Source organism: Budorcas taxicolor, chromosome 11, assembly GCF_023091745.1.
Source record: "Budorcas taxicolor isolate Tak-1 chromosome 11, Takin1.1, whole genome shotgun sequence".
NCBI classification, from domain to species: Eukaryota; Metazoa; Chordata; class Mammalia; order Artiodactyla; family Bovidae; genus Budorcas; species Budorcas taxicolor.
The window spans coordinates 128,124,519-128,179,479 of NC_068920.1; the positions used below are offsets into that span (position 1 = coordinate 128,124,519).

The 54,961-nt window shown below is 47.7% G+C and overlaps 1 protein-coding gene across 1 annotated transcript; it reads right to left on the bottom strand.

The window, feature by feature from the left end:
* Nucleotides 1-3,738: 3,738 nt before the first annotated feature.
* Nucleotides 3,739-33,879, bottom strand: EHD3 (EH domain containing 3). The gene is made up of 6 exons (XM_052648889.1): nt 33,653-33,879; nt 20,891-21,067; nt 16,960-17,057; nt 8,727-9,139; nt 7,863-8,027; nt 3,739-4,656 (listed from the first exon to the last, which is right to left on the bottom strand). The coding sequence occupies exons 1-6, from the start codon at nt 33,877-33,879 to the stop codon at nt 4,129-4,131; spliced, it is 1,608 nt and encodes a 535-aa protein (XP_052504849.1). The 3' UTR covers nt 3,739-4,128.
* Nucleotides 33,880-54,961: the final 21,082 nt, after the last annotated feature.

Below are 54,961 nucleotides of genomic sequence, written 5' to 3' on the forward strand. Positions count from 1 at the left end.
AGAAGGAAGACAGGTACTATGAGTATTTGCCTCCATTAGTGCAAAGTTCTTCAGCCTAAAAAGTGACATTGAAGGACTGGGGCTGGAACATTACAGCAAATGCCTCAGACACTAAAGGACTTGGTGCCAATCACCTATGCCATCAGCTTCAGGTGACCTTGGTTCTTGAGAAAGCAGAATCTCAATCTCCTAGAAGACTTGCCTTTACACTTACTCAGTGGACTGAACTGTGGAAAGAACTTAGCAGGTATTTTGGCTGTGATAGTTTAGGTAATGCTGGATGAGAAATAGTCCATGACTGTCAGTGGTTTAAAATTAAAATGACTAGAGTTTGTATCTTGCTCATGCCACCTGTCCAGTGCAGACTGGTAAGGGATTCTAGACAGACCCAGGGAGCTGGGCTCACCAAGGCTCCCACATGCATTCCTGGCCAGGCAAGAGAAGCAGAATGTGGCAAATGACATGCTTGTTTCTGCCCAGAAGGGTCATGTTGCTAACCACCATAAGCTGGCAGCCAAAGCCTGACTTTAAAGGGGTAGAAAGTTTGGTCCTTCCTGTGCCTAGAGGACCCAAGAACCACAGTGTGGGGAGCACTAATTACCTCCACAGGGAGATGGGGAGAGCTGTGTCCTTATTTCCTCCCGTTTCCCTCATGGTCCAACTAGGATTACTGACGTTCCCTATTACCGTTTTGTTTGTCCCTCCAAGCACTGAAAATTTCAACTTTAAAGATACTGATAAAATTTTTACTTGAAATGGCCTGTGGAAAACCAGCACAGTCCCCAGGGGCAAAATTCTCATCATACTTTTCCTCAAATACATCAATTTTTCTGAGTCTGTCATGATTTTGTGGGCTAGGAATGCTATGTGTTTATTTTTGTAGAAAAACCCTGTCTTCCTTGGATTAGAGAAGGGAGACAATGGGCCTGAGAGGCAGACCCCAGGAGGTTTGGGGTTCAGCTCAAGAGCCCCACGCACACCCTCAGCTTTCTCTGACCGCCTTCCACCCTCCCCCACTATTGGAAGCCATTTTTGACTCTCATTAGCCCCTACTTTGACGGCCCACCCTCATCCCAGCACCTGTCATAGTCCCTCATTGTATTATCGATATTTGTATAACTGTCTCACTTCCCCATTTAGGCTGTGAGCTCTCTGAGAGCTGGAACTTGATTTGATTTGATTCACCTAGAACTGTCCCCCCCTGCACAGATGGCATGTATTCAGTATTTTTGAACGGCTCAATGATGTCTGAATCTCATCTTGGGGTCTTTTCTGCAGGAAATTCTCAGTGTCTTCTGAACAGAAAAAGGGATGGATAAAGGCATGGATGGATGGACAAATTAGAGAGTAAGACTGAATCTGTACAGAGGCTAGTTAGCATCTCACAGGGAAAATAAGTCTGCTCCCCCAACATGGCTCTGCTAATCAGCTAACACGTAAACAAATGTCTGCTCCTGGAACAGAAGAGACCGATGGAAATGGGGTGATGCAGGGCAACCTCTCACCACTCTGCAAACTGAGGCCAGGCCCTGCTATGGCAGTAGTGTTCCCCGTATAAGACTGAGCGCTCAGGTGCCAGGACAGGCTTTCTGGGGATGGGACATAGGGTGTGGATCTTCCCATCTGAGCATTTCTGTGGTCCAGACTGAGTGTGGGGAATGGCAGGCCAGTCCGGTTGGGCCTCTAGGGCTTCCTGCCGGTGAGACTGCCATGACAAGTCTCTGCCCTCCACTTTAACTGTTCTCCAGGCTGAGGCAGGAGAGTTCCCCAAGCCCCCAGAGACTGCAAGAGGTCAATAGGTCCAGGCAGCAGGGGCAGAGGGACAGCCCCAGAGAAGGTGTTCCCCATCTGTCCCCTCATCTCTGGGGGGAAGGCTCAAACACCATTTCCTCTTTCTCAGGAGATGGGAGAAATGTCAACATGGAATTCCCATGCCTGCCAGATCTCTCTGGGGTGGAGCCCTGAAGAAGGGAGGGGAGAGACTCAGGGAAAGGAAGGGCAGGAAAGTGGCACATGCGTGTGTCCAAAGGTGGGGTGAGGGGACCGACAGACACCCCTCTCCACCTCAAATAAAGACAGAAACCTCCCCTCACTCTGCTGTCCTTCCCATTCCTCTTCAGTTGAAATAAAGGCATAGAGCTGAGAAATGGTCCTCTGCTGGGCTTGGCACCTGAATTAGAGGAGGCTGGACCTCTGTACCTTGGTTTTCCTTTGGTCTTCATTTCATGAGAAAGAGAAATGTGTGGATGCATAAGGAAGCCCAGGAGTTGGGGACCATCTTCCCTCCAGAGTGGCAGGGTCGTTCCACTGGGGCAGCCTGGGTAGTCAGTGGGCCTGGAGAAGCACCAGGCCAATGGGACGCTACCTGCGGATGCTGGCTATGGGTGGCCCCAATCCTCTGCCAGAGATGCCCGAGTTAAGAACCCAACTCCTCTCCGTCAGCCTCCCACGGAATCATGCTCTATGGCCAAGCAGATACCAAAGGATAAATGTGCTATATTAACATGAATACTAATGACAAGTGCACTGCAGTAGTAAGCACATAGTAGATACAGAGAATATTCTCTATATAGTCTGAACATAGATACAAAATAACTTATACTTGTTTTTGTTTTCCATCACAGTAGGAGTATAGCGTACAAAGGGACTGGTTCAGTGGCCACAAAGCAAGCCGAGGGAGAGACTGTAAGGGCGGCTGTAGGGCATCAGGAATGGTGGGGATTTGCCAGACACTGCAGAGTCGTGGGTCCTGCAGAGAACACGGCCTCAGACCTCTCGAACTGGCCTTCTCGACAGTTAGCAGGAGGTCCCACTTGAGAAGAGTTGGAGGCTGCATTTGAGCTGGGATGATTCAGGCTGCGGGGTGGGAGGCGGAGCAGAGTCAGAGGCAAACAGCACCCAACACGCCAGCTTACATTCCTGCTGCTGCTGCTGGGCTTCTGTGAGGTTGGGAACATGGGGCGCATCGCCAGAAGGCACGGTTTGCTTCTGTGCTGTGACAGATGGTCAGACTGACGGCCCACCAAATGCTGGCGGGCCCTTCTCCCTTGCCAGCCTTCTCTGGGAGCCCGTGAGGGGCCTGCGTGCTCAGCTAACTCTTCACAGTTTGTCATTAGCCAGAAACACAGGGATCCTGTATATTATCACAGCAGAGGGCAGAGTCTGTGGCCCTAGCTCCATCACATGTGAGCTGTGTGACCTGGGAGGGTCACCTGAACTCTACTGAGTCTCAGGCTCAAATGGGAGGGGCTAACACAGACTTCCTTGGAGAGTGGTTAAGGACAACTTGGAATAAGATATATGAAGCGCTGGATGCAGCTCCTGGCACTCAGAAGGGATGGATAAATGTGTCAAGTACAAGCATCCACACAGAGGCCAGGTGGGAAAAACAGGAATCTCACAAAATCTGTGGGATAAAACTGCCATTGACTGGCTACGAGAGCAACGGATGACAGGACAATTTCTTCGCTTTCTTTCCTGCCAAGTTTTTCCCTTCTCCCTCTGGTTCCTGGATTCTTTGAGAGGAAGTGCAAGCAAGTTTAAAGCCAGGTCTGCCGAGGCAGTCAGAGCCTCAGCATGGGAAAGAGGGCTCATGGCTGTGGCTACATCTCTTCAAGTCTGGGGCCTGGTTCCCTGAGGACGCTTCCCCCTTCACTCCCCTCCCTACAGAAGCCCCCTCCCCTCCCATCTCCTGGCCCCAGAGCAGATTTCATGTTAGCAAGTCAAAGAGGTGGGGATAAAGCATAGAAAAAAGTGGATTGTCTATTAAGTGAAAAACCTTTTCCATCTGCTCTGGGTCCGGGGAATCTGGAGGTGGGTGGGCCATCTGTGGCCAAGTGAATGGCCTCCACAGGAGAAGGTGGGTCTCCGGGCAGTGGGACCAGGGAGGGAAAGAGGGATGGAGACTGAGGCGTGACTCCTGGGACTTTGGGTGCTTCTGTGCTTCAGCCAATTCTGAGCACTTGGAGATGTATCCTGGAGACCTGGGGATCCTTGTTCCCTCCTATCTGCAGTGCCGGTCTCAACATCTGTGTGTGTGTGTGTGTGTGTGTGTGTGTGTGAGAGAGAGAGAGATCGCCTCTCCCATCTCCTCTAACACCTGCCTGCTCTGGACCTCCTCGCCTCCCATCACTCAGTGGCCTTCCTTTTGGAGGGGGGTACAAGGTGGGCAGGCAGCTCGTTGGGCAGCTCATGCCCCTCCAGCTTGACCTTGATGAGGTGGTTGGCCAGTGCAAACTCCTCATCATCCAGCATGCCATCCTTGTCGATGTCGGCCAGCTTCCAGATCTTGCCCAGCACGCTATTGGGCAGCTTGGAGCGCACCATCTCCTTCTTGGCATTGGCACCTGTGATCTTGCCATCCACTGGTGACAGGGTGTAGAAGATCTCATCGTACATCGGCTTGTCCCTGGCCACCACCCACTCGGCATCATCGATGCCCTCCCCGGCCCCCTCCCCGTAGCCGTGCCCAAAGGGGCCGTGGAGGGTGCCCTCGAATGCTCCGCCCTTCACTATCTGGGCGGGCCGCTGGGTCTCCTCCTGGCGCACCAGCACCATGAGCTGGGCAATGTCATGAGCCAGCATGTCATCCACCACCTCCAGCAGCTTGCTTTTCAGGGGCTGGAATTTGCTAAAGTCCTGGGCTTGTAGCTGGTCCTGGGAAGAGAGAGAGAAAAAAGGTGAGGACAGAAGACAGTGGGCCCAGAAAAGATATGAGAGAAAGAGACAAAAGATACATTGACTCTTGGTGGATTTTTCAGGAGAGAGGCTAATGGCAGGGGTTGGAGAAGAAAGAGATTTAACAACTGGTTTGATCTGTTTGGAGCTTTCCTGATAGCTCAGTCGGAAAAGAATCTGCCTGTAATGCAGGAGACCCCAGTTTGATTCCTGGGTTGGGAGGATCTGCTGGAGAAGGGATAGGCTACCCACTCCAGTATTCTTGGGCTTCCCTGGTGGCTCAGCTGGTAACAAATCTGCCTGCAATTGAAGACCTGGGTTTGATCCCTGGGTTGGGAAGATCCCCTGGAGAAGGGAAAGGCTACCAATTCCAGTATTCTGGCCTGGAGAATTCCATGGACTGTATAGTCCATGGGGTTGCAAACAGTCGGACATGACTGAGTGACTTTCACTTTCACTTCACTTTGATCTGTTTGGATTCCTTTAGTGCTCTAGGAAGCAAATACAGTCAGGCCTCCATATCTGAGGGCTCTGCTTTTGTGGATACTACATCATTTTATATTATAATGAACTTGAGCATCCATGGATTTTGGTATTTGTGGAGGTTCCTGGAACCAATGCCGTGTGCATACCAAGGGACAATAGTCATTAAATTTCTAAGTTCCTTTTGGCCACTGATTGAACAGTGAGTGGCTCTTGAATGCTCCATCCCTCTGAGACTGAGTCATGTGGGTCTCGACTTCAGTAAGGGTTACGCTTGAAAACACACTCCACTACATGAGCTCGTTCTCTTCCTCATGACCTTCTGAGAGTGGGAAGTCACATTTTATCACCATTCAGGAAGGAAAAAGGGAGGTACAGGCAATGGGAAATAAATCACAGTAGAAGCCAAAGGTCATTCCCAAGCCAGTGGTTCTTAATCAGGATGCCTGAGGGATTATCTGGAGAAATTTTTCAATGATCAGCTTTTCCCTGAGGGTTCTGACTCAGCAGGCAGGAGCAGGTAGGCAGGTTTTATCAAAGCTCCCTTCCTTGCCTGCCCATGACCACCACACTACGTGGTAAAAGAAATGTGTTCTGCTTTGCATGTCTTTGCCATTTTTAAAGGTCCCAGGTCTCAAATATCCCCAGATTCTCCTTGGCCGCTATAACAACAAGATGAGAGCTTCCAGCTCCCACCCTGGCTCTGGCCACAGCAATCTCGGGACACTGGGAGGAGGCCAGTTTACAGGGGACAGTCTCAGGACAAGCACACTACAGAAGAATTTAGAAAACACCCATGGCTATATTTTAAGACCAAGTGTGAGCCTGGGCATCCTCACCTCCATTCCAGGGTGGGGCTGGGAGGGATGTGGAGGGTGGAGCAGACAAGCCCTTTCTCCTGCCCTTGGGCACAACCTCTCTGGTTCCTGCCTCTCCCAGCCTGTCCATGTCGAAGTGTGTTTTGTGGGCTCCCAACTAGGGGTCCCAGTGTCTTCCAGGGGTCAAAATGAGTACTCCCATCAGCCAACATATATGTCCCCACAGTACAGTTATTTACATACTGAACCAGTATCCCTAACAGAACCTGACATCAGATGGGCAAACAAGCGAGAAGGTGAAACCATCTGTGTTGCAAAAGAATTCCTCACATTAAAAAGTCATCTGATCCCTTTCAAATGTCATCTTCCCCAAAATTTGCTTACAGATCATGAAATTCTTCAGAGAAGGCGATGGCACCCCACTCCAGTACTCTTGCCTGGAAAATCCCATGGACGGAGGAGCCTGGTAGGCTGCAGTCCATGGGGTTGCAAAGAATCGGATATGACTGAGCGACTTCCCTTTCACTTTTCACTTTCATGCATTGGAGAAGGAAATGGCAACCCACTCCAGTGTTCTTGTCTGGAGAATCCCAGGGACAGGGGAGCCTCGTGGACTGCCGTCTATGGGGTCACACAGAGTTGGACACGACTGAAGTGACTTAGCAACAGCAGCATGAAATTCTTAACAGAAAGAGAAACTGAAAGTTGAAGCCCAAATTATGTGAAAACAATTCTGAAACAAGTGACTGGCTCGATGTGGATAGTTATAGGAACGAATGGATACATGAACAAATGCACACTCTGGATGTCTCTGTTTTTCTTTTACTAGATAGGAAAGCAAAAATGCATACGTTTGGGACTACACTGATGTTCTAAAACGCTCTGAGCAACAAGAGCAAAAACAATATTACTACTACATCTGCTATTTTTCCTAATCCCCTAATTCTTGAAAACTTTTCCTTTTTAAATAATTATAGAATCATGGAAAGTTGCAAAAATCATGCAGAGGTAGGTTCCCTGTGGTCATCTCCCTGCCTCCTCTACTGGTGAAATCTCACCTAACTTGCTACTGCATTTAAACAGCACAGTCTGTACGAGGCCATGCTAACTGCCTTACAAACATTAATCTGATTTCTGCTCATAATATCCATATAAGGTGGTGCTTTTGTACCCTCAACATGTAGACAAGAGACAGAAGGTTAGAGACGATCCAGTTAGCAGGGTGTGGTAGGTTTTTGCTTAGACCTTGGACAGCTTCTGGGGTTTCTATTTGCAGCCTATGTAAACATTACTAAAACCACAGGCAGGTTAATTACATTTGTAAACCTCAGTTTGCTCACCTGTGAAAGGGGGATGAAATGCCTCCCCCAGAGGCTTGTTTTGGGGGACATAAGAAACTATGCATGGCTGACCCTGGCCCAAGAGAGGCGCCCATGGTGCAACCCAAAGATGACAAACTCCTGTGCAGACTTCTGCTTCTCGGTGGCGTATGTTCAAATCACTGCCAAGGCAGATCTCAGCAGTAAACTTAAGCAATGAAGGGCCAAGAGCATGTTTGTCAGGCGACTTGTCCTGTTTCACATGATGTGGTGGGGATTCCAAACCGGTGGTGACCAGGACAGGAGAAGGTCATAAGCTGGAGGTATCAGAGCCCCCTCTAAAACCACTGCCCACTGGGAGCACCAGGGCTCCATGTTTCTCCCAGGGCCCAGGCCTGGCACCTGTTGGGCCAGTGTCAGCCCAGCAGGAAGGGCATGCCCAGGGCTACCTGCCTGCCTGTTGATTCTGGGCTGAGTTTCCCCAGAACATCCTAGGGTGGTCTACTCCAAGTTTGAGATGCTCAGCCAGCTTGTCCCTTTCCTGGAGCCCCCAGACCCTGGTTACCTGCATCCTCTTCAGGTTGGGGAAGTCCCCAGGTGAGATCTGGTGCTCCCGCTCAATCTGGGCATAAATCTCAGCCAGATTGTTCACCAGCTCCTTCTTCTTGTTGTCCTTTCCGAACATGGAGGGCATCTCCTTCTTCAGAGAGCTGATGATATAGGCATGAACCTGAATGACAGGGGCAAGGAGAAGCCTTCAGATCAAGACCTCTAGTTCTTTCCTTTACCATCAAGATCAAGTTCTTTCCTTCCCTCCAGGGCACCTGTCACCCCATCTTTTCCTACAAACTCTTCCTCCTGCTCCTACTTCTGAAATAATTTGTCTCCATCCTCTTTCTCTTCCATTGCTTACAGCACTGAGCTGTTTCACTAGATCTTGGGGGAAGGGGAGTTTGTGAGGAGGTTAAGGTCAAGACTAATAGGGATGGTAATTCTGGTGATGATGTTGATGAGGAAGACAGTAACAACAGCTCACATGAACAAAGCACTTGTGAGGATGCCAGGCACTGTGATGAGGGCTTTTCCATCTTTATTCTATGTTATCTTCTAACCCTTTCATTGCACAGATGTGGGAGCAGGCACAGAGCAACTAAGGGCCTTGCTGAGGTTGGGATCACACAGTAAACTATGGAGTTGACTCCAATCTGGCCATCTGATGCCAGGGCATGTCATCGTAACCACCACACTACCCTGCCCTACCCCCTCCGAGTGGCATGGCTGATGCTCACAAGGCAGTGACTACCGGACATCCTCACATGGGCAGACAGTAGCTCAGGGCTGCAGGCAGTAGCCCTCTCCCCTTGCAGCTGACCTCATCCCCAAACCACCGGTCCCACCCATGCTGTCCCTCTCCTAGAGGCAGCCTCACCTTGGCCAGCCTGGCTCTCTTGATGAGGTCATTCAGCTTGCGCAGGGCAGCGTTTCGGGGCAGACTCTGGATGTCTCTGAACAGGTCCTGCTCCTCGGCCTCAAAGAGCTTCCGGTTGTCTGGGATGAGAAGCGGGTGGGACCAGAAGGAGCCGATGTAGACCCGGATCACCTCGGGCGTGTTGACGATCTTCCCCAGGGACCACATGAGGGCCCCGTACACCCGCATCAGCTGCTGTGTCTCGATCTGGTCGGCCTTGTTCAGCACCACTCGCATCTTGTCCTCGTGGTTCTTGAGGGCTTTGATGACTTCCGAGAACTCATCGGAGATGTCCAGCTTGTGGGCGTCAAAGAGCAGGATGATGCGGTCCACCCGCTCCGCGAACCACTCAAGGACGGCAGCGAAGTCGTACCCTGTGGCAGAGCAGAGTCAGGGGGTGGGGCCTTTGGGGTGAAGGGTAGGGATTTGGGGTGAGGCGGTGGTGCAGTGGAAATAACATGGTCTCGGGAGTCAGATCTGGGTTCAACTCTGGCTCCTCCATCATTTCACTATTTGGCCTTGAAACTTTGGCCCAGTTACTGACTGTCTCTGAGTCAGTTTCTCCATCTATAAATGGGCATACGAATAGTATCTAGTTAATAGATTTTTAAGGACCAGAGATGCTCAGCTCACCTAGCAGCTAGAGAGGAAGCAGCTTCACCTCTCAGTCTCCTCTTCCATACAAAGGGCAATAGCTGGGGATGTGAGGCTCAGAGAGGTAAAGAAGTGACTTGCTCGAGGGCACACAGCCCAGGAGCAGCAGCGCTGGGATAAAGGTGGAAGTGTTGGGCCTTCTGTCGCTTCCCACTGCAGGGCAGTAGGAGCCCTTCCTTAGGTTCTGGGTGGGCTCAAAGACCCTGGCTCCCAACACCACAGGGTTTTACATGCAGAGACCTTGGGGTCCCAGAGCTCTTTGCCACCATTGAGTGGGAGACTGAGCCAAAAGGAAAAAGCCAGCAGTTCCCGCCCTGCCTCACAGAGGAAGATTAGAGACCAGGGAGAGTCATTCGGCAACTGCCTTGCAACCGAGTGAGAGGCAAGCAGCTCTGCTCGCCTGTAACAAGGTCCTCAGCGTGAGTTCAGCAGAATCCCCTGGAGAGACTGTTAGAGTCTCAGACTTCGATTCAGTTCACATCACGGCCTCAATTCACCCCCACACCACCCTCTGAGGCAGGCACAGTCCCACTTTCCAGAGGAGAGACTCAGAGATGAGGGGAGAGTCAATTGCTGGTGTGTGTGTATGTGTGTGTGTGTTGGGGAGAGGGTGTTCAGGACTAGACCTGGCTACGGGGCCCTGGGCACCCTACACAGTCCTGCAGGCAGTGGTCCTGCACCTTTGAGCCCCCTGCCTCCCTCTCCCCTTCTTGTGCCCAGGCTGGACTCGCAGCTCCACTGAGCGCCAAGGTCCATACCCGCCTGCTCCAGGGGGCCCTGCAGCTTGCACTCACTCCCTCCCCCATCCCTTCCAAGGTCTGGCTCTGGCTATATTTAATCTTCTTCAGCACAGCCAGGTCGGGGGCGGCTCTCACCTCACCTCCAGAAGGCAGCCCCTCAGAGCCATAGACAGGAAGCGGGGCAGAGGTCTCAGAAAATCAAGGCAAACTGACTTCCGGGCCCCAGTGCCCCAAGAACCTGGAAAATAGGTCGCGACTTTGCTGCTGCAGTGCCTGGGAACCAGCAAGCTTGCCCTCCACCGTGGCTGGGGAGGGCAGTGGGGCTCAGCGGCCTCTGCCCTTCTGCTGAGGCTTGCTCCCAAATCTAGCCAGACAAGGTTTTGGCTGTGGTGGTGCCGGCTATGGGGAGGGCAGCTGTGAAGAGCAGGCTGCCTTTTCCCTATGTCCTTCCCTCCTGTGAGGCAGATTTCAGCCCTCATTGCTCAGCACACCTCATGTGGCCGCTGGTGGCAACTGCTCACCATCAGCTGGGCAGTCAGAGCAGCTAGTCCTGGACACTTGATGACATGGCTCAAAGCAAGCCGCTGAGCCTGCCCAGGGCTCAGGACCAGAACGCAGGTCTTCTGGCTCTAAGCTCAGCTCTCTAGCCACTCCTCCATGGGCTAGGGAGATCGAAGGGGCCAGAGAAGCTACAGGGAAGAGGCTTCTGGCCTCTGAGCCCTCGCCAGTCCACAATGACGGTAGCCTTGCACAAGGAGGCTCTGCTGCAAAGACCTGGAGGGAGTGGGGCAAATCTCAGAAGCCTGACCGGACCCCGCGTGGGGAGGGGCAAGAAAGGGACGACCCCAGTCAGTGCTGCCAGAACAGGGCTGTGCCTGTCGCTACAGCTGGGTCAGGTGCCCTTCAGGCAGGTGCCGGCCTCTTGGCTGACCCAGGGAACCATCAGGATGCATTGTCCCCCCGCTGCATTGGGAGCTGGCGGGGCAGGGCCTGCTCATCCTCCTCTGCTTCCCTGTGCTCAGCATGGTCCCCTGCACACAGTAGGTGCTCTATCAGCATGTGCTGCTCAGAACTGAAATGTGAGACCTGTTCTGCCTTTTACATCCCAGGGACAGTGAATAAGCCATCCCTGGGCGTCAGTTTCCTGGTCTCTGAATTGGAACCTGAAGGAAAGCTACATGGCTCAAAATAGCCTGGAGTTAAAACTCCCTCCAGATCCTCCCCACCATTCTATACAGAATAAAGAACTTTCTCCCCCAAAGAAAGGAATGGACATTAAGATTGATTATGTTCAGTTCCCAGCTAATCCCAGTCTCTGGCCGGTCTCAGGAATTCCTCGCGCCAGTTGCTGAAAGCTAACTAATCAAAAATAATCATGAGGAAAAACAGACCCCTCAAAACGATGTATCTCTGCATCTGTGTTTTCTTTATATACCTACTCTCTTCTTGACTTAGCGCAGGAGCTCACTAATCTGACTGCTGCTCCTGCTCGCCTCATTAAAGGTGGTCTGTTCCAATCAAGTGCTGGTCTCCTCCTTTTTCCGAACCTTGCCTTCTCTAGTTCCTTTACCTTACAGAACCCACCACACCCTGCCAGAGGCTGGCTGCGAGGATCCATTCAACAACGAGGACGCAGGTGAGACTGCCTGTGACCCTGGCTGCTCCTACGGCTCTGCCCCTCTATGCGGAGCTTCTTTCAAGCCTGAGTGCCCATGACTTGGGTGTGCTCTGAAGGGGTCATCTGAGGAGCACTGGTCTGGACACGCCCACCTCTAGTTTCTGCTCAGCTATCAACTTGCTGTGTGTCTTGGGGCAAGAAGCCTTCCTTCTCTGGTCCTTGGTCTCTTTGCTTGTTAATCCGGGGGAAGGAAGGCTGGGGGCTGCTGTCTTAGATGTCCTGGGTGCCCATATGAAGGCTGCTCCTGCCTGAGGGTAGGCAGATGGCTTCTGGGAACCCTTTCTAGGATTTCAGATGCACGGAGGCCTCCTCTTCATCCTTCCACTTTTGCAAATTCTGCTTGCTCTGGCAGGGCTGGCTATAAAATTACCAGCAGGGGGAATGCTGAGAAAGCTTCCTCCCCAGGTGTGGCTGTGAGGAAATGAGAGTCAAGCAATGACTCTGCGGGCTCTCTCTGAAGCTCAGCCTCCCTGATCCTGGCTATAGAGCCTCGCGGGCTCCAGGCTGGGTATCTAATTGGTTTTGTAGACTGAGATTATGCAGATCCAGGAATGGGAGCATCAGAAAAGCACGGGGTAGACCTATTCAGGAGAGGGGAATGGGCTGCTCTCCCATTTAGTTTCTGTGTGGATTTAGGCAAGTCTGAACCTCAGTTTTTCAGCTGTAAAATGGGGATAAAAATGACTGACTGGTGGGGGATTAATGGTAGAACCATGGTTACGAGAGAGCCATGGGGAGGGCCCAGACTCAGTCTGGAGGCTCTGCTGCGACATCTGGGGTGATGAGCCCCCTTTCCCTTGCTGGTTCTGGGAACGGCTCAGAGCCCCACAACAGAGCTCTCAAGTCCTTGCAGTAGCTAAGGGTTCATGAAATGTGGACTGGTGGGTGGTGGGAGATTCAAGCTCTGGAAGACTGATAGTGAAGCTGGCCGTCCTGGAATTACAGGTAGCAAGTCTGCCTCCTCTGGGAGAGTGGGTGAGCAGGCCCCTGGAGCAGAACGTGGGCAGCCTGCAGGCCCGCCCCCCACCCCAGTCTCCAGGGCACTGGAAGGAAAGCATTTCTAAGTAATTCCAGGCAGGAGGAAATCAATGAGACAAACAACAATAAGTGCAGCAACTCCTTAGTCATCAGCCAGCTTCCTTCACAGCCTGAGAGGCAGAGCAAGGGTGCTGACAAGGCAGCACATTTCTTGGTATTTTCAGCCACACAGTCTCATTTGACTCCCATAACTCTCCGTATGCCAGGAGGTAAACAGGCAGACACATCTAACAGGGAGGGGAGAGGGAACAGAGAGGCGAAGGGGCTCGCCCCAGCTCACACAGCCAGCTGGGGGTAAACTTGGGGCTAGGACCCAGATCCTTACTCCCCTCTGTGTTCCCTTCTCGGCTCAGAGCCCCGCAAGGCTGGAGCTCCGGGCGCTGAGCTTATTTGAGGTGGGTACATAAAAGGTCCTGTTCCAGAATCTGTCAAGATTTAAAGACATCTTAGAGAAAGAGAAATTAGAAGGTATCAGTTTGCAAAGTGTGGGACCAGTTAAGATGATAAAGGCCACACTACATGCCTCCCAGAAGTCATCTTGAAAAGCAGCCCAACAGCCTTGTCCCAGGCCTCCCAGGTGGCCACATGGTGTCTGTGCACCCTTTCGAAGGGACTCGGGACTCTGCTACTCCACCCTGGCATGTGACAACCCTACAGGTGTGTATGTACAGAATGTGGTCCGGGGGCCCGGAGGCCCCTAAGTGAGGGCGCCAGGAACAGGCCAGGGACGGGAGACTGTGAGGATTGGCCCTGACGCTCCGGGGTCCCCAGGGGAAAGTTGCAGAGGAGAGCGTGCTCCCTGGTCTCCAGGTGACAGCATGCCCCATTCCTCTTCTCTGAGCTCCTCATGGGCAGGCAGGCCATGCTAATGTGCTGAGAAGCTACTCGACAGGGAAGCAGGAGACCAGAGTTCCCATCCCAGCTGTGTGACCTGGGCAAGTGTTTTCCTGCTCCAGCCCTGCTGAGCTCACCTGCACAGGATGGGGTCCGCTGGAGTGATGTGTGCAGTGCACTGTGGGGTTGCTTTTCTAAGGTGGGGCCTGTGGGGGTTTCTAGCTGGGAGGTGGACAGGAAATGTGGTTCCCAAGTGTGAGGACACTCAGGCTTCTGGAGCCTTCCTCTTCCGCTGCATCCTCGCTTCTTCCCAGCAATGAGTCCCGGGCTGGACACATCCTGTCACTTCCAGCAACTGCCTCCCTGCCCCTCTCCCGCCCACCCCAAAGCATCTGCCTCCAGAGACAAGTGTGGGCCAGGACTTCCCGGGTTCAGGTTCCCGGACGTCCCTGCTTCCGGCTCTCCCACAAGGCACACAAGACACCCCCAGATCTGGGCAGAGGGGCCACACCCTGAACAAGGACCACACTTGGCCCAGCTCTGGCCTGGCGCCTGAGTGCTCCACCTGTGAAGTCTGAGGCCTGGGAGGGGCCTCTGGGGGAAGTAGGCCTCGGCCCAGAAGAGGCTCAGTGTAAATGTGATGACGATGCCCTGTTTCCCTGGTGAGACACAGCCTTGAACCTGGCATGAGGCTCAGTGAGCGGAATATGGCTGGATTTCAGGCTTGACTTACCACCTCAGTCTGGTGCGCACCTGCTGGGCTATCCATGGACTATCCTGGCCCTGGGCTGCAGGAAGGCAAGAAGCACCAAATCTGTACTGTGGCCAAACCCAGAGTTCTGAGAGCCCAGGCGAAAGGCCACAGAAGAGTGTTTGGTTCTGTGCACATACCTGTGTGTGTGCATGGCGGATGTGTGGAGGGAGGTGTGATGTATATAGATAGAGGGTTATATGTATACAGGTAAACATTGAACTACCTAATTCTATGGCTGATTGTGAAGGATGGGGGGGGGAGGTCTTCATACTAGAAACTTTCCTTATCTGGGGTGCCCCTGATATCTGAGGGTATCCAATACCCACCCTCTATTTTCCTGGTCTCTGTGGAGTGCTGAGGTCAGCCCTGCCCCAGGCTGATGATGCAGGACTGGCAGCTCAGCTCTCAGCTCTTGTTTTTATCCCAGGCTACTTTGCCAGCAGCTGCATTTATAATCTAGGCTCAGGAGGGCAGAGATCAAACAGGTCTGCAGAGACACACACTGGGCTATCACTTCTCCCAGAAGTGGGGCGAGACCTGGTGGCAGTTGGCATGGGGTGGGAAGGGGATAGGAAGGGCAAGCAGGAAAACTGAGCCCCCAGTTTACTGTAGAGAAGCCATTGAGGTCCAAAGATAAAGTCAGGAGAAAGAGGAATAGGAAAAGAACAGAATGTAACAGAAGCTGAGGAAGGCAGGCATCTCTAGAAGCAGGGCTGCCATGTACAGTTGCACAGGCAGTGCACTGCACAACTGCAAGAAAGGCCATTGTATTGCTAGATTGTCCTGGTGCTGCCCTATTGATAGGGAGGCCCTGGGTGTCAGATAAAGACGAAAGAAGGGAGCTCACTGTGAGCTCCAGTTCTGATGTTCCATTCCAGAGCTGATGTTCAAGTTTCCATTACTGTCTGTGGACATCATGAGGTCAAGTGATGGGTATCATTACCCTTTGCTACTCACAGGGACATTAAGACTCAGGGGAAAATGTGACCTACTAAGACCCACAGTTCAAAAACCCAATGCTCTAAACTCGCAGTCCAGTACCCTTGGAAACCCAAAGGCTAGAATCCTCTCTGGACCCCCGGTCAGGCTGTACTTGTAGGAACCCAATGCTTGGGGAGTTCAGGGGGAGAACTTTGTCTTCTCTCTTCTTCGAGGAGACACAGGCTATTTGTGTAAATCCCCTTTAGGCCTAAACTCAGGATGAGCCTAGAGGAAGACTTAAGGGGTGATGGTAGGGACTGGTCAGGAGGAAGGGAATAATTAGGGAAACAAATAGAAGCAAGACAGCTGTCCAAGCTGCTCCCTGCACCCCACTATGGGGCCCTGAACGGAGTGTTTCCAAAGGGCAGGTAGACCAGAGGGAGGGGGTGAGATGTCCCTCCCCGCCAGGCCATCAGTTCTATGTCCGCCTTTCCCCTGCACCACTATACATGCACCTCACCCCAGGCATGTGTTGGAGGAAGGTAGGTCGTCACCGAATGTCGCCCAGAGAACTCTTGCCTGTGCAAAGCCTTCCCTTCCCAGAAGCTGCCTTCAGAGTGCTGGTTTGGCTCCTGTCCAGCTCCCAGCTCCAGGACTGGGGTGGGCATGGCTTCATCAGCTTTTCTTACCAGAAATACAGCATCAGCACAGAAACAGTAGGGGGCTGTCTGGGGCACACAGTCTGGTATGGCTGGTGAGGCTGGGGGAGCATGGTCCTAAGCTGTAGCTTTAAGACTTTTGCAGTATCCATCTAGTATTTTAGAGCTAGGAAAAACCCGATGATGCTGGTGGTGGTGATGACTGGTAAGAACTCATTTTTACCGGGCACTTGCTATGAGCCAGACAGGAGGTTTTTCACTTGTGTTATTTCTTTTAATCCTCAAACAACCCTAGAAGGTAGATAGACTTATGTCCTCTACTCTACAGATGAGGCGGCTGAAGGAAAGAAACCCTCCAGGTCACGCTGCCAGGAAGTGCTAGAGGCAGGCTCAGAACGCCGGTGGTCTGGCTCTTGAGTTCAGGCTCCTGACGCCCCATGCCAGGGACCTCCCTCAATGAGCAGTCACCCACATCTGCTGGAATGAGCATTTTCAAGTACTCAGCTCCCTGCTCTCACACCCCAAAGCACACTGTCATCCTCACGCTGTTGGCTGAAGTCCTCTGCCCGCACTTGCCTCCCTGCAGAGCTGCCAGCTCCCGGGACAGGGACAGCAGGACCTTTAGAACAAGCCAGGGTTTGGCCCAGGAAGAAACCCAATGAGGTGAGTAAGGCAGACACTGATATGTCCATTTCACAGATGAGAAGCCTGAGGCCAGCTGCTCCTGAGTGACAATGGACCTGAGCTCTGGTACTAGCCCCGGCCTAGGACCACCCCACATAGCACACGAGGCAGCGCTGACTCATCAGGAGACAGCAAGGCCCCAGGAACCTCTATCCTGGTATAGAAGCCGGAGAACATTCTGGAAAGAACATAACACAGAGCCAGGGCCAAGCCTACCAGCTGCCTCGGTTACCTCTGCTGATCCTCTGCTTCTCTCCAGAGAGGATGCCTGGTGTGTCAATGACGCTGATGCTCTCCAGCACGGGGTTGGGCAGCTGGGCACACACAAACCTGCATAGGTGGGAAGAGACCCATGGTGAGCCGCCATTCTGCCCTTGCCTCTCAGGGACCCTCCTTTTGGCCCCATACCAACCTCTCCTGCCCTGGGCAGAGGTTCCAATGCAGACTCCCAGCCCAAGTTAGACCAACCCCCATAGTGGACCCAGGATCTGTACTTGGAGGAAGCTCTCGGGGGCATCCTAAGGCAGCTGTGAGACTATGTCTGTGAGCCCCTGCTGGCAGGGACACCAGGATGTCCAGCGCTCGAACCCTGCCCCACCAGGAGCACAGTCTGGTAGAATAGTGGAGGTGTGCAGAAGGACATAGGTACCATGGGACCAGCACCCCCAAGAGGTCAAATGAAGGACTCAGGAGATCCAAGGTGGAAGGAAGGCTTCCTGGAGGAGGAGACACTACAACTGGACTTGAAGAATGGGCCACACCACGCAGGAATGCTTATGTGGGCTTTTAAGAGACTGTCCAAATACCAAATATTGCTATTAGCATAGCGTGCATGCACGCTAAGTCGCTTCAGTCATGTCCGACTCTGTGTGGCCCTATGGACTGTAGTCCGCCAGGTTCCTCTCTCCATGGGATTTCCCAAGCAAGAATACTGGGGTAGGTTGCCATTTCCTTCTCAAGCCTTAAGCAAGGAAACATTTCCAGCGTTACATACCAAAGTCTCCAAATATAAACTGGTAAACCTAAGCTGGATCCTTCTTACTTCAAGCCTTCTCTCTTAAATGCCATTTTTGGTGGAAGCCAACAAGGTGTCTGACCATCACAGTTCCAGTTCACAGTCCCACTGTCTTGGGAACAGACAGGGAAGGGAGCCTCTGCTCTCCAGTGAGGTGGCTGCAGAAATGCAGGTCAGGTGAGGAGGCCAGGGATGCATGGGAAACAGTCCAGGAAGCCACACAGGGGAGACAGAACCTGATGTAAGACCTCAAAAGGTGACCAGCTTTGCTGGGAGGACAGGGGTACAGGCAGGAAGGCAGGGTGTGTGTGCGTGTGAGTGTATATGTGTGTGTATGTGTGTAGCTAGGTGAAGATACAGACACGCACAGGGAGATGGCCATGTAAAGATGGAGTCAGAGATTGGAATTATTCTGATACAAACAAAATGCCTGGAGTAACCAGAAGCTAGAAGAAGCAAGGAAAGATTCTCCCCTCTGGGCTTCAGACGGGGCATGACCCTGCCAACACCTTGATTTTGAACTTCTAGCCTCCAGAACTATGAGTCAATATTTATTTTAAAGCCACCTAGTTCATGGTAATTTGTTCTGGCAGTCCTAGGAAACTAACAGAAGCAGGTGGAGATGCCACATGGAAATGAGAGGGGGGAGGGGAGCGTGTGTGTGTGTGTGCACGAGCGTGTGTGTGTGTGTGTGTGCACGTACGTGTGTGTGTAGGCACCAGGCCAGGGGACACTATCACTGAGATAAGAACCAGATGGCTGGAGCAGCTAGAGACGTGGCCGGACAGGGAGGTAGGGGCCAGATTATGAGGGCCTTGCAAGCCATGTTAAGAAATGTGGATTTTATACTGAGGGTGGTAAAAATCCATTGGAACGTTCTAAGCAAAAGAGTGATACAATCTGATACGGTGGTTGTCAGCTTCTCCAGATCGTTTGGTAAATACTTACGAAGCACGTGCTGTGTTTCTGGCACTGTGCTAGACAGTCCATGGCGTGGCCCCTGTCCTGTTAAAGCCCATGGTTCCCTCTATGCCTTGGGCCCAGCCAGATTCTTGTCCATAGGTTCTAAGGCACACTCCAGCATTCCTCAATAAATTCCACATTTTGCTGAAAGCAGTTTGAGCAGGGTTGCTGTCACTTGGTGACCAGGAGGTCATGTAGATGGGGCTGGTGTTTGGGGCCAGGGCTCTGGGTGAGCATCACCCAGGCCAGGTGCATGGAGTGAGAAGGGCAGAAGCTGAGGGGGACACCAGGTCACAGGGGCCAGAGCAAAAGGGGGCTGGGGGAGACTGGAGAGGGTCTGCCCGGGAGACAGGAGGAGGCCAAGGAGCTGAGAGGGGATGGTGGTTGAGAGATGAGGTGGGGTGGGACCGAACGTGCTCACGGCTTATCACAGAGACGTCACGGACAATGTTCACATGGGCAGCTGTGACGAGGAAGCCGTGTTCCACAGGGTGGGGGGCAGGAAGGAGTGCGGAGGTGAAGCCCAGACGCTGTGGAAGGAAAGCGAGGGGGTAGTAGGGCCCGCTGCAGGGTTCTCAAGAAGATAGCTCCCTGTGGTAAAGGAGCCAAGGGAGGGCGGAGCTGTCAGGAAGAGGAGGAACTGACAGAGCCGTCCCTGGAAGATGACTGGGGGTGGGGGTTCTTGGTGGGGGTGGGGAAGCGGCAGACCTGAGGGTAAAAGAGGGTGCAGATCCCTGGGCTGCGCTGCGGGGGAGGACTGACGCTAACAGGCTCCACTTATGGACAGACTGGAACCAAACCAATGGCAGGGAACCCAGGGATACGGGATTCCATCTTCTCTAGAACGGGAAGCAAGGTCATCCACTGCAAGAGGAGGCTGAGGTGCCTGGAAAAGGCCTGGGACACCCCCCAGAGAAGGGGAAGGGAGATGTCGGGGGGAGAATAGGACCCCTGGGCAGTACAAGGACGGGAAGCAGGCACCCTGGGTATCGCCATCCTGTACGTGGCTGCAGTGAAGCTGGTGGTACACGGAAGGGCCTCCTCAACTCCCTGCCCTGCCCTGCCCTGCTCCTTGTTTTTCCTCCCAGGGGACGTGCCTGGCCGGTCCCCAGAGAACAGTTCATGTATACATCTGTCACTCAGCTGGGGAGGCTCCAGCAGAGAAGTTACAGTGTTCCTGCATTGAGCCACGTTCTTTGAATCCTCTCTGCCTATATACATACACACACACACACACATATATATATATACATATTTTTTTTCAGTTTTCTCTTCCTGAAATGTCCTTTTTTTAACCCTTTGCATGTGACTTCACTCATCATTGAATATCTGCGTCAAATGCCAACTTTCTCACAAAGTCCTCTTGCCTTGGAGGAGGACATTTACTCTCATCCTATTTTACAGATGGGAAAAGTCAGACACAGACCAGTTAGGTAATCTATCTAAGAGCATGGTGCTATTGGATGGGTTCTTAACCCAAAGCCCATAGTCTTTACCTTTACTCAAAATGCCTTCAATTATAGAAAGTAGCTTAAAAAATTTTTTTAATGCAATATGCACACAAAATTGTGGTGTGGACCTACATTTTAAGCCTGATCAGGGAATTAGCCTGCACTCTAGGTAAGCAGAGTAACAGAAAGGCCCGGGTCAGCTTGCGGAGCAGCCACTAGAGCTTCTTCCACTCAAACTGACCCAGTGACCCCGGTGTTTACAGGCTGACTTGTCTCAGGGGAGGGGACTTGTCCAAGGTCACATAGTGAGTTTAGTAGGAGGCACAGTGATCCAAGCCAGGGCTTCTACCTTAAGTCCAGGGTCCCTGCCATCAAGTAAAAACAATGTCCAACACAGGAGGAACCTTCCTCTGCCTCCTCCTAGCTGGCTGAAAAGCCCTTCCATAGGATAGGCAAAAGCTGGGAACTACAGAGGGCAGCCTCTCTGCTTTTCCTGTAGGGAGGTGTGGATTAGAGATGGGATTTAACTAGTTGGATCCCTCCCTCAACTTGATCAGGAGAAATCAGGCCAGTGTTAGCAGCTTCCATATCCCTAATCAATGGTGGTTTCATTCCCACTAAGAAAGGGACAATCAAGAGAGACTCCAGGTCTGGAAAAGATACAGGGTCTTGCCCTTTCATACTCCAAGGAGAAAAGAGAGCACCCAGGATGTGTGAGTTCCCTCTGTACCCACCTGTTCAAGAAGGCATTGCCAAAGGCGTTCAGTTTCCTGAAAGGTTTCTTAGGATCCACCACCAGGGCGTTCCCAGGGATGATGCCCTCCACATCGCCTTGCATCACCGAAATGAAGGAGTCAGTGGTCGGCTCAGGCCCAATCCTCATACCTGGGAAATCCTGTTCCAGGAGATACCTGGTGGAAGGGAGCACAGTCATTATGCAGGGATGCTGTGGGCAGATCAGCACCGCCTGCCCACAGCAAGGTAGATGCTGGGGTGAGTCACGGTGGAGGGGCAATCAAGGATATTTCACAGAAGGGAGAGATTTTCATGAATGCAGAATCCAAAGACCTTTGGGAGGAAGTGGGATTTCAGTTGAACTTAAAATATCAAATCTGTCCTTGGTCCTTTTCTTTTCACCTCCATGATGCGGAGGGGTGGGTGGGACAAGCAAGGTTGGCTCAGAAATAAAGCATGGCTTAAAACTGATTCCTACACAGAATATTGTGGACTTCACAGCTAATGGGAGTCTGCCAAAGTACCTGTATACAGATGTGGTTAGAATTAGACCACCCCGAGGCTCTGCTGGCTGGCCATAGGTGGTTATTGATCTGTTTAGGCAGTCATTTAATGTAAAGATAGCTCATACATGATAGAAAGCGTGTGAGGGGTACACTAGGAAGAGGATCCCCATCCCACCCTAGACTTTCAGTCCCACCCTCTGGCACAGCCACTAGGCTGTGGCCCCAAGGTATATGTGTTTTTCTTTGCTCTTTTTCAGGCCTGAGCATTTCTGTCCTTTATCAAGCCCATCTTTGCATGAAACGTTCCCTTGGTATCTCTAATTTTCTTGAAGAGATCTCTAGTCTTTCCATTCTGTTGTTTTCCTCTATTTCTTTGCATTGATCGCTGAAGAAGGTTTTCTTATCTCTTCTTGCTATTCTTTGGAACTCTGCATTCAGATGCTTATATCTTTCCTTTTCTCCTTTGCTTTTCACCTCTCTTTTTTTCACAGCTATTTGTAAGGCCTCCCCAGACAGCCATTTTGCTTTTTTGCATTTCTTTTCCATGGGGATGGTCTTGATCCCTGTCTCCTGTACAATGTCACGAACCTCATTCCATAGTTCATCAGGCACTCTATCTATCAGATCTAGGCCCTTAAATCTATTTCTCACTTCCACTGTATAATCATAACAGATTTCATTTAGGTCATGCCTGAATGGTCTAGTGGTTTTCCCTACTTTCTTCAATTTGAGTCTGAATTTGGTAATAAGGAGTTCATGATCTGAGCCACTGTTAGCTTCTGGTCTTGTTTTTGTTGACTGTATAGAGCTTCTCCATCTTTGACTGCAAAGACATTTCATGCAAAGATGGGCTCGATAAAGGACAGAAATGGTATGGACCTAACAGAAGCAGAAGATATTAAGAAGAGGTGGCAAGAATACACGGAAGAACTGTACAAAAAAGATCTTCACGACCCAGATAATCGTGATGATGTGATCACTAATCGAGAGCCAGACACCTTGGAATGTGAAGTCAAGTGGGCCTTAGAAAGCATCACTACGAGCAAAGGTAGTGGTGGTGATGGAATTCCAGTTGAGCTGTTTCAAATCCTGAAAGATGATGCTGTGAAAGTGCTGCACTCAATATGCCAGCAAATTTGGAAAACTCAGCATTGGCCACAGGACTGGAAAAGGTCCGTTTTCATTCCAATCCCAAAGAAAGCCAATGCAAAAGAATGCTCAAACTACTGCACAATTGCACTCATCTCACACACTAGTAAAGTAATGCTCAAAATTCTCCAAGCCAGGCTTCAGCAATACGTGAGCCGTGAACTCCCTGATGTTCAAGCTGGTTTTAGAAAAGGCAGAGGAACCAGATATCAAATTGCCAACATCTGCTGGATCATGGAAAAAGCAAGAGAGTTCCAGAAAAACATCTATTTCTGCTTTATTGACTATGCCAAAGCCTTTGACTGTGTGGATCACAATAAACTGTGGAAAATCCTGAAAGAGATGGAAATACCAGACCACCTGACTGGCCTCTTGAGAAATCTGTATGCAGGTCAGGAAGCAACAGTTAGAACTGGACATGGAACAACAGACTGGTTCCAAATAGGAAAAGGAGTACATCAAGGCTGTATATTGTCACCCTGCTTATTTAACTTCTATGCAGAGTACATCATGAGAAATGCTGGACTGGAAGAAATGCTGGACTGGAATCAAGATTGCTGGGAGAAATATCAATAACCTCAGATATGCAAATAACACCACCCTTATGGCAGAAAGTGAAGAGGAACTTAAAAGCCTCTTGGTGAAAGTGAAAGAGGAGAGCAAAAAAGTTGGCTTAAAGCTCAACATTCAGAAAACGAAGATCATGGCATCTGGTCCCATCATTTCATGGCAAATAGATGGGGAAACAGTAGAAACAGTGTCAGACTTTATTTTTTTGAGCTCCAAAATCACTGCCGATGGTGACTGCAGCCATGAAATTAAAAGACACTTACTCCTTGGAAGAAAAGTTATGACCAACCTAGATAGTATATTCAAAAGCAGAGACATTACTTTGCTGACTAAGGTCCGTCTAGTCAAGGCTATGGTTTTTCCTGTGGTCATGTATGGATGTGAGAGTTGGACTGTGAAGAAGGCTGAGTGCCGAAGAATTGATGCTTTTGAACTGTGGTGTTGTAGAAGACTCTCGAGAGTCCCCTGGACTGCAAGGAGATCCAACCAGTCCATTCTGAAGGAGATCAACCCTGGGATATCCTTGGAAGGAATGATGCTAAAGCTGAAGCTCCAGTACTTTGGCCACCTCATGCGAAGAGTTGACTCATTGGAAAAACTCTGATGCTGGAAGGGATTGGGGGCAGGAGGAGAAGGGGATGACCAAGGATGAGATGGCTGGATGGCATCACCGACTCGATGGACATGAGTCTGAGTGAACTCCGGGAGTTGGTGATGGACAGGGAGGCCTGGCGTGCTGCGATTCATGGGGTCGCAAAGAGTCGGACACGATTGAGCGACTGAACTGAACTGAACTGAACTGAGGCCTGAGCATTGAGACCCTGAGGCCACCACCCCTCTCCACAGCCCCCTTTGGAGCCCATGGTGAGCCAGAGAATGAAGAGAACAAATCGGAAGGAAAACCGGACTCTTTGGCAGGAGCTCAGAACAGCTTTGAGCCCAAATTGCTTAAGGCTGGACTGCAGGCCGGAGAAGGCAATGGCACCCCACTCCAGTATTCTTGCCTGGAAAATCCCATTGGTGGAGGAGCCTGGTAGGCTGCAGTCCACGAGGTTGCTAAGAGTCGGACATGACTGAGCGACTTCACTTTCACTTTTCACTTTCATGCATTGGAGAAGGAAATGGCAACCCACTCCATTGTTCTTGTCTGGAGAATTCCAGGGACGGATGAGCCTGGTGGGCTGCCGCCTATAGGGTCGCACAGAGTCGGACACGACTGAGGTGACTTAGCAGCAGCAGGACTGCGGGCAGAGGAGTCCAGTGCTGCCCTGGGCTGGGACTGGCCAGAGGAGTGTCCCAGGGGCCATGATGGACAAGAAGCTAAGGGGTGGGTTGCCCAACAAACAGAGACCCTTGGGTGAGCCCTCAGCGTGTGCCAAGACCCTCCCCCTAAACCTTAAGGGGCCATGTTCATGCCCAGAGGGAAAAGTCAAGGAGCCCTTAGGAGAAGAGATGGCAAGTCAGAGACTGCTGGCCAGGAAGGGAGCCTGGGAACTCTTGGGGCAGTAGGCCTCAGCCACTGCCCGTGGAGCTCCAGCTAACAGTGCTGGGTCCAGCCCAGGGGTCCTGACCTGCTGGTCCATGATGGGGCCCTGACCACTGGTCTTTTTCAGGAACTCCCTAGTCAATTAAAATTGCAGCCGGGGTTGACAACCTGCTCTGGACACTGTCAATATGCAGATAGCACCACCGACAATAGCATGTCCATGGCAGACATCACCCTCATCACTTCAAGAAGGCAGCTCCTTCTAGCAGCCCTAGTAGGTTCAGTTGGGGTCTCTGTATTTGAGCCTTCCACACCTGAGAACACAACCAACTGTTGAATGTGGACCCCATGGATCCGGAGGGTCTGCTGTGCCGTGCCATTTTATACTTGCAGGGGCTTGAGCATTGCAAGGGAGGTGGGGTCCTGAAACCAGCGCTCTGTGGACACCAAGGAACGAGGGACAGCTGTATTGAGGAACCCAAGGCTTTGAAAGGTTATCGGGCTTCCTCCACCTTAAAGAGCTAATAGCAGAGCAGGAACCCAAACCCTTATCAGTCTAACACCAAATCCTTTGCTCTTCAACTGTCTCTACCCTAAGGAAATGCTCTCTGCCACCACCACCCGCCCCCTGCCCCGTGCCCACCCTCTGCTCAGCAGGCGGCAGCCAGGGAAACTGGCTGGAGTTTCTTCCAGCTCATGGGCATCTCATTGTGTTCTGAGCTGTTAGTTTACTCTGTGCTTCCAGGGAAGTTCAGTTGCCACGGGGCTCGCTCCCCAAGGAGTTAGCAGGTGAGCTGCCATGGAGAAGATGCTTTCCGGGGGCCACCCACCTACACCGGCAGTTTTAGGTCGGTGAAGCCCCTCATCTCCCTCCAACAGCTGGGTGTGAAGACAGGATTTCCTCCCATCAGAGGCCCATTCTGAAAGCTGGGTTGTGATGAGAATGTATCACCCCAGCGGCCCGTGGACAGGGTTTCCTCTTTCTCAAGCACATCTTCTCCTTCAGAGCCTCAGGGGAGAGGCAGGAAGCCTTAGGGCCTGGGGCCAGCAGACCTGGTTTCTCTAACCTTCAGAAGGTTCTCGACCTCTGTGAACCTCGGTACTTTCCTCTATAATGGGAGGTTATTGTTCTGATTTATTAAGCACTTGTGCCAGACCGTGTTCCAGACTGTCCATGAATTATCTCGTTTCATCTCACGTTTCCTCTGATGTGAGCACTATAACCCTTACCATCAAATGGGCCTCATAGGTAAATCCATCTCACCGATGTTCTGAGGATTAAATCAGTTATAGACCGTAAGCGCATAAACCAGTACCTAGCACCTAGATCACCATCCCAAAGATCAAACTATTTGTTGCAGGATCAGATGGTAAATAATCTGTCTGCAATGCAGGAGAACCCAGGCTTGATTCCTAGGTCAGGAAGATCCCCTGGAGAAGGAAAGGGGAACCCACTCCAGTATTCTTGCCTAGAGAATCCCATGGACAGAGGAGCCTGGTAAGCTCCATGGGGAGGAACAAAGGGTGATGCTCCCCAGCATAGCCAGGGCCACTTCCTGGGATGTTTCCAGAGCCTCAAGTGGCCCAGCAAGAGCCCTTCGGCTAAAACCACATGACCTTGGATTTGCTGACCACACATGGGTCTGGAGAAACACAGAGTTCAGTGAGTTCCAAAGCAAATCCAGGGACACAGTCAAGCCAAGCAGAGAACCCAGGGCTGGGTAAATTCTCAGGGACATCTGGGTATGACCTGCAGCCCCGAGGGCCCCCTTAACAAGGCCAGCACTGTGTCCAGAAAGGAAATCCTATTGAGGGCTCTCATAGCTGCTTTCTCTGTGGGGAGAGATACAGATCACCTCTGTTGCCAGGCAAACACATTCCCATGGCAGGGTAAAAAAAGAAAAGTTAATTCAGGCCTGGGTGGGAGCAGCGGAGATGGGGAAGCCTGAGAACAAGGAGGGGCTGGTGGGCAGAGTACCCACTGTGAGCCAGGTGCTCTTCTGTGCCCCTTCCCTGAATTATTCCACTCAATCGGTCCTGGAAGTGCTGCAGGATGGCTGAGTTCTTTCAGTTTTGCAGGTGAGCAAATGGAGATGGAGACTGCCCCCATTCAGGGCCAAATACAAATATTCAGAGGCCCAAAGAGCAGAGAAGGTTTGGGTGTCTCCCTGACTTGCCATCCAATGTAAAAGAAATAAAACGGATATAAGGAAGACAAATGCAATTCCGGTTTTCCCCATGAGGACTATTTTTCCTAAGCAAACTGTTTCCTAACATCATCTCCCTCAGTTTTCAGCATCCTGCTTGCCTGGCAATCTAAGCATGTGGCTTGTTTTACTGGCACCTGAGCACTCAGGGTGAGGTGTAGCCAAGAATCAACCTAGTCTGCTTCTGGGGCCTCTGCTTCTGCAACAGTGGGGCCAACCCTCCCTGCGGTTGGGACAGCACCCAGGGCGGGGAACAGAGGGACAGGGGCCACCAGCAACGTTGCCCGAGGCCGTGGCTGGGCTGGACCCGATGCCTCAGCTCAGTTAGGGAATGTGCCTTGATGGGTGGCTGCTTCACTGCAGATATGACCTTGGACAAGTCCCTCCAGAGCCCACTGCCTCAGTTTCCCCAGTTTTTATAAAGTGGGGCTAATCCTGGGTTTCTTACTAGCTCGGGGGGCAGAGTGAAGGTTTTGCAAAGACACACATGAGTTTTGGAAAAGCAATGGCTACACCAGACATGGGCTCACATTGGCACAGATAATAATTAGAGAAAACACATGTCTGTAAGTACCCAGTGCATTTCTACCTGGACGGACTCCAAACCCAGGGTTCTCGGACCTTCGTGAAAATCCACATAGCTCTTAATTTGCATATCTTGAGGTTGACACTAAAGGCACACATCACTTTCTGCCGGTGGTACAGGTATTTGGGTTAGGTTAGTTAGTGTTAGTTGCTCAGTTGTGTCCAACTCTTTTTGACCCCATGGACTGTAGTCCACCAGGCTCCCCTTTCTATGGAATTCTCCAGGCAAGATTATCGGAGTGGGTTGCCATTCCCTTCTCCAGGGGATCTTCCTGACCCAGGGATCAAACCCAGGTCTCCTGCATTACAGGCAGATTCTTTATCATCTGAGCCACCAAGGAACCCTATTTGCATTATATGTCTCTATCTTTGGTCTCTCTAAACCTTGTGTACTTCAGCTTTAAAATGGGGTCAAGACAATACTACTTGTCTGGTTGGCCTCACAGGGTTTCAGGGAGACTGTAAATCACCCCAAGGACACAAAGCGAGGTAAGAGATGGGTGACTCAATGGCTGAGTTGAGGTCTGAGTCAGCTGTTTGCTTTACGGAGTGGTCACCACTGTCCCTGGCACACAGAAACCTCTACCAGGGGACAAAGTGACCCAAGTGCAAAGGAGACCAGTAGCCAGACCAGTAGCCAGACCTTCTACTAGCCTTGCCTTGCCTAACTGCCCCTGACACAGGCTGGCCTAAATAACCCTATGAGGTAGTTGCCATTATTTGCATGTTAGTGATAAGGACACTGAGGTTCAGAAAGCTTAGATCCTTCCTAACAAGTTCTCCTGGCTGGAATGGGTGGAGCCTGGGTTCTGCTGAGCTTCCCATGTTCTTCCTATGGCTGCATTCTCCTGTCAGTGGGAGTGGGATGAGCCCTTCCCCAGAGGTCCTTCTCCCAGTCCTGTTTCTCCCTGATGACCTCCACACCTGACTCTCAGTTCAGTCCCGTTCACTCAGTCATGTCCGACTCTTTGTGACCCCATGGACTGCAGCACGCCAGGCTCCCCTGTCCATCACCAACTCCCGGAGCTCACTAGAACTTACGTCCATCAAGTTGGTGATGCCATCCAACCATCTCATCCTCTGTCATCCCCTTCTCCTCCTGCCTTCAATCTTTCCAAGTATCAGGGTCTTTTCCAATGAGTGAGTTCTTCACAAAGTTTGGAGCTTCAGCTTCAGCAGCAGTCCTTCCAATGAATATTCAGGACTGATTTCCTTTAGGATTGACTTGTTTGACCTCCTTGCAGTCCAATGGACTCTTACGAGTCTTCTCCAACACCATAGTTCAAAGGCATCAATTCTTCAGTGCTCAGTTTCTTTATAGTCCAACTCTCACATCCATACATGGAAAAACCATAGCTTTGACTAGATGGATCTTTGTTGGCAAAGTGATGTCTCTGCTTTTTAATATGCTGTCTAGGTTGGTCATAGCTTTTCTTCCAAGGAGCAAGCATCTTTTAATTTCATGCCTGCAGTCACCACCTGCAGTGATTTTGGAGCCCAAGAAAATAAAGCCTGTCACTATTTCCATTGTTTCCCCATCTATTTGCCATGAAGTGATGGGACCGGATGCCATGATCTTCATTTTTTGAATGTTGAGTTTTAAGCCAACTTTTTCACTCTCCTCTATCACTTTCATCAAGAAGCTCTTTAGCTCCTCTTCACTTTCTGCCATAAGGGTGGTGTCATCTGCATATCTGAGGTTATTGATATTTCTCCCAGCAATCTTGGTTCCAGCTTGTGCCTGACTCTCAAGACAGATCTTAAGCCAGACATCAGGAGGTAGACCAATGCTCTGCCCTCTGCTCCCGTGAGTAACACTCAGGCCTTGCAAGAGGCAGGCAGATGTCCACCTAGTCCCACTTATGGATTAGCAGATCAGAGCCCTGACAGGAAAAGGATGTCCATGGACCTCAGATGGGTGACAGGAGTGAGGAATGGCCAGGGCTGTGGCTAGCGGGATGGCCTGGCAGAGGACAGTGGCTCTACTGGAATGGAAAGGGGCCCCTTCACTAGCCCTTCAGCTTATTAGAGAATCATCCTTTCTGGGGGTGATGCTCCCGTGAGGCCTAGGCAGCAGAGAAGCCAGAGAGGTGGTGAGAGAGGGTACAACCACAGGCAAATGCTGAGTCACCTTTACAGGAGGATGCAAAGAGCCCCCTGAAAAAGGGGGAGGTCAAAAGGACCAGCTGAGTAGGCACCCGGCCCCCTCCCCACCATGTGCCCGTTCATACTGTAGAGGCTCAGTCATGCTATAGAAGGGCTGGGAGATGCTTAAGACCAGCTGAGCTCTCCCTATGGAGACCCAGGCCACTCAGCTCCAGCAGCCCCAAGCCCCACACCCAAAGCCCCAGGCCCTCTACTACAGCGTGGCCACAGGCCAGTGAGGCCCTCTTTGAGGCCTTGGGATCCTGGACCTTATAGCCCCTGGGGCAACCAGCCATTCATCTCTGTGACCAGGGGGCCAAACGGTGCAAAGGAGGAGGGACTTGAGATTGCAGGCCAGAGGGAGGAAGAATGAAAAGAGAAAAACAGCAGAGGCAGGAGAGGCTGCCAGGCCAGAAGGACACAGAGCTACTGTACTAGGAAGAGGCAGCCTGTGTTGGAGGAAGCAGCCACCCGGCCAATTTATTGTTTATTTTATTACCCTGGGTTGCTGGGCCTTAGGCCAGTGAAGTTGTTTCAGGCAGAGATCATAGCACATTAATTAGTTATTAGAAGAATGTCCTTTTCTGCATGTTCTTCCTGAGACAAGAAATAGACCCTGAGGCAAGGAAATGTAACTGAAAGGAGATGGACACTAGGAGACAGAAGGCCAAGGGCCAGGGGATGAAGAGGCAAGTCTTTATTCCTAAGGGAAGGGCCCCTCTTAGGTTCAGGCTGGAATACAAGATGTGAATGGCCGCACTTAAGGCAAGAAGCGGGGAAGGGAGAGGCTGCAGCTGTGAAGGCAGGCTGGATTCTGCACCCAGGTGCTCCTAGCCGCCCCAAGTGGAACCTTCTCTGCTTTGGGGAGGGGGTGTGGTATCAACTGGCTCTTTTGAAAAGCAACTTAAAAATGTGACTCTTACTACCAAGATTAAGAAGTCAGAAAAAATTAAACAAACAAACCAAAACTCTGTACAACCTTTGGCCTAGTGATTTCACTTCTGGGAATCTCTGAGAAAACAGCCTAATATGTGGAAAAGTATTATGCACAGAGACAGTCAGATTGATCCTACAATGATAGCACAAAATAAAATTAGAAACAACTTCAAATGTTCAAAAGAAGTAGATTGGTTAATTGAATAACTGTATATACATACAGTGAGATATCATGCGGCTCTTAAAAATAATGCTTACAGAGATTTAAAAATTTACTCGGGAAATGTTAATGCTATAAGTGAAATAAATCCACATACAAAATTACATTATGGCATGATTTCAACTGTGTTATAAAATAGCTGAAAATACTGGAAAGACATAATATGTATTATATACACATATACATATATTATATACATACATCATATATATGTGCTAAATTGCTTCAATTGTATCTGACTCTTTGCTACCCCATGGACTGTAGCCCACCAGGCTCCTCTGTCCATGGGGATTTCCCAGTCAAGAATAGCGGAGTGGGTTGCTATGTCCTCCTCCAGGGGATCTTCCCCAACCAGGGACTGAACCCGAGTCTCTTATGTCTCCTGCATTGGCAGGGCAATGGACATGAGTTTGAGTAAGCTCCAGCAGTTGGTGATGGACAGGGAAGCCAGGCGTGCTGCAGTCCATGGGGTTGCAAAGAGTTGGACACGACTGAGCAACTGAACTGAACTGAACTGAACTATATATAAAATATTTAAAATGGTTTCCCCTGAGTTGTAGGATGATGATGGGGCATTTTTTCATCTTCCTCAAATTTACTCTTGTCTGCATTTTCCAATTTTTTTTTTTTTAAATTACTGTTCAGTGGATTTAATGAGAAGAAAGGAAAATATGTAATTTGGTTTTGGAGGCCTTCCCTGTGCTGCCACCCCTCCTCCCCTGCTGGGATCCTCTCTCTCAAAGGGAGATAGCTTTTGATGCACGAGCTAAATTCGGTTACTGACATGAGTGGGGAGGGTGAACGCTTGTACTCAGCGGATAAGAAAGAGGAGGGCTCTGCCTCTCCCAGCCTTCCTGTCTCCCTCAGATAAGGAGTAATCTATAGCAATTCGGCTCTGCCACCTTCTTAGACCCAGTTAACAGCCAGCATGACTCAGGCAAAGCCAGGAGAGTGTCTCAGACAAGAGGCACTTAAACATGTCTGCTGTTCTGGGATCTTGCCCTCGGGGATGTTGGCTTCTCCCCACCTCCCCTCCCATTCTGCAAATGTCTACTGGGAGCTCCTGTAGCAGAGACCCCCGAGCAAGGCCCCAGGGAGCTAGGCAGTAAGTGCTGGTGCCACAGGAAGGAGATGTTCTAAACAACCTACAAAGAATTATAACCAAGGTGTGGCCAGAGGGCTGGGGAAGGCCACGTGATGGGCAGGAGCCATGTGTAAATGGCCTGTGCTTCCCATGGGGCCAGGTGGAAGATGCATGTTACAAAGCACAGAACCAGGAGGCTCTGAAGTATCTTTGGCTGCAATGGGCGTTTAACAAAAAAAGGGAGATGGATTAGATCAGGGGTTTTTGCCCTAAGGTCCAAGGCTTGGACTCCCAAAATTATATGTAAATTTGGGATGTAGGGACTTTTTTGTAAAGATGGGTTCACAGACTTTTTGAAAAGTTAAGAAGCAATGAATTAGATTCTTTGCAAGGGTCCTTGCAGGTAGGACCCTTTGCAAGGGTCCTAACAATATAAGACCTCCAAAAGCCAACAATCCCCCTGGGTACCCAACTTCAGAAATCACTCAGCCTCTCAAGCTGAGTGACTCCAAGGATGTCCACCCCACAAGGAAAAACTCAGCTGATGTCCTGTTCAGACATGTCATGTTAATATGGTGTGTGCCCTGCTCCCAGAAGGCTTGTGTTAAAAGCTCAGCACTAGGGAAGATTTGAATCTGGAAAATCAGGAACTAGGCTGTGAACTTTTCTGCTCTTCTCACCAAACAAAGCACAGTGCTTTGCATGTTGCAGGTCAATGAATGGAAACAAGAGCATCCCTGCTTTGAAACCTTCCATAGGAGATGAGCACCATTGACTCTGCGGGGGCAGAGGGGAACTGAATGCATCACCACTTTCTATAAGCCTGACTCTCAACACGGAGGGCCACTCAACACAGAGCACCCTCAACAGCTTTCAGGCCTGTGAATGTGTGAATGAGACCAAGGAAGATGGCCTGGCCTTGAAGGCTATGTGGCCTGAGGGCTGGAGAGAAGCCTGTCTTCTAAAGATACGAAAGGTCCTTATCACTCTGGTGGACAATAAGTGTGAAGGCCGGGTGGACAGCTGACTTCCTGAGGATCCCTACAGCCCGAGGATTCTGTAATTCAAGGGGATGGATGACTCACCCTCAAAGTTATAGGCATTGAGCCAACCATCTCCTCCCATGCATCTAGGACCGCATCCCAGGTCAGCCTCCCATCCTGTTATATGGTTTGGACAATTCATTTAACCTCTCTACGCCTCAGTTATCTTGCCTGCCAAGTCAAGGAGCTGGATGAGACCGTGGCCAATATTCTGTCCACCTCCAAAAGACTTTAATATGATTACTGAGCTGCGAAGATCAACAGGAAACAAAATAGCATTCTGCCTCTAGACACTGCTTGTCTCCAGTCGCCGAGAGATATTTGTAAAGAGCTCTGATTGGAAAAGGAAATTGATGAAAGAAGGACAAGTGGGCTCCGTGGCCCATCTCCTCAGCTGCAACTGTAAAGCCCCCATGTGAGTGACTGAAGCTTTTATAAGGCAAGGGAATTGGTCCTGACCATCAAGCACATGTCCCTACAAGGAGATGGTGTCAGACACCCCCACCAGCCTAAGGTATTCTTGTGACCAGGATACATCTCACTTGTGCCTCGTGGGTTTCAGTTTCACCATCCATAAAATGGGTAGCATAGGGATGGCTCTGAACTTTACACTTTATGGGCTGAGTGCAGTGGAGAGGTGCTAGGTAGGATGGAGCAAGGGACCATCCAATGAAATTATAGGGCAAGTTTTGGACAACCCCCATACAAGGATTTCTTCAGAGATTTCAAGTGAAGACTTATCTCTTGTCCCCAGGAGGGACATCGGGAGTGAGCAGAGGGTCTAGCGCTGGGCAGCTGGGTGGGCTGCTGGGGTACCCTGGCTGGCTCACCTGATGAAGGTGGTCTTCCCGGTGGAGTACTGGCCCACCAGCAGCACCATGGGCTTGTTGTCGAAATCGGCATCCTCCAGGGCAGGAGAGTGAAACTCATGGAAGCGATAGTGCTCTTCCAGGGGCAGCAGCTTGGTCCTGTAGAGTTTCTTGAGCCCATCGCTTACGGTCTGGAAGACCTCGGGGTCCTTCCTCCGGCGGTCGTCGGAGCGCAGCCAGCTGAACATCGCGGCCACCACTCGCCTGCTCGCCCCCGGTGCGCAGTCCCAGCAGGAGGGCTTGGAGTCGGCGACCCCGGGTCCTTGGGGAAGGTGTCCCGCGGGGAGGGCCCGCAGCCTCACCGGAGCGCCGGGCTCAGCCGCACCATGGCCAGGACGCAGGGCTCGGGGGTCCCCGGGTCGACGGCGTGGGACCGCGAACGCGCTCTTTCCCTGCTTCTGGGACCAAGCCCAGCCCCGGCTTCATCCAGCAACCAAGGCCGGAGAGAGGAGAAATATCTAGGTTGGGCGGGAGAGCTGCGATCTTGGGAAAAAAGTCAAACCTGCAATTAAAAGGTCAGATGCCGGGTCCCCCGGTCTCCCCCAGCTCTCTCCCACTTCGGCTCGAGTGCAGTTAAGGGATGCTTCGAATCTGTTCCCGCCCGCCCCGGAGGCTCAGAGGAGGCGGCGGCGCTGCTCAGCCCGCGGACAGCTCAGCATCTGCAGCCGCAGCCCGCAGCCCCAGGCGCGGGTTTAAATGCCAGCCGTGCAGGAAGCCGGCTCGCGGAGGAAGTCCCCGAGTACTGGCAAGGCTGGCGCTGCCCTGCGGCCCCGGCGGGGAGAAGCTGAGCAGGGCGCCGCCATGTTTGTGGGCAGTGGCCCCACTGGGGACCCGCGACCGCTCGCTGCATGGGAAGGGAGGGATGCTGAGCTCTGTGGGAACGCTCTGGTATTTCATTCCCGGCCTCTGGAGGTTTAATTTGGGAACAGCGCCCTCTCAGGGACAGCTGCGAAGACAGAGTTGATCTGCTTCACACTCTCCCTGCTCTTAAATATAGGCTTCCCTTTAGTTACTGAGTTCAGTTCCTTAGGATGACAGGTTCTCTATTGTTAGGTAATATTTTTCTTGGCGCATGGAAGAGTCCAATATTAGCTTGCCCCAAATGACCAACACTATCACTACCCAAACTTTTTGCTTGGTCTAGGTGAAGTTAAACTATTCTCGTTCATTCATTTGTTCATTCCTTCCAATAAAATCAAACAAAATAAGCAAAACGTCCACAAGTATTAAGCCAGTATTACGGCACGATTTTGGTGACTGTGGTTACAAATTTGATCACCAAAATAAGCACATAGAGGCTCTCTTTTCCAGGAACTCCAGCCAGGCCGGGTTTTAAGAGGAGATAGGAACAGAAGGCCTGGGTGCATAGCGGGAGGAGGCATCCGCATCCTTTTTGTCTGGATAATTTGAGGAAGGTGTCACAGAAAGCCTGACTGTGAGCTGGATCTTAAATGATGAACCCATAGAGAAGAAGGGGGACATTCCAGGCTGAGTAAAGGGCACTTGCAAAGGTAGGGGAACATGGAAGAACTTGGTGGGGTGAAGGCAGAGTCAACAGTTTGCTACCAAGAGTATGGAATTCAGGAGGATGGGAGGGAGTGACTGAGGCCAGGCAGAAAAGGTTTTACAGAAACAGGAATCACAGAAGGAATAAGGAATCAATAATAACGTTATTATTAATCATGGTTAACATGGACCAAATGCTCACCATGTGCAGGGGCCTGGGCTAAGTTCCCATCAGGTATTGTTTCATTTAACCTTCATAGCTTCCCTGGTGGCTCAGACGGTAAAGAATCCACCTGCAATGCAGGAGACCTGGGTTCGATCCCTAGGTTGGGAAGATCCCCTGGAGGAGGGCATGGCGACCCACTCCAGTATTCTTGCCTGGAGAATCCCCATGGACAGAGGAGCTGACATGACTGAATGACTAAGCATAGCACACAGCAGCTCTATAGGGCAGATCACGTCTCCAGTTTCATGCCAAGGAGAAGTGGATGAGAACAGCTGGCCAGGCGGGTGTAGGCAAGAAAGGGTGCATTGTCTGCAGGGAATTTAAACACAATAATAAAACCAACTCAAAGTCGATCTGCTTTATATTTGCACCAGGGACAAAACACTCCCTTGCTGCCAGGGCAGATGGCTTCCACATACTCCTCTCCACAGATGAGGAAAGAGAGTAGGCTCATGGGCCAGGTGGGACTGTTAATGTGGGTAGCGGTGCAGGGGAGGGACTGGAGAAACAAGAGAGGCTGGAGGCCAAAAGACTGATTCGGAAACTATTCAAAAATTCAGGAGTCGGAGTAATTGGGATGAAGAAAAGATTATATTTAGGAGATTTTTTTTTAATGGCATAGAATTGATAGATCTTGGTAAGCAGTACTATGGGTAAGTCAGAGTCTAGGATAATTCTGAATTTCCTACTGTTGGGGGCAAGGTGGTTGGAGACACTGTTCCACCAGTTTGGAGTCAGGAAGAGAGCTGACTTGGCATTTAAAGTCTGAAATGTGCTCAAGGTGCCTGTGGGAACTCCAAGGGGAGGAGTGAGGCGAGGTGCAGGGATTTGGGTGGGGATCCTTAGAGGTGGGTGCTGGCTTGCATCCCCTTGGTTACAGTTCAGATCTCTTGACCCCCTCCTTGATCCCCAGAGCTGATCTCCTCTTTCTGAGCTCTGTGCACCTTGATTGAGAAACCACTCAGGTGAATATTTCACCCTTGGTGTTACTTTAGCACTGGCATGTGAGCCTACAAGGCAACTTTCAAAATTCTTAACAACTCAGATGGCATAGGAATGGAGCAATCAGAACACTCGTCTATCTTTCCAGTGAAGCAGGGCCTAAGGCCCCCTGCCCGTTTTGGGTAGAGATACAAAAAACAGTGAAAGTATATTACAATAATAAAACCCACAAAGAGCATTCAAAATATACAATTAATGCCTGTCTTAATAAGAAAAAATTCCAATAGAAAAAATTAGCAGAAGACTCCAAAATTCCTTTTATAAAAAGAGACTACAAGACTGTCCTATAAATATAAGATGTTAAACCACATTAGTAGTGTTTGGGTGATGGGGAGGTCTGGGTCTGTCCATGGAGAGAGGCCAGGATGGCCAGGGTGCCAGCAGGGAAGTCAGGGGGGTCCTTTATTGAAAATATTTCAATATTTTAGTAACTAGTACAGCCATGATATTGTGTAAAACTCAACATCAGCCTGAATACCTAATTTACTCAGTACACATTGATACATGTTACTCCAGCTCTTGGTGGTAAAGAGTTGATGAAGGTCTTTGGGATGCTACGGACTTTAGCCCGCCAGGCTCCTATATCCATAGGATTTTCCAGGCAAGAATATTGGAGTGGATTGCTGTGCCCACCTCCAAGTGATCTTCCTGACCCAGGGATTGAACCTGCATCTCTTACGTCTCTTGCATTGGTGGGCTCTTTACCATTAGCACTACCTGGGAAGCCCGAAGAGTTGAGAAATATATCTTTTTAAAAAAGAACCAAGTAATTATGTAGCATGTCTGTATACTAGCAATAAAGAGCTACAAAGGAGAGCTTTTTAAAAAGCTATGAAAAAAAAAATACCCTATAGATAAATCTGACAAAAGATGTGCAAGACTGTTAAATGAAAAATGATAAAAATCAATGGGAAGATATGAAAGAAGTTCTAAATAAATGGGAGAGATGTACTATGTTATGAAAAGATTTCGTGTAAGAAAGATGTGAATTCTTTACAGCATAATTGCTAGATTCAATAATTGATAGAATTTAAATTAAAATTTGAACAGGGTTTTCCATGGAAATTAACAAGATGATTCTAAAATGTATATAAGACAGTAAATAGTCCAAGAATAACTAAGGTATTCCAGAAGAAGAATGAAGAGAGGCAAGTGTGAGGGTAGAAGGAGGAGGAGGGGAGAAAAAGGAGGAACACAGCAACAACAGCAATAGCAACAGTTAGAGGAGGGAACTTGCCCTAGTAGGTGTCATTATCAAGTTGCAGTGGTAAAGGTGCTGAGGTTTTAGCATAGAGATAGACCAAGAGAAGACGGACCCAGTAAAATAGCCGGCAAATGGAAACCTGATATATACAGAAGTTGCAGTAGAGAATGCATTTATAAAGTCAAGAAGAATTCCTTCAATAAGACACCAAAATCACTGCACATAGTGATTGCAGCCATGAAATTAAAAGACACTTGCTTCTTGGAAGAAAAGCTATGACCAACCTAGACAGCATTAAAAAGCAGAGACATTACTTTGCCGACAAAGGTCCGTCTAGTCAAAGCTATGGTTTTTCCAGTAGTCATGTATGGATGTGACAGTTGGACCATAAAGAAAGCTGAGCTCAGAAGAACTGATGCTTTTGATTTGTGGTGTTGGAGAAGACTCTTGAGAGTCTCTTGGATTGCAAGGAGATCCAACCAGTCAATTGAAATCAGTCCTGAATATTCACCGAAGGGACTGATGCTATAACTGGACCTCCAATACTTTGGCCACCTGACATGAAGAATTGACTTACTTGAAAAGACTTCGATGCTGGGAAAGATTGAAGGCAGGAGGAGAAGGGGATGACAGGGGATAAGATGGTTGGATGACATCACTGACTTGATGGACGTGAGTTTGAGCAAGCTCCGGGAGTTGGTGATGGACAGAGAGGCCTGGTGTGCTGCAGTCCATGGGGTTACAAAGAGTCAGACATGACTGAGCGACTGAAGACACCAAAGTGCATATTGCAAATGAGATTAATACATTTGGTAGTAGTAAAGTTAAGTCACTATTATTCAACTGACAATACAAAACAGAATGTGAAGATATTTGCAATACATGAAACCAACCAAAGAACATTCAAAATGTACAATTATTGCTTGTGCATCTATAAGAAAAAGACAAACATTCCAACAGAAAAAAATATATTAACAAAAGACACAAATTTTTTTTTTACAAAAAGACTATGTGACTCCTACCCTATAAAAGTAAGAAAAGATGTTGAACCTTATTGGTAGTTAGAAAAATGCCAAACCACAATTGGACAGCACTTCACACACACCAAAATGGACAAAAAACACACACTGGATGATACTGAGTGATGGTGGAATGTGGAGCGATAGGAACTCTCGCTCATCACTGGTGGATGTGTAGACACTGGCATAAATGCCTAAGGAAATGATTTGGCATTGCCTGGCGAAGCTCAGGGTATATGTGTCCTCCATTCGCTCTGCAATCCCACACCTACACTTTATCTAGAGAGACTCTTGTCTGTGTGCAGGTGCATAGGGAGAGAATGATGTTGAGGGCAGCACTGTTCTTAACAGCAAAATATTAAAAACAATGAAATTTTCTTCACCAAGAAAGTGGACAAATTGTGCCATGTTTATATGATAAAATTAATTTCATATAGATTCTTTACCATCTGAGTCACCAGGGAAGCCCATAATAAAATAAATAGTATACAAATGAGAAAATGCGGGGATGGGGTCTGATGCCAAAACATAGCGCTGAGTAAAGAAAACCCGAGGTACTCTATGATGCGAAGCATATGAAATACCATGTCTCTTAAATTTTAAATCATGAAGAAAGCATTTCTTGTTGTTCATGATACTCAGAAGTTTTTTTTAAATGTAAGGGAATATGTATGTGGCTTTCCAGGTGGTGCAAGTGGTAAAGAATCCATGTACCAAGAATGGAAGAGAAATTGGGGATGGGTACACAGGTGTCTTCTACTCTATTTGCTGTGTTTTATTTCTTAAATTTGAAAATGAGTATTTGGGTGTTTATTTATCATTCCCCCTATTCTTTCAAAGAAAATTCCTTGGGTACACAATGGTTACATTTTTTCTTTTTTTGTTGAACACACTTTTAAATAACATAATAAACCCCTGGTGTACCCATCATCCAGTCTGAGAACTGGAAAAATTAGCAGCAATTTGCATGTATCTATGTGTTCCTCCATTATTCTGTCCCTGTCTCCTAGCTACCCCAGAGCTAGACACTATGGAATTTATTCCCTTGGTTTTTAAATTAATATTATCATTAACAACAGCATATTGTTGAGGTTTCATGCTTTAGAACTTTCTAAAAAGCATATCCTGCGGCACATAGTCCCCTGAAACTTTATTATTTTCCTACTCAACATTTTGTCAGCATTTGCTTTCAGCCCCATCTGGCTCCTAGCTGCCTCCCTCCTACCACGTGCTGCTCCTAAACACACCACCTGGCTCCTATATTCTGTTACCCTGAGGTTCCCAGGCAGCCAGCCCGCAGTCCCTGTCCCCCCACATCCTCACTGACCTCAGGAAAGTGGCTTCACTCTTCCAGTTTCAGCTCCATTATGAGTAAGAGTGTATTTTTAGGGTGAATGGAGACAACGTGTGTCTACTGCTCAATGGCTGCCTGATCCATTGACGGTGCTCAGGGTATATTGTTGGCTCTTAATATAATAATCTGTTATTTTTACCCATTTTGTGGGTACTGCCTTGTGTTCTAGACCGATTTAATAAGCCAAGTTAATTTCATCATCAGTGAGTAACTTTTTTTGGTTCATTTGTATTGTAACTGAGGGTGACTCATGGGGTCCAAGAAATGCAGTTGCTAATGGTGGCATCTGTGGCAGTTGCTTTAGGCCCCTGAGGGTGACACTATTAAACTGGGCTTTTGCCTTTTTCCCCCTTTTTCTTTCCTTTCTCACCAAGACCACCAAAGTCGCGTTAGAAGTAGAGGGATGAGAGTATGGAAACTACATTGGGAACCTGGAATTAAAAAAAAAAAGTGCCCTGGCTCTAACTTGGGGATGTTAGAGAAATCAGAGTGACAGTCCAAGTGGGGACCAGTGTCCACAACCCCAGAACCTGAGCCTCTACCAGCCTGGCCCCTCCCAGGTGTGTACACCTTAGTTTACTCCTTTTGTTGCGCTCTGTTGAAGAGGAAAGTGCATCAGCTCAGCCAATTCCTCTTATTGAGAATTAGGCTAAGCTGTTTAACTTCTTTTTATGACAGTATCCTCATGTGTGAAACCGGGTCTAAGAATGACTGCACAATGCTGTTGTGGGGAAAAATTGACACAATGTAGGTTAAGGACCTAATGCAGTTTTATAATCTCTGTATAAGTATCTATCTACAGACATAATTATATATGGCATAATTATATATAAATACATAAATAAGTATATATAAACAGTAGTTTATGCTCAATGAACAGTAGTTCACTTTCCCCTTGAATGAATGAAAACCAGCTGCATACAAAGGAAGGGAAGTCTAGAATAAAAAAAAGGAGATGAGGAATTGTACTCAAGAAATTTATAAACAGAAAAGGCGATGAAGTAACAGGCTGAGTCCAGTTGTTCAGTTGTCCCTGAACAGCTTGCCCCATTGGTACCTTTATTGCCACATGTAGTTAATTGCTGAGACTGTCATATACAGCAGCTCTCATGGGCAGAAAGATAGTTTCATCCCTAGGTGTACCAGGCAGAAGCTCACCTGAAAAGTCCAACATCACAAGCAGGAAAGCCCACACTGTGGGAGGCAGCAGATGTCTGGCTTTATTAAAATGTCTGCTTGATGAGCCCCTACAGCCCAGTTTTCTCTCTGAGAACCTCATCTCCCAAAGGCAAGACATTTGTAACTTATGAGGTATGGGCTGTGATTAGAAAACCTCATCACCTTCATCATCAGTCTCTGTTTTCATAGCACTTGTGTTTCTAGAGGGTGGGCATTGCCCTCATAGCATCTGGCCCTCACAGCAATGCTGAAAGTGAAGATAGGAATGTTTCCTAGAGAGGCACATTCATGCGCAGAGAGGTTGAAAGCGTTACCTACACAGGCATCCTCTGTGGAGCTATCTAACATCCTACTTCCTTTTTCCTTGATCCACAAAAGATGTGGGGCAGCCTACTCAAGTCTCCTGAATTCTGAAAAGTTATTCAACATTTGAGGCTTTAGATGGAAGGGGAAGGGGGCAAGTAGCGGGTGCAGGGATCATGTTGGGTGGAGATGAACTCATCCAGGGCTCCTTAGAGGCAAGCAGCACGTGAAGCTCTGAGCTTCTTGATGAAAGCAAAAAGAAGCCAGTTCTCGGTTCCAAGCCCAGAGGTATTACTCTGTCCTGGCAGGTGGTATCTTGATTGCACCATCCCACAAACAACCCCTCTTGGGTCATAAAAGTGACAAAGCAGTGAAACGACCAAAGTTCAGGAATCCAGAGGGACTCTGGAACCAGCACAAGTCCTGAGCGTTTTCGTAGGTGGTAAATTTTGCCTGTCTCCCTACGAGGGGAGGAAGAGGAAGCTCCTTGAGGAAGGCTGAGTTCTCATCTCTCTTAAACTCTAAATCAGGGCTGATTCAGGCTCCAAATTTGACTCATTGTGGAAGTAGCTCTTGATGAACAGAGAGACTGGAACTGTGAATTGCCTGCAGTTGGCCCATGAATGTAAAACAGCAAGGCTATGACCATCACAAAAAGAACCAGCAGAAGGAACCTGATAAAGGCAGTAGATAGGAGTGGGCATTATTTAAAAATACAAAAACAGACAGTAGTGGACGTTAGAGCCTGTTCCAGTCTTTAAAAATCTGCTACTCAGCAACTGCTATCTCAATTTTTCTCTATTTAAAAATTGTATCTATTTTTATTTTAGTTAGTTTGTGTTTTGCTTATAAAATTTTTCTTTTTTACTTATTGAAGTTGAAAATTGTTTTCTAGGAAAAGCTATTGGTTTTATTCTTTATGATTTCTTCTGTTACTACATTAAACTTAGAGTTCTCCTGCTCAGGAATTTGAATTTTTCTCAAAATTATTCTGTAGTTTGAAATTTTTATATGTAACTTTAAAATTCATTATCAGATATTTTGTTTTGGTATAAAGTTGTGGGATGGTGATGTATTCAAAATTATGTCCAGATTCTTTACAGTTCTCTGTTAAATAGTCTTCTGTTCTCTTTTGGTTTGCCAAGTCTTCCTAAAGATACATCATTATAAATTATTGGATAATTAAAGCCTTATTTCAGAGTTATCCTGTTTCAGTGAGCTATGTGTCTATTTTTAGTAACATGCCACCTAAATTACTGTGATCATATGATACATCTTAATATCTGGTATGACTATGCACTCTCCCTTAAAGTCGTTTTAACAATATCTGAGTTTCACTTTCTTCTTGCCTTTGCTGTCTTCCCCCTCCTCTTCCTCTTATTCTTTTGTTCCTTCTAATTGAAAAGTAATTATGAAATTTGGGATAACTTAGTTTCCATCTCATTTATATTGATAGATATTTACTTATCCTCTACTTCTTCCCCAGTCAACATTATACCATGCGTGTTTCACATATCCTGGGAATCTATTTGAATAATTAAATTGGGATGAAGGCTTATAATCAACAGCATGGAGATTCCATAATTTAATTAACCACACTTCAGTTGTGAGCATGTAAGTCATTAATTGCCAGCATTAATGAAAGCTCTATTTCAGAGTTATCTGTTTTATTTCACCAAAAGATGCACACATTTGTACATAGTTCTTCATCTACAGTTTTATTTACTTAAAATATATTTTGTAAATGGAACCATTGGGAATGATACTTAGACCAAATTGCTTTTCAAAAGAGGTACAACAGTTTGTATCTCTGTTGCAATGATGTTAGAGTTCCTATGGTTTTTTCCCCCCTTCTAACACTGTATGTTATCATTTAAATGAATTCACCAATCTCAAAGTGGAACATAGCTCATTTTAAAAAAGGAGTGTATATATTATTACAAAAAAGTTTGAAATTTTTGTTTATAAGCCATTTATATTTCTTCTGTGATTGTCTGCTTTTGTTTGTCCTTCATTCTTCTAAAAGTATTTGGTGTTTTTCTCGTTGTTTTGAAAATTGTTCCTTGTTTTCACAATAAGGACATTCATCTTCTGTCTCTGTGTTTATCCCTCCAGACTAAATTTAAAGATGTTTTTTCAATTGCCTTCTTCTCGTCTCTGTCCTCCCCCACAAAACAAGATCATTGGGTTTTTTTTTTTTATCAGAGTCTCAATAAAACTATAAATTAATTTTTGGAGAATTAACATCTTAACATTTAAATTTTCAACCCAAGAATATAAGTTTCCATTTACTGTTTTACATTTGTGTAAACTTTTTGTAGTTGCCCTCAAATAAGTAAAAAAAGTTTCCCTTAAGATTACTTTCAGTTATCTTATATTTTTATTGTTACTATGAAAGTTATCTCTATTATGATAATTTCAAAATGCTTATTGCTGTCTGGGCTTCCTTGGTGGCTTACATGGTAAAGAGTCCACTTGCAATGTCGGAGACCTGGGTTCAATCTCTGAATCAGGAAGATCCCTTGGAGAAGGGAATGGCAACCCACTCCAGTATTCTTGCCTGGAGAATTTCATGGACAAAGGAATCTAGCAGGCTACAGTCCATGGGGTTGCAAAGAGTCAGACATGATTGCCCAACTTACACACACACTTAGTGCTATATATAGGAATGCCATTACTTTAAAAAGTATCTTATGTATTTTTTTTTTTTTTACTAAATGTTCATTTATATAGTACTTTTTAGTTTATTCTGTTTTCAAGTTGAGTGAGGATCAACTAGTGTTTTTCTTTTTTATTAATACCATTTAGGTTTATACTTATATTTCATATTTTGCCAGAAATTTTAAAACAATGTTGAGAATTTTAAAAAGAGACTTCTTGTTTTGTTCCTGATGTCAGTGCTTTTCTGATAACTATCTTTCATCTCCTTAGCTTTGGAATTATGATCTCTTTCAACACATGCTTTTTTTTTCTTGGTCAGATAAAAAATATTCTTGGCATCAGGCACATAGCATCCTCTTAGATTTGACAGATTAACTTATATGCAGAGTACATCGTGAAAAACGCTGGGCCGGAAGAAGCACAAGCTGGAATCAAGATTGCCAGGAGAAATATCAATCACCTCAGATATGCAGATGACACCACCCTTATGGCAGAAAGTGAAGAGAAACTAAAAAGCCTCTTGATGAAAGTGAAAGAGGAGAGTGAAAAAGCTGGCTTAAAGCTCAACATTCAGAAAACGAAGATCATGGCATCTGGTCCCATCACTTCACGGCAAATAGATGGGGAAACAGTGTCAGACTTTATATTTTTGGGCTCCAAAATCACTGCAGATGGTGACTGCAGCCATGAAATTAAAAGACGCTTACTCCTTGGAAGAAAAGTTATGACCAACCTAGATAGCATATTCAAAAGCAGAGACATTACTTGCCAACAAAGGTCCATCTAGTCAAGGTTATGGTTTTTCCAGTGGGCATGTATGGATGTGAGAGTTGGACTGTGAAGAAAGCTGAGCGCCAAAGAATTGATGCTTTTGAACTGTGGTGTTGGAGAAGACTCTTGAGAGTCTCTTGGACTGCAAGGAGATCCAACCAGTCCATCCTAAAGGAGATCAGTCCTGGGTGTTCTTTGGAAGGAATGATGCTAAAGCTGAAACTCCAATACTTTGGCCACCTCATGCAAAGAGTTGACTCATTGGAAAAGACTCTGATGCTGGGAGGGATTGGGGGCAGGAAGAGAGGGGGACAACAGAGGATGAGATGGCTGGATGGCATCACCGACTCTATGCAAGTGAGTTTAAGTGAATTCCGGGAGTTGGTGATGGACAGGGAGGCCTGGCATGCTGCAATTCATGGGGTCAGAAAGAGTCGGACACGACTGACTGAACTGAACTGAACTGTGTTTTGTATATAGAGAACTTTATATACATAATTACATATTTGTGTTATGTGCTCTGAGTGTTCTTTCTTAGAAGCCTGGGTAGATGGTGATGCTGTGAATGGAAACTGAGAGCACAGGAGGAGCAATAGGTTTGGGGAGTGAAATCTATGATAGCCATAAGGATACTGAAGCTCAGTCTAGGATATTCTCAGTGGGTTTTCCTTTTGTAGGATAAGACAGAACTCACATGTCTTAACATGTGACATGAGATTACATTGACAGCAAACTCAGTGTGAGTCAACACTAAATGTAGCTGCCAAAAATAATTATAAGATTGAGCTGCATGAACACAAACACAGGAGATGAGGACTATCAGTGCTGCCTGAAAGCCTGCTATAATGGTGGGCACCATGATAGTTGTTCCTAGACAGATGGCTTACTTCGTTTTCATGACAATTCAACCTCATGATTCTCCCAGAAAGTAGAGTAGAAACTTAGTCCCTAGAACGAAGCAGAGCAGGGCATGCGCCACAGCTTTTATGAAGTGTAGGTAAACCAATTGATATACCCAGATGTGGTCTGGTGTGGTATGGTTAACAGTAAGGGAACCAATCACCATGTTGCATTATGAATAATTTTAGGAACTGAGATTTTTAAAGTTGTATTTGGAGAACTATTCCCTGCGAGGGCAAAAAATATGAATATAGGACGAGCCAGAAATAATTAATCTACTACTGTGATACTACCCACTTGCAAGCTTTTGGTTACCGTCTGTATGCCAGTAATCTTAAACATTCCTGTCTCCTGTCTGAGCTTTCCCTGGATATGCTGTAGGCAGCTCACACTCAGGCCCAGGGGTTAAGAGTTTGTAAAGCTCTCTGTAGCCATTAAATCCAATCATTAAAGAACAATCATAATTATTATTTTAACACAATTTACTTACTATTATGGACTGGCCACTGGACTAATGTTTTGTATTTATTATGAAATGAATAGTTGAATTTTCCCACTTCTGTTACAAGGTGCATATTATCCTTATTTTGTAGATAAAACTGAGGTGTTAAAGCTGAGCCAGTAAGTGGTTGGAGCTGGGTTCAAACCCCAGGTTTCTCTGGCTCTAAGCGCAAGCTCTCTCTAGGACACAGACTCCAAAATCCTAGAAAGGGCAGATCAAGGTAAAACACGACAGGTACTCAGGAGGCTCAGACCTGAGGGTGACTAAGTGACTAATGTTTTCAGAGCTGCTGCCTCATCTCTGAAAGTCCAGACACTCAGGCTTCAGAGATCAGGTTCTTGGGTTAAAAGGATATTTGATCTTCTATGTTTTGAAAGGCATGTACAAATGCTTCCATGGAACCGTGGTGCCAAGTGTGTGAGTACTTAGTCACGTCCGACTCTTTGCAACCCCAGGGACTGTAGCCCTGAGGCTCCTCTGTTCATGGAGATTCTCCAGGCAAGAATACTGGAGTAGGTTGTCATGTCCTCCGCCGGAGGATCTTCTCAACCCAGGGATCAAACCCAGGTCTCCCTCATTGTAGGTGGATTCTTTACCGTCTGAGCCAACAGAGAAGCCCTAAAAAGCCCATCAGTTCAGTTCAGTCGCTCAGTTGTGTCCGACTCTTTGCGACCCCATGAATCGCAGCACGCCAGGCCTCCCTGTCCATCACCAACTCCCGGAATTCACTCAAACTCACGTCCATCTAGTCGGTGATGCCATCCAGCCATCTCATCCTCTGTCGTCCCCTTCTCCTCCTGCCCCCAATCCCTCCCAGCATCAGAGTCTTTTCCAATGAATCAACTCTTTGCATGAAGTGGCCAAAGTATTGGAGTTTCAGCTTTAGCATCATTCCTTCCAAAGAACACCCAGGACTGATCTCCTTCAGAATGGACTGGTTGGATCTCCTTGCAGTCCAAGAGACTCTCAAGAGTCTTCTCCAACACCACAGTTCAAAAGCATCAATTCTTCGGCGCTCAGCTTTCTTCACAGTCCAACTTTCACATCCATACATGACCACAGGAAAAACCATAACCTTGACTAGACGGACCTTAGTCGGCAAAGTAATGTCTCTGCTTTTGAATATGCTATCTATGTTGGTCATAACTTTTCTTCCAAGGAGTAAGCGTCTTTTAATTTCATGGCTGCAGTCACCATCTGCAGTGATTTGGGAGCCCAAAATAATAAAGTCTGACACTGTTTCCACTGTTTCCCCATCTATTTGCCATGAAGTGATGGGACCAGATGCCATGATGTTCGTTTTCTGAATGTTGAGCTTTAAGCCAGCTTTTTCACTCTCCTCTTTCACTTTCATCAAGAGGCTTTTTAGCTCCTCTAAGCCCATAGGAGAAAAATATATTTCAATATAAACCTCTGCCAATGTCCTGTTGAAAACCTGAGTCCACATATTCCATAAAAGCCTGTTGTTTTTTTTGATGTAGAGAAAAACCCTTATTTTAAGAAAATGCAAGATTGAGGATAGCTAGTAGACACAATTGTTAAGGTGAGGGTTCCCTTTGATTGGCGACCTGGAAGCCTCCAAGCTAGAGACACCACTTTTAGAGGGTCTTGTACGGCAGAGCTCTCAAGAATTAGAGCTACTATATCAGCAGTTCTATGGAGTCATCACCCTGGGTGGGATGCTACTGGCCTTGGGAATTTTTCCCCTTTCTTTCTTGGATCTTCTTGGATCCCCTTTCTTTCATGTTAGGCACCATGTCTTACTCCTTTTGTATCCCTGAGATTAGTCATGGTTTATTTACCATCAGAGCTTCTTTCTTGACAGAAACCTTGCCACTACTTCTTGCAAGGAAATATAGAAACCACACTGTTCTCCTTAGCAATTAATTTTCCCTGCCACGAGCAATATAATGGCAGACAAATGTACTGCCAATAGCTATAGTCGAGGGTACAAGTCAAATGGAAAATAAACAAACCCACACCAATAGATAAGTAGAGGCACAATTGTGAGACACTCACAGGAAAGTGATGTCAGGAACAAAATAAAGGTCGAGAAGAAGAATGGCAATATGTTCTGTAGTTGTGTATCAATTTGGACAAGTTTAATAATTCCTAACACAGTTAAGAATAGAAGCAGAAAACAAGAAATGCACCCTGTGAGGCACTGAAAGAAAAAAGTCTAGACAACATTTTTATTTGTCTGGGAACCAGACTAGAAGCTAAAAAAGAAATGAAAAAGCAAATCATAAAGTAGACTTTTTTGTTTGCTTATTTCCTCTCTTCGATCAGTCTTTGGAAGAATAATTCATAACTTCATAATTATATAATCTGAGGGGGATACCAGGAAGGCCCATCATGTGAAGAAGTTCTCCCCTAGGCTTATTGTTAATAGACGAAGTTCTAGGTTTCAAGGCCTATGTTTTGTCATTGAATCATTGGCATTTGACAATTTAACTGTCATCAGTCATGCCTATCTTTTCATGAGTTAGGTTATCAGATTCTTGCCAAAGGTCATGGGGGAAAGCATGCTAAAAAAAGAAAAAAGAGGTCAGCATGCTAGATTAATGGATGTTTTGTGAACTTGCTAGAGAAATGCCAAAATGCACTTCTTGTCTAACTGAAATGTTATGTACCATATATGATATATATGTCATAAATACATGTGTCCCAGGCATTGCCCAGTGTGATCCCACACGCTACACAGACCTGCTGCCCTGGACCAGTATTAGGTCAGAGAAGGTAAGGTAGGGAAGACAGTAACCCGAATGGAGGGTGATGGAGGGTTCTCTTGGTTCTGCTCCCATTTCACATCGTTTAGCGACCCATTCTGCCCCCAAACTGGGGAAATAACCAGGGCCTAATCTGCGTATTTAATGGGCTCTTGACATCTGGTTCAATAATTCTGCTCTTTTCTTATTTGGTTTTCTGATAAGCAATTGCCTTACATCCTAAACCATGACTTCCCTACAGCTCAAATGCTAAAGAATCTGCCTGCAGTGCAGGAGACCAAGGTTGGATCCCTGGGTTGGGAAGATCCTCTGGAGAAGGGAATGGCAATCCACTCCAGTAAACTTGCCTGGAGAATCCCATGGACAGAGAAGCCTGGCAGCTATAGTCCTTGCGGTCGCAAAGAATCGGACATGGCTGAGCGACTAACACACACACTAAACCCTCTGCCTTAAGAGACAGAGGTCAGCCATACATCCGTTACTCTTCCAGGAATCCAGTTGCGCCCTGTGGTCAGGTTGCCACGCTGTTTCGACCCTTTCCGATGCTGCCTGCCTAGAGCTGGATCTCAGTATATTTCTGCATCTTTTACCCTCACCCATTCCAGACCATTCTGCCCTGATGCCTGCCCTGCCTCCCTGATCTGAGTGACTCCTGGGGCCTCCCCAAGCTCTTCCCAGATACAGCACACCTTGACAATTCAAGTTCACTCGGGTTATGGGTTAGAAATCAATGTCTTTCAAATTCTAATTAAGTCTCTGACAACTTAGGGAAACACTCTCCTGCTGAAAAAATACCTTGTCTGTTTTTATTTTCAAACTTCCCAGTGAGTTTCTTAAAGAATCTTTTCCTATAACATTCTGAGTATATTTTCAGTGTGAAGAAATTAATAACTTAGGTCTTAGAATTTACTTTGGAACCTTGGAGATGACTTTTAATTTATGAGCTAGCCCACAAAGCTTCTTTTTATTATCTTGGTTTTTGGAAAAATTTATAATGCTTTAAAGTTGTATATGGAACCACCAATTTTTCCTTTTCCTTTCTTCCACTCACAAATCAAATCCCTTCTCTTTTCTTTGTTGGATCTTAGTTTTAAAGACCTACAACTAATTGAATAATGATCAAGCAGGAAGAAACACTGGAGAGCTTGTCAATTTATTTTATGAAGCTTTGGTGTTGCCATAAACACTAGGACTTTAAATCCCTAGCTATAGTGCTGCCAGAAGTAACACTTAGTATAAGAGTCTCTGATTTTCTTGTTTTACTCTTACAACGACAAAAAAGGAATCAATGCAGAGAATGGTTAGATTGCTGTGAATATGTTCATCAGTAGCATTTTTCTTGAGTCCACATATATGCATTAATATATGATATTTGTTTTTCTCTTTCTGACTTACTTCACTCTGTATAACAGGCTCTAGGTTCAGCTACCTCACTAGAACTAACTCAAACTCATTCTTTTTTTATGACTGAGTAATATTCCATTGTAAATACTTACCACAACTTCTTAATCTGTTTATCTGTCAGTTGTCATCTAGGTTGCTTCCCTGTCCTGGCTTTGGTAAATAGTGATGCCTTGAACATTGGAGCACATGTGTTTTTTAGAATTACGGTTTTCTCAGGGTACATGCCCAGTAAGGGAACTATTGGATCGTATGGTAGTTTTAGTCTTAGTTTTTTAAGGAATCTATCTCCATACTGTTCTCCATAGTGGCTGTACAATTTACATTCCCACCAACAGTGCAAAAGGGTTCCCTGTTCTCCACACCCTCTTCAGAATTTATTGTTTGTAGATTTTTTGACAGTGGCCATTTTGACCAGTGGGAGGTGGTACCTCATTGTAGTTTTGATTTGCATTTCTCTAATAATGAACTCTGTATATTTTATAAAACATGTTTGAATTCATGCCTTGATGGGAGCCTTAGATTGGTGATAAACTGATTTTTCAGAAAAGAAAATTGAACTTTCCTTAACTAAACCAGCAGAATTTTACTCCCTAGTCTTTTGACTCCCCAAACCATTGCTCCTGTGAACCCCACACCACTTTCAGACCAGATATCATGAGGAGGGGATGGCTCTGTAAACATGAGGTCTGGCCAAAGGTTCGAAGATTTGGGTTTGACTCGGAGTGATGGAGACACACTTTCTTGATCAACATGATGAAAAGTTAGTGGAATATGACATCCCTGGGACTTTGTCACCTCTCTGCTGTGTACTAGTTATAGTTATCTTGATCAAGTCACTGCTCTGGGCCTCAGATTCCCCTTTGTAAAATGGGTATGGTAAAAAGTTGTGAAGATTCAGCGATTCTGCATGCAGTGTGCCTAGCATGGCATCTGGGATGTCAGACGTGCCAGTAAATGTTGGCTGTTGCTTTAATGTGCTCAGGCTGCCATGCTAATATACTGCAGACCTGGTAACTTAAACAACAGAAATATGTTTTCCTATGGTTCTGGAAGACAGAGATCCCAGATGAAGTCTGGCAGGGGCAGCTTCTGATGCGAATGGCCTTCTCGGCTCATAGAAGTGTATTTCTCAGTGCATCCTCAGAAGGCCTTTCCTCAGGGCAGAAAGAGAGAGAGAGCACATGAGTGAGTGAGTGTGGCCCTCTCGTGTCTCTTCTTATAGGGACACTAATCCTATCAAATTAGGGCCACATCATTGCAGACTCGTTTCTTTCCTTATTCCAAATACTCCAGTATTCTGGCCTGGAGAATCCCATGGACAGAGGAGCCTGTAGGGCCACAGTCCGTAGGATTGCAAAGAGTCAGACATGACTGAAGTGACTTCACATTCAGGCAGGTGGGGTTATAAGGTTTCCATATATGAATTTTGAGGAAGATACAAATATCGAGCCCATAACAGCTAATATTATCAGTATTCTTTTCTTTATCAGTATTACTGAAATGGGGCTTCCCTGGTGGTCAGTGCTAAAGAACCCACTTGCCAATTTAGAAGATATGAGTTCAATCCCTGAATCAGAAAGGTTGCAGCCCACTCTAGTATTCATGCCTGGGAAATCCCATGGACAGAAGGAACCTGGCAGGCTCCAGTCCATGGGGTTATGAAAGAGTTGGACACAACCGAGTGGCTAAAAACAACAACAAACATTGCTAAAGTGAGTGCGGTGGTAGTTGCACAGAAGGAGCAAGGTGTGAGAGATTCGAGTCAGGGCTAAAGGCCATTGCAGAGAAGCAGGTAGGAAGGGAGAGGAGGGAGGAGTTCTAGAGGCAAGGGGCCCTTTAATTCCATTGACATGCACTGAGTACCCACGGGGTGCCAGCCATTGCTCTGGGGCCTAGGGATCCAAGATGTGCGTGCATGGAGTCAGACAAGCTAGAACTGTCTTAAACACTGTGATGAAAATCTGTGCAAGTCACGGTGGGAACCCAGGAGATGTCTTCATAAAAGAGCAGCCACGTGAGTGACAGGAATTGTTTGGAGGAATAGCCAGTATGAAATGGAAGGAAACAGTCAATAGGGGTCACCGTTTCTAGCTTTCGGTAGTCAAAACCACAAAGACCAAATTGGCAGACTAGTGGGACTTGGGAGTAGATTTGGGAAGGGAAGGGGGCTCTTTCAATAGCAAAAAGGAGTCACAAAGTTCCTCCTCAGCGGGAAATATCCCTGGTTGCGGCATCAAACTCTGAAGACCGGAAAAGAAAATAAGAATTGTGTTATTTCCTGCAATGAAATAATGTTCTAAGCCATATCGTCACATACCCTCCCGAGACTGGAAGTGAGAAGATGACTAACCCTTCTCAAGGCATTACTGGAACATGTTCTGTTCCTATGTTAGCTCAAGAAAATAATTGGATTTGTATGATAACATCACAAAGCCCGGGGCATTCCCCACCCTTTCAGAGAAGCTGGGCAGGAGGGGGAAGGAGAGGGGTGGGGAGGAGCCAAGGCTCCGGGGGGCGGGAACTCAGACTCAGCCCAACACCTGTGCCTAGAAAGGACTGGTTATATAAGGAGCTATCTCTGGCAGCTGAGTTCTATCTGCATTGGGATTAGAGCCTGTCCAGGTGCTTAAAGAAACTAGATCTCCTGTGCAGGTAAATTTCTGTGGCTTCAAAGGTGGGTCCAATTTAGCCTAGAGCCCCTCAGGTCCTCTTTGAGGTCTGGATTCAGAAAAGGAGAGGTAGTGGTTTTTCCTGATATGAACTTTGCAGGTCAGAGTGTCTATATAGGCAGAGCTCTGGCATCTGGAGATCTGAATTGTGTTCTCAGCTTTGCGTCTGCTCACCCCTTTGGGCTCTGTCTCCTCATTCAGATCAGGGGGTCTTTGGACCTGGGTGATTCCTGGGGTCCCTCCAGCTCTAATTTCCATCCATGGTGATTTGGTAGAGTTAGCAATGCTGCAAGTTGCTGTCATTTCCCAGTGCTCAGGCCCTTCTAGGGATCTTCTGAGCCTGCTCGATTTGAGGAGGGAGCTGGAAGGGGCCTCGGGCCTTGTGGGGTCTGATGTTCCAGAAGGCAGGCTGCTCTCTGGGTGCTAATAGGAAGCGAGGTTGGCTTGATATCCTCTGTGAAATCAGATGTGAAGAAACACTGATGATGATGCTCACCTTCTGCGAGAGTGAAATGGTCCCTCATGTGATAGGGGTCAGTGTGGTGCTAAAAGGTGGCCTTGGCTTAGACGAGAAATCTAGAAATTACAATGCTGAAGCATTTTGCTGGCCTCTAGGCATCGGAGGCTGGCGATGGCTGTGGAGGGAGGTGGTTAGCTCTCAGCTCAGCGTGTAAGTCTGTCCTGTGAAGGCAGAGGGAGACACTGCGAGACACAGACTGGATACTGGTTAAACATTTTTGTTCCAGACATGCCAGGTTCAATCTATAGGAGCTCGGGGCTAGAACTGTGATTCTAACTTTGAGCTAGTGAAGTGGACCGAAGTGTCTCAGTCTGGGGTGATCTTCTGGATCTGGCAGGGTGGGAGGGTATCTCTAACTTTTGAGAGTGAGGATGCTTGGGTGGGCTGGGTACTGACCATTACACAGAGTGAGCTTCACAGGGAAGAGAAAACAGCCCTCTCTCTGGGCCTGTGATGTAGTTGAGAGCGGAAATTCTGATTCATCCTGCACCCCTGCCATCAAGGGCCCATGGAGAAGAGTCTAATAAAGACTTGGTTAACAAGTTGAATCTATCGCTTTTTAATTTCCACTGTAAATCTCTCTACTGACCATCGCAACAATCAGTAGGAAGGAATAGAATTGGTATAACTATTAGCTGCACAACTGTTTGGGGGACAAATCTCTCCACCTCGAGGGTAACCGCCAAGCTGATTTCTAACATGTGGACTGGCTTTGCCTTTTTTTGAAGTTATGTAAATAGAATCATAGAATTTCCATGTCTGGTTGTTTTCGCTCTGTACTGGGTTTGTAACTTTCATCTGTAGGGTTGGGTGTAGGTCATGGCTGTTCACTCTCATGCTCTGTAGCCTTCTATTGTGTGAATGCTCCCCAGTATTATTCATCCATGTTCATGGCCTTGTGGGGAGTTCTCAGTTCAGGACTATTTTGAATAATGCTGTTATGAATTTCCTTGTACATGTTCTGTGGTATACAAGTCCAAGAGTTTCTATTAGGTAATATCCAGGGACTGCTGTGTCAGAGGATGTATATATGTTTACTTTTAATACTGACTGCCAGATAGTTTTCCCCAAAAGATTTTTTTCCAAAAAGATTTTTTTCCAAAGGATTGTTATTTTAAATTTATTTTTGTTTGTTTATTTTTGGCTACACCGTGCAGCATGTGGGATCTTAGTTCTCTAACCAGGGATTAAACTCATGCCCCCTGCAATGGCAGTGCAGATTCTTAGCCACTGGACAGCCAGGGAGTCCCCCCAAAGATGTTTTTGATTGGCTTCCTTTTTCCAAAGTGTTGCCCGGGTGTCTAACTGCATAGCTTGGTTT

Bases quoted from the DNA above. Each gene is read 5' to 3' on its own strand.
- EHD3 (XM_052648889.1), bottom strand. From the start codon at position 33,879: ATGTTCAGCTGGCTGCGCTCCGACGACCGCCGGAGGAAGGACCCCGAG. The intron at 21,068-33,652 runs GTGAGCCAGCCA...CCCTTCCACCAG, and splicing joins GGGAAGACCACCTTCATCAG to GTATCTCCTGGAACAGGATT. The intron at 4,657-7,862 runs GTAACCAGGGTC...CTCTCTTCCCAG, and splicing joins CCAACCTGAAGAGGATGCAG to GACCAGCTACAAGCCCAGGA.